This window comes from Hypomesus nipponensis, chromosome 2, assembly GCF_054491055.1.
Source record: "Hypomesus nipponensis isolate SF chromosome 2, ASM5449105v1, whole genome shotgun sequence".
Lineage (NCBI taxonomy): Eukaryota > Metazoa > Chordata > Actinopteri > Osmeriformes > Osmeridae > Hypomesus > Hypomesus nipponensis.
Genome location: NC_140362.1, coordinates 10,371,438 through 10,443,310, shown reverse-complemented (window position 1 = coordinate 10,443,310; position 71,873 = coordinate 10,371,438). Strand labels below are relative to the sequence as shown.

General features: G+C 41.9%; 3 protein-coding genes across 7 annotated transcripts; 1 reads left to right on the top strand and 2 right to left on the bottom strand.

Moving 5' to 3' along the window:
- Positions 1–27,368: 27,368 nt before the first annotated feature.
- Positions 27,369–31,918, bottom strand: LOC146300717 (coiled-coil domain-containing protein 127-like). 3 transcript variants are annotated; one of them, XM_084705074.1, is made up of 3 exons: positions 31,787–31,918; positions 29,544–29,679; positions 27,369–29,281 (listed from the first exon to the last, which is right to left on the bottom strand). In XM_084705074.1, exons 2-3 carry the CDS (start codon positions 29,668–29,670, stop codon positions 28,596–28,598), a joined length of 813 nt encoding a protein of 270 aa, XP_084561200.1. In that variant the 5' UTR covers positions 29,671–29,679; positions 31,787–31,918; the 3' UTR covers positions 27,369–28,595. The 3 variants fall into 3 exon arrangements, with proteins under 3 accessions (XP_084561200.1, XP_084561216.1, XP_084561209.1); XM_084705090.1 differs by having other exon boundaries at positions 29,544–29,644; positions 31,787–31,914; XM_084705083.1 differs by lacking the exon at positions 31,787–31,918 and adding an exon at positions 30,140–30,563.
- A 1,166-nt stretch (positions 31,919–33,084) lies between these two features.
- LOC146300716 (collagen alpha-2(VI) chain-like) lies at positions 33,085–46,908 on the top strand. 3 transcript variants are annotated; one of them, XM_084705063.1, is made up of 33 exons: positions 33,085–34,103; positions 34,209–34,461; positions 34,657–35,395; positions 35,517–36,337; positions 36,524–37,049; positions 37,420–38,054; positions 38,304–38,324; positions 38,406–38,471; positions 38,559–38,612; positions 38,715–38,759; positions 38,866–38,892; positions 39,045–39,071; positions 39,164–39,208; positions 39,482–39,535; positions 39,750–39,812; positions 39,950–40,012; positions 40,170–40,223; positions 41,306–41,341; positions 41,424–41,486; positions 41,580–41,642; positions 41,720–41,782; positions 41,871–41,933; positions 42,459–42,509; positions 42,596–42,631; positions 42,751–42,813; positions 42,894–42,956; positions 43,078–43,113; positions 43,247–43,292; positions 43,389–43,541; positions 43,705–43,907; positions 44,096–44,339; positions 44,466–44,504; positions 44,641–46,908. In XM_084705063.1, exons 5-33 carry the CDS (start codon positions 36,944–36,946, stop codon positions 45,246–45,248), a joined length of 3,090 nt encoding a protein of 1,029 aa, XP_084561189.1. In that variant the 5' UTR covers positions 33,085–34,103; positions 34,209–34,461; positions 34,657–35,395; positions 35,517–36,337; positions 36,524–36,943; the 3' UTR covers positions 45,249–46,908. The 3 variants fall into 3 exon arrangements, with proteins under 3 accessions (XP_084561189.1, XP_084561172.1, XP_084561181.1); XM_084705046.1 differs by having other exon boundaries at positions 34,657–36,337; XM_084705055.1 differs by having other exon boundaries at positions 34,654–36,337.
- A 4,531-nt stretch (positions 46,909–51,439) lies between these two features.
- ccka (cholecystokinin a) lies at positions 51,440–54,390 on the bottom strand. Its single transcript, XM_084669501.1, has 3 exons — positions 54,320–54,390; positions 53,242–53,499; positions 51,440–51,795 (listed from the first exon to the last, which is right to left on the bottom strand). Exons 2-3 carry the CDS (start codon positions 53,495–53,497, stop codon positions 51,653–51,655), a joined length of 399 nt encoding a protein of 132 aa, XP_084525627.1. The 5' UTR covers positions 53,498–53,499; positions 54,320–54,390; the 3' UTR covers positions 51,440–51,652.
- Positions 54,391–71,873: the final 17,483 nt, after the last annotated feature.

Below are 71,873 nucleotides of genomic sequence, written 5' to 3'. Positions count from 1 at the left end.
GCAGTTGGATAAGTTTAGCTTGTTAATTTTCTCATGTCATGAAACATCCTTCTATATTTTTGCAGATAGCTATACCCATCCATCATACAGACGTGATTTTAGGATGTTTGTATCTTACTATTCGCAAGGAAGGTGTGAAAGGGCTGTCCACAGTTCAACGTTATGGTTTATCGGATTTGGGAAGAACACACTGCAGGCTACTAATTTGATTTTTTTTCTGTTGTAGAGGTGAAGGAAGACTATCCCTGCAAGAGGAGGAGGCAGCTGACTGTTGATTACCACACAGGAGGAGGACCTCCTGAACCAGGAACTGCTGGAGGAAGACCAGGACGAGTAGGAGATGGAAAAATTAGATTGAACCTGATACCCAGCCAGGAACATCATCTGGGTATGTATCAATGTATATTATTTGTTTCTGTTTCCCATAAGACTAATACTCATAATAATCAGATTATTATGCTAAAACCTGTAGTCCCTCCTTTGTCGTCACTTCACACAACCCATATTCCCTAGAATGGAAAAAAATCCTGTAACACAGTGGTTCTCAAATCGGTCCTCAGGTACCACCTGTCCTGCATATGAGATGTTTTCCTGCTCCAACACACCTGATTGAAATAAATGGGTCGTTATCTAGCTCTGTAGAAGCCTGGTAACAAACATGCATTTGAATCAGGTGTGTTGGAGCAGGGAAACATCTAAAACATGCAGAACAGGTGGTATTTGAGGACAGATTTGAGAACCACTGCCTGGCTATGCTATGGCTATGATCGTAAAAATAGGACTGAAAATAAAACAAATGTAGTTTCTTGCGCGCCGAAATGTAATGGCAAACGACTTTGCTTGCTTTGCAATAGGAACTGTTTTCCGTTTTGGCAGTCATCTGAGTGTGACCAGTATCGCGACAAGGCGTAGATGGAAAAGGATGTGTTTATTGGTGTTGTCTTCCCCCTGCCTCTTTATCTCCCTGTCTTCTCCCTCTCCTTTCTCAACAGGGATTGCAGTTGAGTTTATGCATTTATATATCTTCTGCTTTGCAGTTATTTATAAAAAAAAATATTTACAGTAGAAAGTTTGTTGTTTTGCTGAGATATCATTCCCCTCACAGTTTAATGTTCAAAACAAATAAAGTGTGTGTTTTATTGAACACATAAAATGCATATTTCAGTGGTGGTGTCCGTTATTTTCAGATGCAATTTATTGAATGCAAAGGTATTTGAGAAGTGGTGATGTGAAATTAATCTTGACATTCTAAATGCTTTAGCCTGTTTTCTCATTCATCACTAGAATGGTCTTAACTTTTAAACAATACATTTATATCTGTCTGCTATTCTATATTAACCACACAATTATGTAAGTGTCATACACTCAGGCAGCGGCGAAGCCGCCAAACGAGACGCAAGAGCCTATCTCAGCAACCATTTGTGCGATTGTCACCAAACTTGGGTTCCATCGTTCCCACGAGGAGCAGAGGAGGCCTGTGGTGTTATACCAGAAAAAAACACTTTGAACACACAGTACTTTGGAACGCAAACAGATATTTCAACCAAACTATGTGTGTTGCATGAGTGCAACAGGTTATTGTGACTTAATTGTTGCGCAAGTGCTATGGAGGCCATGTCCTGCTCTGGACTGCTTGGCCCCTCCATTGCTGCTTGCAGCTATATTTATTATTATTATTATTCTTAAGACTGGGTGTCTATGGCAGGCCCTAGAAGCGCTTGGTCGAAAGTTGTGAAATTTGGCACACTCATTAGGGACAGTCCCCCGGTCCAAGTCACAAAGTTTCATGTCCCATACTTTGGCACTCTAGCGCCACCAACGGGTCAAAGTTGGAGTTGTGTTTACACACGCAACTTTTGAACCGTATGTCCCATTTTCAAAAATGAGGTACCATTGGATTCCCTGGATCAAGCCGAGTGCAATGCACACCATGGCGTCAATTTCCGGTTATATAGATTTTCCGCTATTTCCGGTTTTATCAAAAACCTTTAAAAGCCTACTCCTCCTACAAATTTTGTCAAATCTTCTTCAAAATTACCAGATATGATCTTCAGACCAAGCCTCACAAAAGTTATCGAAGGATATTTGATTTTCAAAACCGTTTGTCCGGTACAGCCAATCAAATTCTGCAGAAAAGCCGCCAAACAGGAAGTGAAGCGATATCTCAGCAGTTCTTTGAGGCAGTGACACCAAAGTTGGTACGCTTACTCTGAACTTTATTCTAAGGATGTCCTCCAAAAATGGTGTCATGTGACTAAAAGGGGGCGTGGCCGGAAGCATAAACGTGTTTTGGCTAATAACTGTTGAAGTATTTACCTTAATAAAGTAATTTCTTTGTCTCTTGATGTCTTGTGAGATATCAAGCTTGACCATCGATAATATTTCATAACAACCGAATTGACGCGGCCGCCATTTTGGATTTCATGGAAAAGTGTAAAAACCTTTTACACGCCCCAAATTTTGTCCAATGTTTACTAAATTTGGCACAGATGATCTTCAGACCAAGCTTCACAAAGGTGTCTGATGGATTTTCAAATTTTCGAAACCGTTTGTTCGGTAGAGCCGATCAAAGGCGGCGGCGAAGCCACAAAAGACACGTTAGAGCGTAACTCAGCAACCATTTTAGCGATTGTCACCGAACTTGGGTTCCATCGTTCCCAAGAGGATCAGAGGAGGCCTGTGGTGTTACACCGGAAAAAAACACTTTAAACACTCAGTACTTTGGAACGCAAACAGATATTTCAACCAAACTTGGTGTGTTGCATGAGTGCAACAGGTTATTGTGACTTAATTGTTGCGCAAGTGCTATGGAGGCCATGTCCTGCTCTGGACTGCTTGGCCCCTCCATTGCTGCTTGCAGCTATATTTATTATTATTATTATTATTCTTAAGACTGGGTGTCTATGGCAGGCCCTAGAAGCGCTTGGTCGAAAGTTGTGAAATTTGGCACACTCATTAGGGACAGTCCCCTGGTCCAAGTCACAAAGTTTCATGTCCCATACTTTGGCACTCTAGCGCCACCAACGGGTCAAAGTTGGAGTTGTGTTTACACACGCAACTTTTGAACCGTATGTCCCATTTTCAAAAATGAGGTACCATTGGATTCCCTGGATCAAGCCGAGTGCAATGCACACCATGGCGTCAATTTCCGGTTATATAGATTTTCCGCTATTTCCGGTTTTATCAAAAACCTTTAAAAGCCTACTCCTCCTACAAATTTTGTCAAATCTTCTTCAAAATTACCAGATATGATCTTCAGACCAAGCCTCACAAAAGTTATCGAAGGATATTAGATTTTCAAAACCGTTTGTCCGGTACAGCCAATCAAATTCTGCAGAAAAGCCGCCAAACAGGAAGTGAAGCCATATCTCAGCAGTTCTTTGAAGCAGTGACACCAAAGTTGGTACGCCTACTCGGAACTTTATTCTAAGGATGTTCTCCAAAAATGGTGTCATGTGACTAAAAGGGGGCGTGGCCGGAAGCATAAACGTGTTTTGGCTAATAACTGTTGAAGTGTTTACCTTAATAAAGTAATTTTTTGTCTCTTGATGTCTTGTGAGATATCAAGCCTGGCCATTGATAACTTTTCATAATAACCGAATTGACGCGGCCGCCATTTTGGATTTCATGGAAAATATCAATATTCATCATATTTTTAACATGGTTTTTTTTTCTCAAATCCTCTCAATCCTCTTAAACTTCTTCAACGTTCTTCTTCCTCAATCTTTCAGCTACAGCCACCATTTAAACTTTAAAATGATGAGAAAACACTAAACTATTGTTTCTGTAATTCAGCCTTTTGATATCTTTTCAACTTTTTTTAATATCACTGATTATGTTTCATTAGTTTTTCAAACCGTTTCTGAGATTTACATGGGTGTCTATGTGAGAGTCTAGAGTGCTGACTGAAACGCTTAGAGTGGAGGGGAGCTTCGAAATCAGTTTCAAAAAGTATTTCTAGTTTGCCAGCATTGCCACAATTTTCACTCTTCATGCTTCATTTTTGGATCAATAGATAGCTAATTATGTGTTGGTCGTAGACAGTTGTCTGTGGAATCCAACAAACTTACACATTTTTTCAGAGCCCCACGAAAGCGAGACAAAGTCCAACTCTCGCCCCATAGAGCCCAATGCAAATCTAGTGACACATTTCTCAGACAAAGCACAAGGACGACGATTTCTAAACTGCCAGTAGAGTCGTATTTCTTTCCGCACAGACATATAAAGGACATCTCTGGTTTCGGCAGAGTCTTGGGTCTCGGAAAATATCCTCATTTTTTTTATCGGACTTATAGTTTTGCGTCTAGGTTCACTTGTTTGAGGTGTGGATGCTAGGTAAATGTATATTATTCTCTCTGCCAAGCTTGTTAGCAATCATAGCTGCACCATCACCGTGGCAACCAAACAAACACGTTTGAGACCAATGTAAAATCTAGGGACACATTTCTCAGAAAAAGCACAAGGAAGACGATTTCTAAACTGCCAGTAGAGTCGTATTTCTGACCGCACAGACATATAAGGAACATCTCTGGTTTCGGCAGAGTCTTGGGTCTCGGAAAATATCCTAATTTTTTTGATTGGACTTATAGTTTTGCGTCTAGGTTAACTTGTTTGAGGTGTGGATGCTAGGTAAATGTATATTATTCTGTCTGCCCAGCTTGTTAGCAATCCTAGCTGCACAATCACCGTGGCAACCAAACAAACACGTTTTTGAAACTGCTGGTAGAGTCCTATTTCTGACCGTACAGACATATAAAGGATATCTATGGTATGGTATAAGATCACCGCAAGAGTTGGATTTACTGCTTCATTTTGAAAACTGAGTCGATCATACGAGGTAAGACAAGTTTCTTTACATGTGTTATCAATATTGTCAACATTGTTCAAATTAAAAGTCAAATGTTTTAGTTACGAAGCATTTATTTGTAGAACTAGGACTGGAGTGACGTGAGCAAAAAGAAGAACGATTTAGCTAATTTTGGGAAACCTGGATAATAAACATTAGCTAGGACCACCATGTACACTTTAAGCTAAATATTTATAACTTTTTGGGCAATTTAGCCGATTGTGGAATATAGTAAAACCTTGATAGTTACGCGGAGGAGTAACTACGCTGCTAGTTAGTTTTTCGACTTCACCCAATCGGTGCTTGTTGACAGGCAAGCAGCAAATCTCTTCTTATATCAACTTTTTTGTGTGTGTGAAGTAAATAGTTACTAGCAATACTATGTCATATTTTAGCTAAAGATCAATAACTTTTTGGGCCAATGTTGTTGCTTCCGTACATTTGCCTGAGGTTGGGATAGGTAGGTTCAGAACTGCCTGGAAACTGGTTTGCTACTGCAGTTGGATAAGTTTAGCTTGTTAATTTTCTCATGTCATGAAACATCCTTCTATATTTTTGCAGATAGCTATACCCATCCATCATACAGACGTGATTTTAGGATGTTTGTATCTTACTATTCGCAAGGAAGGTGTGAAAGGGCTGTCCACAGTTCAACGTTATGGTTTATCGGATTTGGGAAGAACACACTGCAGGCTACTAATTTGATTTTTTTTCTGTTGTAGAGGTGAAGGAAGACTATCCCTGCAAGAGGAGGAGGCAGCTGACTGTTGATTACCACACAGGAGGAGGACCTCCTGAACCAGGAACTGCTGGAGGAAGACCAGGACGAGTAGGAGATGGAAAAATTAGATTGAACCTGATACCCAGCCAGGAACATCATCTGGGTATGTATCAATGTATATTATTTGTTTCTGTTTCCCATAAGACTAATACTCATAATAATCAGATTATTATGCTAAAACCTGTAGTCCCTCCTTTGTCGTCACTTCACACAACCCATATTCCCTAGAATGGAAAAAAATCCTGTAACACAGTGGTTCTCAAATCGGTCCTCAGGTACCACCTGTCCTGCATATGAGATGTTTTCCTGCTCCAACACACCTGATTGAAATAAATGGGTCGTTATCTAGCTCTGTAGAAGCCTGGTAACAAACATGCATTTGAATCAGGTGTGTTGGAGCAGGGAAACATCTAAAACATGCAGAACAGGTGGTATTTGAGGACAGATTTGAGAACCACTGCCTGGCTATGCTATGGCTATGATCGTAAAAATAGGACTGAAAATAAAACAAATGTAGTTTCTTGCGCGCCGAAATGTAATGGCAAACGACTTTGCTTGCTTTGCAATAGGAACTGTTTTCCGTTTTGGCAGTCATCTGAGTGTGACCAGTATCGCGACAAGGCGTAGATGGAAAAGGATGTGTTTATTGGTGTTGTCTTCCCCCTGCCTCTTTATCTCCCTGTCTTCTCCCTCTCCTTTCTCAACAGGGATTGCAGTTGAGTTTATGCATTTATATATCTTCTGCTTTGCAGTTATTTATAAAAAAAAATATTTACAGTAGAAAGTTTGTTGTTTTGCTGAGATATCATTCCCCTCACAGTTTAATGTTCAAAACAAATAAAGTGTGTGTTTTATTGAACACATAAAATGCATATTTCAGTGGTGGTGTCCGTTATTTTCAGATGCAATTTATTGAATGCAAAGGTATTTGAGAAGTGGTGATGTGAAATTAATCTTGACATTCTAAATGCTTTAGCCTGTTTTCTCATTCATCACTAGAATGGTCTTAACTTTTAAACAATACATTTATATCTGTCTGCTATTCTATATTAACCACACAATTATGTAAGTGTCATACACTCAGGCAGCGGCGAAGCCGCCAAACGAGACGCAAGAGCCTATCTCAGCAACCATTTGTGCGATTGTCACCAAACTTGGGTTCCATCGTTCCCACGAGGAGCAGAGGAGGCCTGTGGTGTTATACCAGAAAAAAACACTTTGAACACACAGTACTTTGGAACGCAAACAGATATTTCAACCAAACTATGTGTGTTGCATGAGTGCAACAGGTTATTGTGACTTAATTGTTGCGCAAGTGCTATGGAGGCCATGTCCTGCTCTGGACTGCTTGGCCCCTCCATTGCTGCTTGCAGCTATATTTATTATTATTATTCTTAAGACTGGGTGTCTATGGCAGGCCCTAGAAGCGCTTGGTCGAAAGTTGTGAAATTTGGCACACTCATTAGGGACAGTCCCCCGGTCCAAGTCACAAAGTTTCATGTCCCATACTTTGGCACTCTAGCGCCACCAACGGGTCAAAGTTGGAGTTGTGTTTACACACGCAACTTTTGAACCGTATGTCCCATTTTCAAAAATGAGGTACCATTGGATTCCCTGGATCAAGCCGAGTGCAATGCACACCATGGCGTCAATTTCCGGTTATATAGGTTTTCCGCTATTTCCGGTTTTATCAAAAACCTTTAAAAGCCTACTCCTCCTACAAATTTTTTCAAATATTCTTCACCATTACCAGATATGATCTTCAGACCAAGCCTCACAAAAGTTATCGAAGGATATTTGATTTTCAAAACCGTTTGTCCGGTACAGCCAATCAAATTCTGCAGATAAGCCGCTAAACAGGAAGTGAAGCGATATCTCAGCAGTTCTTTGAGGCAGTGACACCAAAGTTGGTACGCTTACTCTGAACTTTATTCTAAGGATGTCCTCCAAAAATGGTGTCATGTGACTAAAAGGGGGCGTGGCCGGAAGCATAAATGTGTTTTGGCTAATAACCGTTGAAGTGTTTACCTTAATAAAGTAATTTCTTTGTCTCTTGATTTCTTGTGAGATATCAAGCCTGGCCATTGATAACTTTTCATAATAACCGAATTGATGCGGCCGCCATTTTGGATTTCATGGAAAATATCAATATTCATCATATTTTTTACATGTTTTTTTTTTCTCAAATCCTCTCAATCCTCTTAAACTTCTTCAACTTTCAAATCCTTCTTCTTCCTCAATCTTTCAGCTACAGCCACCATTTAAACTTTAAAATGATGAGAAAACACTAAACTATTGTTTCTGTAATTCAGCCTTTTGATATCTTTTCAACTTTTTTTAATATCACTGATTATGTTTCATTAGTTTTTCAAACCGTTTCTGAGATTTACATGGGTGTCTATGTGAGAGTCTAGAGTGCTGACTGAAACGCTTAGAGTGGAGGGGAGCTTCGAAATCAGTTTCAAAAAGTATTTCTAGTTTGCCAGCATTGCCACAATTTTCACTCTTCATGCTTCATTTTTGGATCAATAGATAGCTAATTATGTGTTGGTCGTAGACAGTTGTCTGTGGAATCCAACAAACTTACACATTTTTTCAGAGCCCCACGAAAGCGAGACAAAGTCCAACTCTCGCCCCATAGAGCCCAATGCAAATCTAGTGACACATTTCTCAGACAAAGCACAAGGACGACGATTTCTAAACTGCCAGTAGAGTCGTATTTCTTTCCGCACAGACATATAAAGGACATCTCTGGTTTCGGCAGAGTCTTGGGTCTCGGAAAATATCCTCATTTTTTTTATCGGACTTATAGTTTTGCGTCTAGGTTCACTTGTTTGAGGTGTGGATGCTAGGTAAATGTATATTATTCTCTCTGCCAAGCTTGTTAGCAATCATAGCTGCACCATCACCGTGGCAACCAAACAAACACGTTTGAGACCAATGTAAAATCTAGGGACACATTTCTCAGAAAAAGCACAAGGAAGACGATTTCTAAACTGCCAGTAGAGTCGTATTTCTGACCGCACAGACATATAAAGGACATCTCTGGTTTCGGCAGAGTCTTGGGTCTCGGAAAATATCCTCATTTTTTTGATTGGACTTATAGTTTTGCGTCTAGGTTAACTTGTTTGAGGTGTGGATGCTAGGTAAATGTATATTATTCTGTCTGCCCAGCTTGTTAGCAATCCTAGCTGCACCATCACCGTGGCAACAAAACAAACACGTTTTTGAAACTGCTGGTAGAGTCCTATTTCTGACCGCACAGACATATAAAGGATATCTATGGTATGGTGTAAGATCACCGCAAGAGTTGGATTTACTGCTTCATTTTGAAAACTGAGTCGATCATACGAGGTAAGACAAGTTTCTTTACATGTGTTATCAATATTGTCAACATTGTTCAAATTAAAAGTCAAATGTTTTAGTTACGAAGCATTTATTTGTAGAACTAGGACTGGAGTGACGTGAGCAAAAAGAAGAACGATTTAGCTAATTTTGGGAAACCTGGATAACAAACATTAGCTAGGACCACCATGTACACTTTAAGCTAAATATTTATAACTTTTTGGGCAATTTAGCCGATTGTGGAATATAGTAAAACCTTGATAGTTACGCGGAGGAGTAACTATGCTGCTAGTTAGTTTTTCGACTTCACCCAATCGGTGCTTGTTGACAGGCAAGCAGCAAATCTCTTCTTATATCAACTTTTTTGTGTGTGTGAAGTAAATAGTTACTAGCAATACTATGTCATATTTTAGCTAAAGATCAATAACTTTTTGGGCCAATGTTGTTGCTTCCGTACATTTGCCTGAGGTTGGGATAGGTAGGTTCAGAACTGCCTGGAAACTGGTGTGCTACTGCAGTTGGATAAGTTTAGCTTGTTGATTTTCTCATGTCATGAAACATCCTTCTATATTTTTGCAGATAGCTATACCCATCCATCATACAGACGTGATTTTAGGATGTTTGTATCTTACTATTCGCAAGGAAGGTGTGAAAGGGCTGTCCACAGTTCAACGTTATGGTTTATCGGATTTGGGAAGAACACACTGCAGGCTACTAATTTTTTTTTTCTGTTGTAGAGGTGAAGGAAGACTATCCCTGCAAGAGGAGGAGGCAGCTGACTGTTGATTACCACACAGGAGGAGGACCTACTGAACCAGGAACTGCTGGAGGAAGACCAGGACGAGGAGGAGATGGAAAAATGAGATTGAACCTGATACCCAGCCAGGAACATCATCTGGGTATGTATCAATGTATATTATTTGTTTCTGTTTCCCATAAGACTAATACTCATAATAATCGGATTATTATGCTAAAACCTGTAGTCCCTCCTTTGTCGTCACTTCACACAACCCATATTCCCTAGAATGGAAAAAATCCTGTAACACAGTGGTTCTCAAATCGGTCCTCAGGTACCACCTGTCCTGCATATGAGATGTTTTCCTGCTCCAACACACCTGATGAAATAAATGGGTCGTTATCTAGCTCTGTAGAAGCCTGGTAACAAACATGCATTTGAATCAGGTGTGTTGGAGCAGGGAAACATCTAAAACATGCAGAACAGGTGGTATTTGAGGACAGATTTGAGAACCACTGCCTGGCTATGCTATGGCTATGATCGTAAAAATAGGACTGAAAATAAAACAAATGTAGTTTCTTGCGCGCCGAAATGTAATGGCAAACGACTTTGCTTGCTTTGCAATAGGAACTGTTTTCCGTTTTGGCAGTCATCTGAGTGTGACCAGTATCGCGACAAGGCGTAGATGAAAAAGGATGTGTTTATTGGTGTTGTCTTTCCCCTGCCTCTTTATCTCCCTGTCTTCTCCCTCTCCTTTCTCAACAGGGATTGCAGTTGAGTTTATGCATTTATATATCTTCTGCTTTGCAGTTATTTATTAAAAAAAATATTTACAGTAGAAAGTTTGTTGTTTTGCTGAGATATCATTCCCCTCACAGTTTAATGTTCAAAACAAATAAAGTGTGTGTTTTATTGAACACATAAAATGCATATTTCAGTGGTGGTGTCCGTTATTTTCAGATGCAATTTATTGAATGCAAAGGTATTTGAGAAGTGGTGATGTGAAATGAATCTTGACATTCTAAATGCTTTAGCCTGTTTTCTCATTCATCACTAGAATGGTCATAACTTTTAAACAATACATTTATATCTGTCTGCTATTCTATATTAACCACACAATTATGTAAGTGTCATACACTCAGGCAGCGGCGAAGCCGCCAAACGAGACGCAAGAGCCTATCTCAGCAACCATTTGTGCGATTGTCACCAAACTTGGGTTCCATCGTTCCCACGAGGAGCAGAGGAGGCCTGTGGTGTTATACCAGAAAAAAACACTTTGAACACACAGTACTTTGGAACGCAAACAGATATTTCAACCAAACTATGTGTGTTGCATGAGTGCAACAGGTTATTGTGACTTAATTGTTGCGCAAGTGCTATGGAGGCCATGTCCTGCTCTGGACTGCTTGGCCCCTCCATTGCTGCTTGCAGCTATATTTATTATTATTATTATTATTATTATTATTCTTAAGACTGGGTGTCTATGGCAGGCCCTAGAAGCGCTTGGTCGAAAGTTGTGAAATTTGGCACACTCATTAGGGACAGTCCCCCGGTCCAAGTCACAAAGTTTCATGTCCCATACTTTGGCACTCTAGCGCCACCAACGGGTCAAAGTTGGAGTTGTGTTTACACACGCAACTTTTGAACCGTATGTCCCATTTTCAAAAATGAGGTACCATTGGATTCCCTGGATCAAGCCGAGTGCAATGCACACCATGGCGTCAATTTCCGGTTATATAGGTTTTCCGCTATTTCCGGTTTTATCAAAAACCTTTAAAAGCCTACTCCTCCTACAAATTTTTTCAAATATTCTTCACAATTACCAGATATGATCTTCAGACCAAGCCTCACAAAAGTTATCGAAGGATATTTGATTTTCAAAACCGTTTGTCCGGTACAGCCAATCAAATTCTGCAGATAAGCCGCTAAACAGGAAGTGAAGCGATATCTCAGCAGTTCTTTGAGGCAGTGACACCAAAGTTGGTACGCTTACTCTGAACTTTATTCTAAGGATGTCCTCCAAAAATGGTGTCATGTGACTAAAAGGGGGCGTGGCCGGAAGCATAAATGTGTTTTGGCTAATAACCGTTGAAGTGTTTACCTTAATAAAGTAATTTCTTTGTCTCTTGATTTCTTGTGAGATATCAAGCCTGGCCATTGATAACTTTTCATAATAACCGAATTGATGCGGCCGCCATTTTGGATTTCATGGAAAATATCAATATTCATCATATTTTTTACATGTTTTTTTTTTCTCAAATCCTCTCAATCCTCTTAAACTTCTTCAACTTTCAAATCCTTCTTCTTCCTCAATCTTTCAGCTACAGCCACCATTTAAACTTTAAAATGATGAGAAAACACTAAACTATTGTTTCTGTAATTCAGCCTTTTGATATCTTTTCAACTTTTTTTAATATCACTGATTATGTTTCATTAGTTTTTCAAACCGTTTCTGAGATTTACATGGGTGTCTATGTGAGAGTCTAGAGTGCTGACTGAAACGCTTAGAGTGGAGGGGAGCTTCGAAATCAGTTTCAAAAAGTATTTCTAGTTTGCCAGCATTGCCACAATTTTCACTCTTCATGCTTCATTTTTGGATCAATAGATAGCTAATTATGTGTTGGTCGTAGACAGTTGTCTGTGGAATCCAACAAACTTACACATTTTTTCAGAGCCCCACGAAAGCGAGACAAAGTCCAACTCTCGCCCCATAGAGCCCAATGCAAATCTAGTGACACATTTCTCAGACAAAGCACAAGGACGACGATTTCTAAACTGCCAGTAGAGTCGTATTTCTGTCCGCACAGACATATAAAGGACATCTCTGGTTTCGGCAGAGTCTTGGGTCTCGGAAAATATCCTCATTTTTTTGATTGGACTTATAGTTTTGCGTCTAGGTTAACTTGTTTGAGGTGTGGATGCTAGGTAAACGTATATTATTCTCTCTGCCAAGCTTGTTAGCAATCATAGCTGCACCATCACCGTGGCAACCAAACAAACACGTTAGAGACCAATGTAAAATCTAGGGACACATTTCTCAGAAAAAGCTCAAGGAAGACAATTTCTAAACTGCCAGTAGAGTCGTATTTCTGACCTCACAGACATATAAAGGACATCTCTGGTTTCGGCAGAGTCTTGGGTCTCGGAAAATATCCTCATTTTTTTTATTGGACTTATAGTTTTGCGTCTAGGTTAACTTGTTTGAGGTGTGGATGCTAGGTAAATGTATATTATTCTCTCTGCCTAGCTTGTTAGCAATCCTAGCTGCACCATCACCGTGGCAACGAAACAAACACGTTTTTGAAACTGCTGGTAGAGTCCTATTTCTGACCGCACAGACATATAAAGGATATCTATGGTATGGTATAAGATCACCGCAAGAGTTGGATTTACTGCTTCATTTTGAAAACTGAGTCGATCATACGAGGTAAGACAAGTTTCTTTACATGTGTTATCAATATTGTCAACATTGTTCAAATTAAAAGTCAAATGTTTTAGTTACGAAGCATTTATTTGTAGAACTAGGACTGGAGTGACGTGAGCAAAAAGAAGAACGATTTAGCTAATTTTGGGAAACCTGGATAATAAACATTAGCTAGGACCACCATGTACACTTTAAGCTAAATATTTATAACTTTTTGGGCAATTTAGCCGATTGTGGAATATAGTAAAACCTTGATAGTTACGCGGAGGAGTAACTACGCTGCTAGTTAGGTTTTCGACTTCACCCAATCGGTGCTTGTTGACAGGCAAGCAGCAAATCTCTTCTTATATCAACTTTTTTTGTGTGTGTGAAGTAAATAGTTACTAGCAATACTATGTCATATTTTAGCTAAAGATCAATAACTTTTTGGGCCAATGTTGTTGCTTCCGTACATTTGCCTGAGGTTGGGATAGGTAGGTTCAGAACTGCCTGGAAACTGGTGTGCTACTGCAGTTGGATAAGTTTAGCTTGTTGATTTTCTCATGTCATGAAACATCCTTCTATATTTTTGCAGATAGATATACCCAGAGCCATAGAAAAAGAGAGTTGCGACACGCTTTGATCTCGCCGACACGTGATCACGTGGTTCATGTAGCTCGCTGTAGTTCCAAAAAGCCCCACTGTTGTCAACTTTTTTGAATGGTTTTCAATGGAGCTGGCCAACGGAAGTCGCTTTCTCAGGCAAATTACGAATGAAACAGGCTTGCATGAAGAAATCCGATATTCTGGCTATCTTCAACTGACTCGTATCTACATAACGCAGTCCTCTCTGACGTTTTTGGTGTAAAATGGAGTGAACTACAACATTGTGAAAACTCACTGCCAGTGAAATGCAGGAAAAAAGCTAGAGCTTTTTTGTGACGTGATTCCGGTAGCTCACTGTTGTTAAAAAAACCCCCACTGCTGTCAACCTGTTTGAATGGTTTTCGGCGGGACAGACAGCAGCACCATCTCATTTCACGGATATTTTCGGTATATTAACACAATGTCAATTGGTTACTGGTGTGTTGTATCATGTATGTCTGCTACTTTATTAACATGTATGTATAACATTAATTTATAATACATAATGCAATATTGTGAAGCAGAGCTAGAAATGGCTTTGCTAGCTACCATACTTTACGAACTATACATACCAAACAGTAGCCTAATGAGTACTAAATTGTTCCACTTAACGTTTAACATTCGACTGATGAAGTAACTGGTATTTTTTAAATTCATCATTCCGCTTACAATTTACCACATTAACAACACTTATATCTGTAGTACTTGATGCAAGTTGAATCAAACCATGATCACCAGCAACTGTTCAATAGATAAAAATAGAACAGAATATACAAGGCAACCAACTGCAATTCAATAAAACATTTTATTGTTTACTGTACAAAATGTCCAGTGTTCTTCCACTCCGTTTGTTTGTAGTGATCCAGTGATCTAAATGTCTGCTGTTCACAAACCTCAGCCTAGGCACACACACAATTATTATAGTGGTTGAAATGCAGTATAAAATGTCCAATGATTGAGCTCCTGCACTTCATTTGATCCTAGAAAAAGTGTTGCTTAGCTCTACATTAGATACTAGTCTAGCTCTAACTGCAATTAGAATCTAACAAGTCATAATCTTACGATAAATTGTATCCAAAGCTGGCTATATGAAATACTACTAATAACAATTGATATGTGTTGGTTGAAATATATAACAAATGCAGGATTTTCATCAATTTACCAGCTAACTTGCTTCGGATCCTTTAATCTGCCATTCATTGTTGCTAGCTCTACTAACTAGGCTAATATGAGAAGACTAACTTTGTATGCCAATGAACACCAATAACTAGAACTAATTTCACAGACTATAACCAAACCAACGGACTTCTGGTTATGATACACGTGCTCTCTAGCTATAGCTTCAGTAAAAGTGTTGCTTAGCTCTACGTTAGATAGCTAGCTAGCTACTAGAATTACAGTTTAGCTCTAACTGCATTTAGAATCTAACACGCTATAATCTTACTAAAAGCTGGTTATATGAAATACTACTAATAACAATGGATATGTGGTGGTTGAAATATAAAAAAATGCAGGATTTTCATCAATTTACCAGCAAACTTGCTTCGGAGACACTGAAAATGAATGGGGTTCAACGGTGGAAAATACAATGTTTGGAACTATAGGTCGCGTGAGACACGCTTTACTTCCGCATTCCTCAATAACAATGGGAGTCTATGGAAGTGTCGCAACTCTCTTTTTCTATGGCTCTGGCTATACCCATAAACATTAGCTAGGACCACCATGTACACTTTAAGCTAAATATTTATAACTTTTTGGGGCAATTTAGTCGATTGTGGAATATAGTAAAACCTTGATAGTTACGCGGAGGAGTAACTACGCTGCTAGTTAGGTTTTCGACTTCACCCAATCGGTGCTTGTTGACAGGCAAGCAGCAAATCTCTTCTTATATCAACTTTTTTGTGTGTGTGAAGTAAATAGTTACTAGCAATACTATGTCATATTTAAGCTAAAGATCAATAACTTTTTGGGCCAAAGTTGTTGCTTCCGTACATTTGCCTGAGGTTGGGATAGGTAGGTTCAGAACTGCCTGGAAACTTGTGTGCTACTGTAGTTGGATAAGTTTAGCTTGTTGATTTTCTCATGTCATGAAACATCCTTCTATATTTTTGCAGATAGCTATACCCATCCATCATACAGACATTATTTTAGGATGTTTGTATCTTACTATTCGCAAGGAAGGTGTGAAAGGGCTGTCCACAGTTCAACATTATGGTTTATCGGATTTGGGAAGAACACACTGCAGGCTACCAATTAGATTTTTTTTCTGTGGTAGAGGTGAAGGAAGACTATCCCTGCAAGAGGAGGAGGCATCTGACTGTTGATTACCACACAGGAGGAGGATCTACTGAACCAGGAACTGCTGGAGGAAGACCAGGACGAGGAGGAGATGGAAAAATGAGATTGAACCTGATACCCAGCCAGGAACATCATCTGGGTATGTATCAATGTATGTTATTTGTTTCTGTTTCCCATAAGACTAATACTCATAATAATCAGATTATTATGCTAAAACCTGTAGTCCCTCCTTTGTCGTCACTTCACACAACCCATATTCCCTAGAATGGAAAAAATCCTGTAACACATTGGTTCTCAAACCGGTCCTTAAATACCACCTGTCCTGCATATGAGATGTTTTCCTGCTCCAACACACCTGATTGAAATAAATGGGTCGTTATCTAGCTCTGTAGAAGCCTGGTAACAAACATGCATTTGAATCAGGTGTGTTGGAGCAGGGAAACATCTAAAACATGCAGAACAGGTGGTATTTGAGGACAGGTTTGAGAACCACTGCCTGGCTATGCTAATCATAAAAATAGGACTGAAAATAAAACAAAAGTAGTTTCTTGCGCGCCAAAATGTAATGGCAAACGGCTTTGCAATAGGAACTGTTTTCAGTTTTGGCAGTCACCTGAGTGTGACCAGTATCGCGACAAGGCGTAGATGGAAAAGGATGTGTTTATTGGTGTTGTTTTCCCCCTGCCTCTTTATCTCCCTGTCTTCTCCCTCTCTTCTCTCAACAGGGATTGCAGTTGAGTTTATGCATTTATATATCTTTTGCTTTGCAGTTATTTAAAAAAAAAATCTTTACAGTAGAAAGTTTGTTGTTGTATGTTTTGCTGAGATATCATTCCCCTCACAGTTTAATGTTCAAAACAAATAAAGTGTGTGTTTTATTGAACACATAAAATGCATATTTCAGTGGTGGTGTCCGTTATTTTCAGATGCAATTTATTGTATGCAAAGGTATTTGAGAAGTGGTCATGTGAAATGAATCTTGACATTCCAAATGCTTTAGCCTGTTTTCTCATTTATCACTAGAATGGTCATAACTTTTAAACAATACATTTATATCTGTCTGCTATTCTATATTGCCCACACAATTATGTAAGTGTCATACACGCAGGCAGCGGCGAACAGATATTTCAACCAAACTTGGTGTGTTGCATGAGTGCAACAGGTTATTGTGACTTAATTGTTGCGCAAGTGCTATGGAGGCCATGTCCTGCTCTGTACTGCTTGGCCCCTCCATTGCTGCTTGCAGCTATATTTATTTATTGTTTCTTTTCGCCCCCCTAAGGATGCCTCAATATTTGGACTACATAGACAACGGCGATGTCAAAAGGTTCGTCTCGGTAGCGATTGCGTTGGTTGTATTGGGATTTATGTTCCATTGCACGGTTTAAGTAGAAATTACGTTTTTGTGGCAAAAAGTGAAGCTAACGGTGGCTAACTTGCTAGCCACAGTCACTGACGCCACTAACGTCACCAACGTCACGAAAACTCGCGTGACTATCTCTAGCAGAACATTAGTTTCCCATCTGTTAACTTGGGGGATACTAATCTGCAAGGCAGCTGCAGAAACGCCACAAGCAAAGAGGCCAGGGTGATATTTAATCATTTTACTTTGTGGTGTGAAACATAATTGTGAAATGTAATGTACAATATTAGCTGATATTATTAAGTAAGTAGGCCCACATCTACTTTCGGAAACGGTAGTCTACTATTTCACTGAAGCATTAGCATCATGACATTAGCCTCTGTTGCTTGGGCAACACATACTACAGTGGTCATGATGCATCTGTTTTCAATCGTTAAAATAAACATTCCTCACAAATACGTTTTTGTTGTAGGATTTATTTTGACATTAATAAACGATTTGTTGGTGAAATGACCATTACCTGTGGTTTCAAATCAGTGTGGCGGCTCACTGCAACGCTGTAGCCTACCCGAGACACTAATGAGTAGCTAACAAAAACATCTCTTTAGAGATGTTTAGAAAGTCAAACGGCGACGGAACATGTTTGGCTTTCCCCTTACTCAAAAGTTTTTCAATAGGTGAAAGTATCTGACTACTAACCTGAACTTCATTGCCACAGCCTAAACTTTGTCAATGTCAAAACTTTGTCTGTTCATGAAAATAATTAATGTCAGCCTGCTTCAGCCTTGCTTAGCTGTAGGATATACATTTTACTGGGTCTTGCTGCGCTGCTTGATTTATTGAAATTATTATGAAATGTTATGTTTTACTAGCCATTTGCCTTCTTAAGCAAATCACAGTATTTCCCACCCCTCATGGTGTAACTGAGACGACCGTAAATAGCCTAATTCATCTTTCAAGTAATAAGCCCCCGTTGAAGTGTTGAGCAGGAAATTAGCTGGTCTGTAGAGATCTTGGGTTGGTGGTTTTACTGATGCAGAATTCGCTCAAATAAAATCGATAGACGTAACGAGTGGCACATAACGTGAAGTAGGCCTAACATTGCATTTTATTTTGTTTGAGTTTTAATAACTTGTCCAGTGCATCGGGGCAAGTAGCACTAGCCTAAATTGATCTTCCAGACTTGCCGTAAAAAAAAAATGTACTCTTCCCGGACAAGCCTTAGCTACATGGCTAGACTGTTGATCCAGATCAGAATCCATCATATCTTGGACACTCAAAATCAGCGAATCTTGCAGCCAAATCAAGTAGCCTATATTTATAGGCCTTTATATGGCTACAAACTTCTGCTCGGTTTCTAGCTGGCTACTTGTTACCAAGTTACAACTTTGTTGCAGGGGCATTCTTTGTCTACATTGCGAGCTAACAGTGTCCGGTAATTATGTCGCTATAAATAATGATGTTAAACCGAGACCACTAAGCCCTCAAAGAAAATGTAAGGTCAAAGAAACAAAAGAAAGGTTTGAGGTTACTCTGAAAATTATTAATAAAATAGGCTTCTAATATTAAACTGCTAAATCCTTCTCTAACTAGGCTCCTCTATGATGCATAATGAAACTTAACGTTTTTTAAGTAATCAATAAGCCTACGCTTGCCCTCATTACTCAAATGATGCCGTTCAGGGCGTTCAAATTACATAATAGGGCGATGATAGGAGGATAATAGGACATAATAGGGCAACCAACAAGTTGTTTATATCTGATTACAATTTAATAAGTTATCTAGTGCTGCATCTTCATGAGCTACATTTGGCCTCCTTCTCTTCCAACCAACCAGTATCACCTCTCCTCCATCTGAGTGATGCATGTCATTTTTACAAACTTATTATCAAGGGAACACAATGGTCAGAACTGTAGTCATACACTTAAATGCTTTTTGAAATATGTAAACACCAGGAGTGTATGGAAAGCTGGGGCAGCCACAAGCACACCCTCACAATTTCCCCAGAAATTGTATGCTCTCTAGTTCCATATGGCTTTCTGATGGTACAGAACGTTCTGCGGGTGTGGCTACATTAAGGAATAGGTTTTGTGGAGAGGTTTTACTTACAAAATGTGATCCAGCTGGACACTTTATATGTCAAGTGATTAAACACAACGAGTTGATTTTTATTATTTGCAACATCTATGGATATAACACAAAAAAGGAGAATGATGACCTAACTGGTATCTTAGAGAATATTCTGGAAGACTGGTTGGTTACATTTCCTAGTGCCATTCTGTTATTGGGAGGAGACTTTAACAACATTTTAGATGGTCATATGGATAAATGGCCTCCTGGTAAGCCAAATAGAAACAATACTAGTCTCATAGCATTTATGGATAGATTTGATCTCATAGACATATGGAGAAAAAAATATCCTGATGATAAATCATTCACGTGGAGTAATAGTACAGGTTCGAGTCAGTCTAGAATTGATTTTTGGTTAATCTCTGGGAGTCTGAACATAGATGCTGTAGAGGTGGATATATGCCCAACTCCTCTTACAGATCATAAAGCAATATGTTTTTGTTTAAAGTTAGCCAATTTGAAAAGTGGGACTGCTCAGTCAAGGTATTGGAAACTCAATTGCTCAATATTACAAGATGATGTTGTTAGAACAGAAGTTTTAAATCTGATTTCTTATTTTTGGACAAAAGCTAAAGAAGAAGAACGATTTAGTAGTAATTGGGAGCTATTTAAATTTGAGGTGGGAATCTTTTTTAGAAAATATGGCTCTATGAAGTCCAAATCTCAAAGATCTGCAGAATTAAGGGTAATAACAAGGATTACCTTTTTGTCAAATAAAAGGCCAAATACTTTATTAGACGAGGAAAAGGTTGAGTTGGTTAATCTACAAGCTCAATTAGATGACTTATATAATCAGAAGGCAAGGGGTGCTTATATTAGGTCGAGAGCTAAATGGTTGGAAGAGGGGGAACAAAATTCACACTATTTCTTTAATATGGAAAGAGCTCATTCCAATAACCAGAGTATAAATAAATTGAATATTGATGGGGTTATTTCAGATGACTTCAAAGTGATATCCAATTATTGTAGCAATTTTTATAAAAAATTATATAGCTCTAAGTTTTGCCATACAACTGCGGATAATTACCTGGACTCTCTGAATGTTAAAACTATTGATAAGAGACAAATGGAGATGTGCGATAAGATTATCTCTCTACAGGAGATTAAGAATAATTTGAATCTGCTAAAAAACAACAAATCACCTGGTACTGATGGGCTGACGTCTGAATTTTACAAGGCATTTGCTGATGAACTAGCTCCGTTTTTATTGGAGGTCTTTACGGAATCCTTAAAGAAAAATTGCCTCCCAGCTATTATGACTCAAGGGGTGACTGTTTTAATTCCCAAACCCAACAAAGACAAACTGCTAATTGACAATTGGCGCCCAATTTGCTTACTTAACAATGATTATAAAATTCTAGCTATACTTTTGGCTAAAAGACTCAAGATGGTGTTGACTTCTATTATTGATGAAACACAATCTGGTTTCATGGCAAAAAGACATATTACAAATAATATTAGGCTGGTTTTGGACATTTTGGATTATTCAGACATGATTGATGATAATGGTTTTATTTTGTTTTTGGATTTTTACAAGGCCTTCGATACTGTGGAGCATCAGTTTATTTTGCATTCTCTGAGAAAGTTTGGATTTGGTAATTACTTTTCTACGGCTATTAAAACTTTGTATATGCATAGTAATAGTTCTATTCAGTTAACAGGCGGCACATCCCCTAGATTTGAGGTGTCTAGAGGTATACGGCAGGGATGCCCTACCTCCCCCTATCTTTTCCTTTTAGTAGCTCAGTTGTTGGCTGACCATATTAAAGCTAGTGCTGTGAAAGGTATCTCTCTACTTGGCAGTGAATTACTATTGACACAGCTGGCAGATGATACCACACTATTTCTGAAGAATCAGTTTCAAATTCCTGCTGCTATAAAAACAATTAAAGAATTTTCAGAGGCATCTGGTTTACATTTGAATGTTAATAAGTGTGAACTTCTGTCTATCAAGGAGTGCACTTCCTCTTCTCTTTACAATATTCCAATTAAAGATGAAGTTCTCTATTTGGGTATTGTAGTTACCAAAGACCAACATAAGAGAAGTCATTCCAATTTTTCCCCTGTTATTAAAAAATCTCAAAAAAGATTTAATCAATGGCTATTAAGAGATTTATCATTGAGAGGTAGAGTGTTGATTACTAAGGCAGAGGGTCTGTCTCGTTTGACTTATGCAGCTTTGGCCCTGCATCTGGATAATAAGCTACTAAAGGAGATAGACAAATTGATATTCAATTTCATCTGGAAAAATAAGACACATTATATAAGAAAGACTGTTCTTATGGATTCCTATGAAAATGGTGGACTAAATGTATTGGATTTCGGTACTTTAAATAATACTTTTAAAATAAATTGGCTGAAACAGTTTTTTGGAAACCCCTCTTCAGTTTGGAATTTGATACCTCTCCATGTGTTGTCTAATCTTGGTGGCTTAGACTTTTTTCTTGCCTGTGACTATGACATTGACAAAATTCCTGTGAAATTATCTGCGTATCACCGACAAGTTTTTTTGGCTTGGTCTCTCATATACAAACACAATTTTTCTCCTCACAACTATTTGATCTGGAATAACAAGAATATTTTATATAAACACAAATCTCTCTTTTTGGAAAATTGGGTCTGTAATAATATCTTGCAGGTAGATCAATTATTTAATGAGAAGGGTCGTCCTTTCACTTATGAGGAGTTTCTTGCTAAATACAGGATTCCAGTCACACCTGGGGATTATGCAAAAGTCTTTGGCGCAATACCCTCTGGTATTTGTATGCTTTTTAAATCTCAGCCAAGGGTTACACTCCAAAATTGTCCCCTTGTGCATAATCCTGTTACAGACTCCCCTATAGGCAAAACCTGCTTTTCCAATACTGGTAGAAATAATAATAGATCTATTCGAACTTTGTTTCAGAGAGATATAACTACGGTGTCTTATGTTATTCCTTACTGGAATCGTTTTGTCAATGATATTGTTTGGAAGAATGTATGGCTTTTACCTAATCTATATTTAGTCACAAATAAAGTGAAGGAAATTTCTTTTAAACTTATCCATAAATGTTATCCAGCAAAAAGCTATATTAAGAAAAGATTTAAGAAAGACATTGATGTTGTTTGCACTTTTTGTAATGAATGTGAAGAAACGGTTGTGCATTTATTCTGGCATTGTCCAATTGTAAAAGAATTTTGGCAAAATCTTTGTAAGTTTATTACTGAAAGTATTGAGGCTGATTTTTGTTTATTCTGGAAGTATGTATTGTTTGGGCTTTTTGACAGTTCCAGGAAAAACAACTGTGTATATATAATTAATCTTATTATTATTATGGCCAAGTATCATATTCATAGATGCAAATTCATGGGAAGAAAACCTTGCTTTATTGCCTTGAACGGAGAGCTCAGACAGTATATTTTTTCAATAAAAAATTCTCTTAAACAAAAGGCCATTAAAACAGTAAAAATCTGTAGTAGTTTAAATATATTAATGTAATGGTTTATATCCCCTAGCGTGATTTTTTTTAGTTATGTTATTTTGTATTAATACATGTTTACTCCGAACGTAAATGATGTTTTTTTTTTAACTTTTTGTATCTTGTAAACTGCAATGTACTTGACTTTGTTGAAATTGCTAATAAAAAAAAAAAAAAAAAAAAAAAGGTAACTTCAGCGCAACCTCATAGCTATCAAAGATCAAGTCCCCACACGTAGGCTACTAAGTCACCGCCATCACTCCCATACAAAGGCAGAGACGACACAGACATTATGGGCAAAGCTTGTCTACATTGTATGCTTTTCGGCAGTGCAATGCCACTGTCACCCCCATACAGGTAGCATAGCTATCTGCTGCGTTGGTCTGACGATAACCACGCCCCTCTCATTTGCATGTGAGATGTGAAATAAATACAGCACTGAAATAAATGTGGAGTGGAAATAAATGTGGTGTGGAAATACATGTGGAAAAAAATGTGGTGCGTAAAAGTCTCAAAAAATAAATAAATGTGGCATTAGGAAATAAAAGTCCCATGAATTAAATACATGTTGTCTTTACAAAAACGTCATTTTTAAATAAATAAATGTATTTATTTATTGATGTCGGTAAATGGATTCAGCTATATAATTATATAATGTTATATTTATATATTTATTACCATCTTTTTTTATTTAAGAGTTTATTTCATAACCGTATTTATTTATGTATGTATTTATCTATTCATTTACCTATTTATTTATTTAATTTGGACTAACTCGGCGTTCCATAGTAAATGGCTAACACGTTTTTATTTATTTGTTGCAAACAGAACATTTGAATAACTTCACAGGCGAGTTGAGGCAACACTGCATGTGTTTGAGTCCTGAGAAATACATATAGCAAAATTCAACATCATACAATGCCTAGTCTCAAGATAATCATGCCACACCACAGACAGACACAAATAGACACATAAATTACTGCCTTCATGGTGAGGCTATGTAAAAGGTTAGCTACTGCAATCACCAGGCATTGAGGAAATAAAATACAGAGATTTACTTAGTTTTTCTTGACTACAGTCTGTATGGTAGCCTACTTAAACATAGGTCTGAGAATACAATTGTATGCAGAAGTAATAACTATAGCCTATTTACTAACCGAGAGTGTGGTCATGCCGGGAAATAGCAAACTGGGAACGGGAAATATCAAACTGAGGCTGGAACGTATCGACCGAGCGATAGCGAGATATGTTGATACGAGCGATAGCGAGGTTGATACGGCAAAGCCAAACGGTCGAGGTTAGTAAGTAGTTAATTATATGGCATTTTTAGCTTCTTTTAATTTTGTAAACGATAAATAAATGGTACCTCTAGGCTAATTGTAGCTAGCTCTCAAGACTTCTCACGCTGTTTCATGTGTTGCCTAGCAACTCATTACTTTTGATAGAAAGCGGACAACATGGTTCTGCTAAAATGGCTTTAATTTCAACACAAAATAACGACACAAGTGATTCAAAGAGTCTAGTCTTCATCTTCACTTTCGATGACAAATCTTTTCAGCATCATCTGGATAGTAAAACTTAGCAACTGACTCGTCGATATCGCTCATTTAGAAGCTGACGTCAGAGGGCAATACGGAGCCGTATTGACCGCTGAGGAGGGCAATACGCATCTGGCATGACTACCCATTAGCCAATCAGAAAGCTTGTACCGTCGTTGCCATATAATAAGTAATAATATTACTTTGTACAGAAAGTAATCATGTGACTTAATCACACTACTTTTACTGAACAGTAATAGGTAATAACTAATATATTACTTCCCCTAACACTACTGACAGACTATAGTAAGTGTGGCAATAATAACGAGGAAACACCCTGCGGGACCCCGACAGGACCGCAGTACAGGTGAGACCCCACTTAGGCACGCGCACCTGAAACCCCACTCACTCCATCCCCCTGAAATGAATGAATGAGCAAATCTGTTCTATAGGCTACTTCTTCTCTGCTGTCAGTAGCATTGACCAATAGGAGTAGCATTAACATCCCACAGGGACAGAGTGGTCCGAAGACTTGACTACTACCTATCGTTAAGAAAGGTCCCCAGGGACCTTTGCCTTTTTACTTTCTCTGTGGTGATGGGAGGTGACTCAACACAAATCTAGTGATAATGAACAATGGGGCTTACCAGTATAACCATTCTTCAGGGGTGACATACTGTTGTCCGAAGACTCTACCGCTAACCATTGTTAAGGCCCACCTTTCAATAATAGAGTCTGCTCAATAAGCGCCTCCTTCTCTTCTCTTCTCTTCAGGGATGGCAAGAATAATGAGAACCATTCTCAGACTCAGAATCCCCGTTAAGGTTAAGACCAACATCATCCAGAAGCCCAGGGCCAGCAGTCTCACAGAGAAATCATGTCACACAAGCACATCCCTACTCTGAACAATAACACAACCCAGACCACCAAAGCCCGCAAAGTGGTTGAGGTCACATCCGATCTTCCCCAGCACCAACAATGCAGACCGTGATGCCTAATCAATGCCCTGACAGATGACCGCCGGCTAGCATGACACCAGGATCACATCCGATGTACCCGATGCCCACGGCCACTCCAGGCAGTCACCCGAGACCACGTCCCATGACAAGGCCCAAGATTAAGATAACTGTAGAGGGCTAAAAGCCCAGCAGTGAGTCCAGGTGGTTCAGAGACTATGGTCTTAGTCCGCGAGACAAAATAGGGTTAGGGTTAGTGTTAGGTGTGGTAGCATTAACGAGGAAACACCCTGTGGGACCCCGACGGGACCACAGTTAAGGTGAGACCCCACGAAATCACTCGCGCTTAAAATCCTCCTCACCCCGTCTCCAGATATAAGAATAAGAGAATGAGAGAATTGGTGATCCGTACAATAGTATTATCCCCACAAGGGTTGAAACTATTGGTGTCCGAAGACTTTGGGATCATAGTCTTCATCCAATATCCCGCGTCCAAGTACTCTTCCAATATCCTTTGTCCAAGTCTTCTTCAAGTGTTGTTGTTCTTGTTGTCAAACCTGACCTTTTTAGTAAAAAGGAGCCCATCAGTCTTCATCCAACATCCAGTGTCCAAGTCTTCTTAAACTGTTGTGCTTTCATGTTGTCAAACATGACCTTTTTAGCAAATAGGAGCCCATCAGCTTTAACATCCCTCTGGATGATATTCCATCGTCTCAAGACATTGACACTAGCCATTGCTAAAATTAAAACCAGCTGTCACAGCGTCTGTCAGTCAAGTAGAAGTGAGAATTAAAGCCAAATGTGAGATTCTAAATTGTGACCGGCGAGGAGGGCAATACTCGGCTGGTATGACCATAGATATATATATACATCTATGGGTATGACTACCCATTAGCCAATCAGAACGCGCGTACCGTTGCAGTCTAATTTGAATGACATTGTTCCAAATAAATGTGTTGTTGCGGTAGCTATAACATGTATCTATAACATCAGGGGCGTACCCACGTCTACGCCTGGGTAGGCACGAAAATATCTCCAAAAAAGTATGCACCGGATGCACATCACAAAGTAAAAAGTAAAAAAAAACTGAAAAGATGCCTATTGTAGTGAGTGATGGGGTGAGTAAGGGGAGCGGTCAAGCACTGCACTGATAATTGTGCAAGTGGCTGCACCTGTGGAGGGGAGTGTCGAGAAGGGTATAAATGGGGAGAAGGTCGGTAAGGGGAGGGTCGGTCTGGGAGCCGTTGTGGTGGACATCGCGAATCGTTAAGACACACTGTACGCAATCGGGGGGTGGCGGCGTTCGCAGACCATTTAGGGCTGCCGGTGTTACAAGCCAACTGGTTTTCAAGCCAACTGGTTTCCCAGTTGGGAACTACACTTCATAGCGGAAGCAAGGTTTATTACACTATTCATATTTTTCTAGGCCTAAAATATTTTTTCTGGCTACACCCCATTTTACACGACTTTGTACCCGGTTAGGCCTGAGTAGGCAAATGCCATTTGAATTGCGGATTGCATTGTCACTTTGCGCATTGAATAAATAGTCTAATAAACTTCCATCGTTCTTTACTGGAGTTCTGCCATTGCATGTGACACATCCCACATTAGATTATAGCCTAACTCGGGGTTGATGTTTCTTATACGTTCAAAAGTAAATGCTGAAGAAATTAACAACAAATGACATCTAGTCGTAAAGTTAGTTTTTAAATTTTTGTGTGAGATGTATCATTGGCTTTCTCTTTACCATCCTTTATATTTGAGGAATTATGGCCTTAAGATATTTTTATCAAATACATTTGGTCAAAGATACTAGGTTAGGTAGGTCAACAGCTAACCCTAACCCAAGCTAATCAGGAAGACCAAGGCTTATAAACAGTAAATCCACACAAAGGCTTTATTCATAGGATCATCCAAAGGATGGTCTCCCAATGTCTTTTTGACGGTGCATACTATTCACACACAATTGTGTGTATATCTTTACATTTACAGAGACAAATGTAACTCTCAATTCAAGCTTGGTACCAGCTATTCTATCGGGCTTAGGAGGTGTAGAGTTGTGCAAAAACAACAATGTTGCCGTTTGCATGAGCTCCACAGTGTTACCTGTGGTCAAGAGTGTGGATCCAGGATGCCTTTTACCTTTTATAATTATGATACATTTGATAATAAGGACACGAAGGACCAAGAAACTGAATCCCCACTCCTACATCATGAACACCCTTCCCTCATTTCCTACACACATTCATGAAGCACACATGCAGAACATACAGCAAATAAACTCAATAATAACAGATAACATACTGCTATTGACCATTTCTTATTCATGATATCATGTTAAACAGTGATTGTCAAGTAGTTCCACTCTTGGGCATCAATAACTAATAACTATGGCATAAACCCAACCTAATATGACAATAAATCCCTGCAACAGCATGTGTGCGTGACTGGTAGGCATTAGGCTTTAGACTTTAGAGAGTTGCTGCATAGTTTCCGCCTGCCTTCTCACTATCTGAAGTCCACATACAAAATGTAGGCCAAATATATTCCTGTTACTGTCTCCTGCCCCATGTCCTGGGGTAAGTTGCTTGGTACAGTAAGTGCGAGGAGCCAAACAATAACATCCAATGTGGATCTGGGACTACGTCATGCACAAAGAGCATCTCAGGTCAAATCATCATAACATTTTAGATTTACTTAATGTGACAGTATGGGTTATAGTAAGTAATGTAGGTTTCTGCAGCAGACGTTCTATGGTAATAGTAGTCAAGAGATATGTTTGATGAACATCATGGATTAAGATACCTAAACTCTGGTGTAATCCTAATTATAGGTTTTGCAGTCCTAGACTCCTAGTCCTAGACTTCAAATCGCTTTCAAGGAAGATCCTTTATTTTATGTCACCCCCAAAATCCCACAGATACCTCATGGGCCTTCTCTAAATGTTTAGAGAACTCTTTTTGAGATTCAGTCTAATATTAGTCTTAATCTAAACCCTGAACAAGCCTTCATATCTGTTCAGGACTAGTTTTAATAGGTACACAAGATAAAAAAAATTCTGTGTCCTTAAAATCAACCCAGAGTCTTGTATAAAGGTCACTTAAATTTTGGTTGGGTACCCATGATGGCATCCTCAGCTTTCTTATGTTTCTGCATAGTGACCTGCAGCTGCCAGTATCGGAGGTAGACCCACATCAGGCTGCCGTTCTTCCTCTTGTCCATGTTGAGGAGGTCAGCACAGTGCCGGTCGTTCTTAAAAATATCCTTAAGGTCAGTCTCCAGGTCGATGTCTCCTTCCAGTGGCTCCTTCACCACCTTCAGCAGGAGGTTCTTCTCCATCTCCAGCCTCTGCTCCCTGGGCAGGATGAGGCTGCAGTAGGCGCTCTGCCTTTCCACTAGCTCTCCCTCCAGCTCCTTCAGCATCTCCGACGCACGCCTGTGCCACTCGCTTTCCCGGTCCAGGGAGTGGCGCAAAACGGCCCCGGCAGCACCCGACTCAAGAACTCTCCTCTTCTCCTGCTCAAGAAGCTCCCTCTCTTGCTGCAGCTGCTTGCGTTCCTCCATGAGCTGCTGGCTCTGGGAGATGAGGGCCTGGCGGTAGCCCACGACACGCTGGCGCTCCTTCTCCAGCTCCAGCTCCAGCAGGGCGGCCGTACGCCGGTTCTCTGTCAGGGAGTCACGGTACTTGTCCTCCAGGTCGCTGGTCACCGTCGACATGTTTCTGTTGTACTGGGCCCTCACACTCTGGATCTCTCTCTGGGACTCACGGCTCCATATCCAACCTGAGGAAAAAGAAGGCTGATGTAAAGATGGAACCAACTACCTAATACAGTGTAATCACCAAATATGTTACAAGTTATTTTCCCAAAACTGTTCAGAAATGTTCATCAATTGTAAACTAGTGTAAATAATGTTTTGGATGTATGCATATTTGTTTCATTTAAAAGGAATTACCCCCCCCCCCCCCCTAAAAATGGTTGTTGGTTGTAACTTTGTCTCAGCTGAACATGGAACATGTTCTGCAGTATGTGGCCGAGAGCTTACGGAATGCTGCCAGTCCCAGCATGGGGACGAGCAGGGCATAATTCCATTGCTTGCCGTCTGCAGCACCTCTTCCAGGGTCTGGCCTGACAGGGATATTCCACCTGGGGGGATCATTCAGGTTGTTCATGGAGCTTGCCTTAATACAGAGCACAGACAATATAGGACATCAGTTCAGTAACTAGTTTACGTAATACATCATTGGTTGGGTTTGTTGCATTTAATCTAGCTTGGAGACATGACAATAACGTCAGTCTGTTTATTAAGTAAACCCATGTGCTTCTAATGAAGTTTACAGTCATTAATGGCATGCACAAAGGTAAATGACATGGACATGGTTGATGAATTTGTTGGACGGGCTGTGTACATGCCTGCGTTAAAAACTTAAATACTTAAGGCTAGCAAAAATGGGCAGTGTTAAACAACTTAAGTTGTCAAGCAACAACAGCAGCAAATACTATTCCTGACGGGTATTCGTAGTAGCGAGCTAAGCTGTTTAGCGAGCTAATTTTCAGGCTAAGATTAATAACGCCCCTCTTTTTGGTTCGTGGAAGCAACTTTCGATAAATCACCATAGTAACATATCAATTAGCACTAACCTGCTCCAGAGCAGGCTAACGTAAGTGTAGCTGGATAAGCTTGCCAGTTGCCACACCCCCGGAAAATAATTGGCAGCTCCCTTTTTGAGAGACCCAGTTGACCAAGGAGATATGGGCCTATTGTAGTTCGATTCGCTTTCCATACCAATAGAGTTCTTCGCGAACGCCAAGATCCTTTATTTCAAACGGAGTTTTTGTTTGAGCGATAGCGATTCAGCCGACAGGACTCGTTTATTTGCAAGACCTTCTCGGGCCGTACATTGCAAATATCACACGCCGCAGCAAGCTTTATGCTCTATCATGAGCTTATGCTGCTGGATGTGAATGTGTAACGGCACGCTGTTTTAGGAAATGTCTTGTCTTATGTGTGCCTGTGCTTTTTATGATTCACTGTGGGAGAGTGGGAAACGTCACATCGATTCCTTTTTTGGTCTTAACATGTGAAGAAATTGACAATAAAGCTACTTGAAACTTTTACTGTGCTTCAGATTATATTTTTATACAGTATAGGCGATGCAGAAAACATTGACAAAGCTGCAGCATGCGTTGCTGTAAGAAAAGTGTAGGCTATTGGCGCTTACACAGCTGAGGAATCAATTCATCATATTCACTGGCCATGTCCCAGTCAATGAAATCAAAGAGGGATTTACACATAGGCCTACATGCATATACACATTTATAGTACATGATATATAAGCGCTTTCAGTAGGCCTACATATATCCTCATAAGTGTCTATGAATTCGTATCAACTAGATACTCTTTGGCCTTGTTTTTATACTTATTCTGAAAGAGTTGATATCATGTATTTTCGCTAGCAAGATCTCATACGATGATTAATTTCCATTAAGCCTACTGCCAGCAGACACATTTAAAGAAATGTGATCTGATTGATTGGGGTATAAGGCACTAAAGATGAGCCTATACATTTTACCAAAATAAGCATTTAGTTTATCGGCAATTTTTTGCCAAGCTGCCTGCCTGCCTCTGGCAGCGGAGTTTGACATAGCCATGATAATATGCTTATTGTCTTCGTAGAGACTCATTATAATAGTTTGCTCAGATGGTGAGAATATCACGGCTCTCTCTTTCGTCTTTTCCGCCATCATATCGTTAGAAAATCACGGTTTTGGTGATCGACTTTCCTGCCATTTGAAGTAGGACGTGCTCGTGCACTTGCCCTGATAAGTGTAGCCTGATTGAAATTAACCACATGATTTGGATGCGGATCAGCCGTCGACAAACCGATATTTGCGGTTCTCAGTTAGCTCGCTAATGTTAACCGGCTAAAGGGACAATTGATTAACTTAGCTTCAACCCTGGCTTACGACGAACGGGCCCCTGTTAGTGAGCAAGACAAAAAACAACAATAACGTGCCAGTGGTCATTGGGCAAGTGTATAGGACCATTAAAGTTAATTAAAGGGTGGTTTCCAAAATACTGAAACGAGTTCGACGGCTAACCATTCAATGTAGAAATGATTTGCTTAGCAAGTCTAGGCCTTTACAGTACCTAGCTAGCTAGCTAGCTAGCATCTAAAAGTCAATGCCTTGCACTTCTTCAACAAACAGCACAGCACCGCATTGAGATCTGAGTTTGTGCTAGTAATTAGACAACATGTTTACGCAGACTACGGTGTTGTCGCTCACCTTGAGAACGAGTAGCTAGCTAGACAAGTCAGTCATACATTTGTTCTCCCACTGATTATACAATGTTTTCTTTACCTCAGTTTACTTAAACAACGATAACAAGCCACGATTCGTGCTCGTTTAGGGGGGACTTTAAACGGCAGTGGGTGTATATTAAAAGAACAGTACACCAATGTTCCACTAAAGACGGCAAGTTTTGGAAAATACGTTATTGTATTTTTGATAGTAGGCTCTTTTAATCCAAACGTGTTGCACTTATAGCTCACGTTATACATTTAAACCATTGTTCAAATATAGTGTCTCCCCCGCATTTTTGAAATGGTTTCTACTTGTGGGTGGGTCCAGGGGCCCGTTCTCCGTACGTCGCTTATGACATCCGAGATCAAATGACTGTATCCAAGATGACATCATTTTGCTACCTGTACTTACTGTAAGTCGCTCTGGATAAGAGCGTCTGCTAAATGAAATGTAATGTAAATGTAATGTCATATAATAATTAAATGTGGTTCCAACAAATTAATGATGTAAATAACACCCTCACGAGAAAACCAATAGGCTATCTCTCAAAGAGTAGGCTATAGTAGGCCTACTCTGTCTGGCTCTGCTAATTGGATCTATCACGCAATGTGCGATTAATATTAATAACTACTTACTAACCGAGAGTGAGGTCATGCCGGGAAATATCAAACTGAGGCGTATCGAACGTATCGACCGAGCGATAGAGCGTATCGACACACAAATATTTCAGAACTTTCATCTTCAAATTCAGATACTTTAGTCAGCTTTCTAGCTCCATAGTCAATCAAATTCTGTTTACATAAAATAAACCTGCTCCCGAGCAGGTTCAAGCTTAAGGACCTGTTGCTTTGACAGCAAGTCCAAGATGAGCTTCGAAGAACCGAACAATCCAAGATCATGACAAATCGTCAGCAATCAAATCCAACTAACTGAGTTAGCGACGTACGGAGAACGGGCCCCAGAACAATCATGCACCCTCACTTAGACCTGTGAAAAAGTACAAAGTCAGTGAAGTGAATAGCTTTTGTTTAGTTATCTAGATAGGGCTCCTAGAAATGACCTTAACTCTCCTTCTATTTTCGACGTTCAAAGTTGCATGGCATTATACACTTTGGTGATATTGTGACCTCTGATCCATCCTAGTAACATAGGCACCTCCTAGTATTCCACAGTGGAAGCCGGAAAGACCTGTTGATTGTTGTGTGTTGTATTGTTATTGACTATTGTTTGATATTATCGTTGTTAATCTTTTGTTTCTTTTTGTCTTCCCAGGGAGGAGGGGAAGCAATAAGCGCAGCTAGTTCAGGCAGGGCAATCGGGCAGCACGCGTCATCCATTTATCAGGGACGTAAGGCGTCTTCTATCACCTCTTCTCTCTGCAGAGAAACTCAGTTTGTCTGTATAGCACAGGAGCTATTGAAAGAAACATACCTTGTGCAATCCTCATGGCCCGACCTGTGACTAGTTTTGGTCAAATGGACCCATTTGTCCTCACTCGACATGACTGGGATGTGAAAAACAATTGTCATCAGTCAAATGTACAGTAGTACATATGCCCTTCAATCACGTATGATGCCCTCTGCCCATTCTGTCCCTGTGAAGAAATACTGTCAGTGTCATTGTATGTTTGCACTGATGTAGTGTTTGGTGCTTGAAAAATTAATTGAGTAGTGCTCCTGTGTTTTACCTAGTGTTTTACCCTCATAACACCCCAATATCACATGAATCAGACTCATTTTAAAGGATACCATAAAAGCTGAGTCATGAATTCCCATACTCATAATAACCCCTGCCCTTGACCCCACATACAACTAATGTCCCACCAAGCAAATAAAAAGCAGTCTCATCATGTAGTAGGAATCGTCAAAGGGATTGTGAGGCAATTCCACAAATTGAACACTTTTCCCATAAGACACTTCTCCAAATAACTGTTATAACTACACCATCTAGAGGCTTTACTAAGAACTACAGTTCACTGCTCAAATTGAGTTTAATAAAGATATCTTTGGTTGATGTTAATAGATGAAAATAGCAATTGTCAAAAAGCCAAATCAAATGCAACAAATGTTTAATTAATGATAAATAATTAATGTGGATTACAAAGAAGTGGGAAACTGATCAGCAATCTCCATTCTTCACAGCAGATGCAGCTGCTTTCATGGAAGTGATGTTCTCTGCATGAGATTCCACCTTTGGTCTTCTCATCAGCAGTGCAATCGTTCAAAAAGAAAAGAAAATCCTTTCAGATGAGCTTCTACTATGTGCTGAGAGCTCCAGGACACCATTGGTAACCAACATGGTATGCACACTGTATGTTTATTGTAAATGTAACCATGTTTACGTAATAACAATTGCGAAGATCAACTTACAGGTTTTACTTTCTCCCCTCCTCCTCTCCTGAAAGCTCTCCCATAAGCAATCATGAGGCCACAGAAACATCCTCCTCCCTTCATCTTCGCTTTCTGCCTGTAAGCACCTATGGAGCCACCATGGGTCTTTGAAGAAACAGCCGTTTCTGGTTGAAGCTCTGGTTGGAGCTGGGTATCTGTGGAAGGCTGGACTAGGCTGGCAACACTGGAGACTTTCTTCAGTACCTTTTCATTCTCCTTCATCACAAGAAGGACTTTCAGGCTGGCTGCATGTTGAAGGACCTTGGGGTGAGGCTGGTCCTAGCAAAGCCTAGAGTAATGGCCAAAAATACAAACGGAAGAGAAGGCCTACAATTAATATCAGAAAATATCAAATATTAATACTATTATCAGGTTACCTAAGCTCAAGTACAAAATATTTGGATACAATTAAAGGACTGTGACTTACATGATCTGCTTGTCTCTCTCTTTCATGTCCAGCAGCAACTGGATGTCAGTGGTAGGCTGATGCCTACTGGAAGTATTCATCACAACCTTGATTCGCTTACCTGCCAGCTGCAAGAAGGTCTTGGTGACCACGACTTCCCAGAGACCATCAACAGGCTTCATCAGGCTGGTCTCAGAAGCAGAATATTTGAAGTCTCGGCTAGCCTGGTACAGGGTGGTGATCCTCAAAGGTGTCTGGAGGTTAAGCTCGGAAATAACCTTGGACAAACATGTAGGAGGCACAGACGGCCTCCTAGTGCAGAGCCAGTGGAGACCCCAGAAGGTGGATCACCTCATCATTTTCCATCTCCAGGAACATGGGTTGACACACCGGTGACCTTTTCAGCTAAGCGTGGTTGAACCTTGTGGATGAGGCTGATGAGACACTCTCCCAGCTTAAGTTTCTGGTAGTGGAGAGGGGTGGAGGCCAATGTGGAGGCTGGCAGAGGCTCCTTGCCCCACACATAAGCAACAGGCTAATGGAGGACAGAGGGACACACAATTTAAAATACACCTTTACATACAATACACACAATCCTAGTCCTGCCACAATGTGAAACTGTAATACAACTGTAATGCATGTCAAAAGTCATTTTACAAAAGCCAGTACTGTAATTACCTGCTGCAGTGTTTCCTTTAGGATTTTTTTTAGCAGTGGGGTTAGGTCTGTCCTAACAACGATGATCTTGACATATAGGCTTTGTTTAAGTTTTTGTGGAGAAAAGTGAAGCTAACGGTGGGTAACGAGCTACCCACCCTCAGAAACATCACTAACATCACAAACACGCGTCACCACCATAAACACGTATTAACACTGCCATTCGAAGTAAAGTAGGACAACGTTTTTTTGTCTCCAGGTGCCATGGTGGATCCTAGTATCGGAGTTCCATTGATGCTGGCTTTTAATAGTTCTCATGCCTGGGCTGAACTTAGAGTGGACGTACTCTGAGTTGATTTAACAAATTCAAATCAACTTGAAGAGTGAATGAGCTGGAAGAGTTCAGGGTTAGGTTCATAGTTAGTTGAACCTGTATCTATTCCATATCTACATCTCACAAGAGCTTCATTCTACTCCTTGGTAAAGTAATATAAGATCATAGCTGTTTCTGAAGGATGCTTTGACACACTGTGTCGAGTAGATGTAGTTGTGTTCATCTTACCGAGCCAAGAGAACACATGACCACTATATTTATGTTTGGTTACTTCTTCTGGCTACAGACATTGCATTTCAGTGCCTGTACAACAGATAGGATAGAAATAAAAACATATTCTAATGCTTGATGTCCACCAAGACAAAACATGTGATCAGCTATTTGTTCATAATTGTTTTAGTAATTCTTTCCCCTTTCATCATGTTAATTAAGGATGTTTACTGTGTCAGCCTATGTCTGTCAATGTGCTTTTTATTTGATCATTCAAGCCAAATCTCTCACTTGCCTGTCTGGAGTACTGTAGCGACATGCCTAGCCCCTGCTTCCCCAGCTGCACTAAGAGGACTTGATGTGATGTGTGCCATGTTGATTCAGTTCACTCATCCACTAAGCCCCTGTGGAGGTGCATGGCACGTCTTGACAGGTCTGTAGGAAGTCATACCTTCTTCTGACAGTGGAAGGACTGGGACTACATTTGAGGAACATACAGCATCAATCTAATGGAGAATTAAGATTGACTACTTCAGGTCAGTGCCATGTATGTGTTTGTTGCTTGTATTCATCTGACTACTTCTCACACAGGAAGATTGGTCCACACTCTTAGTAATCTGTTGTTCATGTCATGACGACAGAATGCAGTAGTTTGTCAAAATGACCTAAGGGTTATAGAGAATTGCACCAAAACCTTAAATTGAACACTTACCTTTTGGCAGAGACAGCTGCAGTAACGGTAAGCTACATGGGGATAGCAGACCTGTGCTCTCTCACTTTGAGGTTAGTAAAGCAATTTACCAGTTTTATATAATCTTTTGTGTCACTTTTTTGATGTTCCATTCAAGGCACATATATTTAGTAGATGTATCATACAAAAGTTATCTTGCAGAGTGTATATGCTTGAGGCATATTTTCTCAGTAAACTTCTTAATGTTTTTTTGTGGACACATCTCTACTGCCTGCCTAGGCTCTGTCTCAATTATATACAGTTCAGCAGTATACAGGTATTCATTACATGACATGGACTTAAATGCCAAAAGAAGTGTAAGAAATGTGTTTGGGGGCTAATTTTTTCTTTACAATCAAGTATTGTTTAGATTGGATCTGCTACCGCATTGACCCAACTGTCACCTGGCATCATGAGATTGGTCCTGGGAGCAGGGGTCCTGCTTCTGGGGGCCCTCCATCTGTTGGCTCAGGACCCGGATTATGACGACATGGTTATCAGGCCCAGAGACATCCTTGGTGAGGCCAAGAGAAAGGGTTCTGGGCTGGCTGATGGTGCTGACAATTAGTCAACAAGAAATGCCACTTTACACTTCAACATGACTAACATAACAAGAATGTTCAACATAATACCTTATGATTAATATATGTGTGTTTGCAAATAGTAAAATATTTGCTTTGTGTAGTCCTACATTGGGTTTATTTTGAGAAGCCCTACAGATGGACTGTAGACCTGTAAATGCTCCAATAACTATCAATAACCATATCTATTCAATAACCATACCTGTTGATTGTTGTAGTATAATTGTTGAACATGTGTATAAATACATATGGCACTTTTAGAATATAAATATAAAGCAGTAACATATTTATTTATGCTTCTGGTCAGATGCCAGCGGCCTGTGCCCGGTGAACGTGTACTTTGCCATAGACACCTCAGAGAGCGTGGCTCTGAAGGAGCAACCCTGGGGAAACCTGGTGGAGGAGCTTAAAATATTCATTAAACTGCTTGTGGAGAAGCTGGATAGGTCCCACACATCCATGTCTGTCACCCCCTCCCCATCTTCTGCCTTAAGCTCCAGCAAGATCCGCTGGGCTTATGGCGGCCTGCACTTCTCAGACCGCGTGGAGATCTTCAGCAACATTGAGACCGATACTCAGATGTTTCTGTCACGGCTACAGCTTGTTCGTTATATCGGTCGGGGTACTCACCTCGACTGCGCCTTGAGAAACATGACGGCTCAAGTGCGTTTTGCCGGTCGCAATAGGAGACCAAGGTTGCAGTATGGCGTGGTGCTGACAGACGGATACATCACAGGAACACCTTGCGGTGGGGTCCAGCATGCCGCAGAGGAAGCCAAGGGGGCGGGCATGAAGATATTTGTGGTGGCTACAGACAAGGAGACAGTGGAGAACGAGCTAAAACAGATTGCTAGTCCACCTGTGGAGGTGTACAGGAGAGACTACCTGGCATATCCCAGCACCCCCCGTCAGGCAACAGTAAACAGCATAGCTGAGAGCATAGTAAGTCCATATTGGGGCACTAGTACCATGCCATGGTACTAGTGCCATAAAGGCACTAGTACTAAATCAGTGACAGTTCAAAGGAACAATACCGCTGCAGTACCTCTATACATGCTTGTTAGATAGGCTGAGACTCAAAAAAGTAGCCTTGCTGGTCCATCGCCTTAATGTGAGAGTGGAGCACCAACATGGATGCATGTTGTATTAGACATCAGTTCGTGCTTGACTTACTGTAATTTATTTTCCCAGGTTAAACATGCCGAATATGAGGTAGGTAAAACTATGGTTAATTAGCACTTAGTCTGAACACTGAAAACCTACTGTTATTGAAAACACTGTGGTTTTCACCAGTGCCAGGTACCCATGTGTGTCCAAAGAGATGGATTTCCTGGTGAAAAGGGGTATAAAGGAATGAAAGTAAGCAAGCTTTAACTATGTAATTATTGATGTACTGTATATTTTCAATAGTTAGAACGAGCAGACAGATGATGCCTTTGTCCGTAGGGCGAAAAGGGAACTGCGGGTGCAATCGGAGACCCTGGTCTCCCTGGACAACAGGTAAGATCAACCATAGCAGTAATACAGCTGATCTGGCAACTTGAACCGTGAAAGATACTCATGATACAATTATTGACTTGTGGTTGAAATATGTTTTCACAGGGGGACCTTGGTGTTGAGGGACCAATTGGTTTGCCTGGTCCAAAGGTGAGAAGGCAAAGAGTACTGAATGATAGAACTATACTGAATTCATCCATGTGTTGCTTTATTAGAGCAATTTCTCATACATGGGGAATGTTTACTCTTTCTACAGGGATCTCCTGGACTAAAAGGAGAAAAGGTAAGACCTTGAAGAGGTTGCAGACTACGCTGACCTCCCCTGAGATTTGATCTAGTTCTGAACTTGTCCTGAATTTCACCTAAAGTGCTACTGAGGTCGTTGAAGTCATTCAATAAAATTGCTTTCTAAGAAATTGTTATTCTGTTTGACAGGGGGATTTTGGAACTTCTGGGACAAAGGTACATAGTTCTATCTTCAGCCTCCTGGTTTAGTTGTTGGTGTGTTACATTGTTGTTATCTGTCATACTGATGGACTCATGATCTTTTTTAGGGTCAAAATGGAGCTGCTGGGTATGATGGCATTGAAGGAGAAAAGGTTTGTCTCCTTTTCATCTGTTTTTGAGAGCACCTGTACAAACCTGAATGAAAGATTTGGTCAGAGGCATATGGGGTCCTTTGTGTGCATCCGTGTTATATTTTTTACATTTTGGAATTGAAAGCCAGTAGACCCTCCAGCACCCAAAAGATTAGGCTTGTTAGTGTGCATGTTACCTCTAGTTCTGCTATATGTGTTCATGTCAGCTCATTTACTCAACACGCTCCAGTGATGATCTTATCTGACAAGAGAAAACACTTTTACCTTTTGCAGGGAAAAACTGGCACCATGGGTACGCCTGGATGTAAAGGAGACCCTGGCATGCAAGTAAGATGTGAAACATCTCAACAAGCATTTCTCTTGCCAAGATTACGTGATTGTACTGTATGCCTCAGCTTGTAGTTTATTAGACATTGAATAGGGATTCTGTTACAGACAATGCCTTAGTCAGTGAGTGTTTATCTTAATCTTATTTTTAAGTCTGGGAGAAACAGTGTCAATGATATCAATATGGTTTTATTTCCCTTTTATTTCATCTTAGGGAGATCCAGGTTCTCCTGGGGACTTTGGGGTCAAAGGTGAAGCAGGAACAACAGGTGAAAAGGTATGTGGTGTCTTTCACTTCCATGAATAAAGCACCTCAATAAATGTTTGATCATTTTCCCAATACTGTACTTTTGAAAATAACTTTTATGTTGTTTTAACTTTTTGTGTGGTTGTGCTGTATCGTGTTCTGGACAGGGTGTTGCTGGGTGGAGTGGGAGACCAGGAGCTCAGGGGGATCGTGGCAGGCCAGGGAAAAAAGTTTGACATAATCAGAACATTATTAAACATTGACGGAGAGGATTTTCATGATCACACATACATATTCATTTTCACACTAACATATATACATATTCAATATACTGTATATTCCAACAGTATCAATGCATCTCGGCAACACAGACTCAATCTGTTGCAGGGTATCTCTGGCTATGCTGGAAACACAGGTCTGTCTGGAAGAAAAGGAGCAAAGGTAGAGTATCTCTCTCTTTAAATGTCTTTGGCTGATTAACTACATTCTTTCATCCAAACCATTATACAAAATTCCTGAATGGAAAGACAGAGGGGCAGAATCTAGGGAAAGAGCATGACCTATCAGAATGAACCCTTGGACATTCCAGAAGATGATGTGTGTCTGTTGTGGTATAGCACCGAGTGGACCCAAACGCAGCACAGATACAGAGGCAGGAGTAAGTCTGAGGTGATTTCATTGGGGGCGTAGGCTGGAGGTTGAGAGGGGGCAGGCAGGCAGATGAGAAAACAGGACTGTGAACTCGCGGGTCGGCAGGCAGGCAGGCAACAGGCACACGGTGTATGATCCTGGGCACAAGAAGAACAGGTTAGTGAATGCAAAATAGTTCAAGTAGTAGACCAGTACTTGACTGATCTTGAAGCACATACTCCTATGGTATCTGTGACAACGATCTGATGAGGAGTGGTTGGAAAGCCAGGGTTGAAGCACTGCAAGAAGATGAAGTAATGGGTGACAGGTGTGGAGGTTTTAGGCAGGACAACACACAAACATAGGGGAACCAGCAGAGGGTGTAAAAGGGACAGGGACTTGACAACTGCAGTGGCCGACTGCAGTGGCCGTAACAGTGTCTGTGTGTGTTCTTGTGTCGCCACTTCCTGCTCTTGTGTGTCACACTGCATGATTAATAAATTGTCTTTGTCTTAACCCATTTTTGGACGGCCTGTCTGATGACTTCATAGAGACACAGAAGGAGGAAACACACAGTGCTCACTTACATATTTTACCACAGAAATAAAATAATTTCTCATATAAATTATGGGGGTAAATAAGTCTGAAACATTTTATATACATTCAGATAGAGAGAACTGAGATGTTGTCTTAACCCTGGTATCTTTAAAGGTAGGTTATGTATCATTCAATATGACACATTTACATGTTCTTTTGTAGATTCAGGTGAGTAGAGTTCAATGTCATCGTCATGTTTTTAATAACACCTTATGGCATCTCTAGGATTGGTTAGATCACCACTTCATATGATCAAGAGGTCCATTCCACCTTTAACAACAATGTCTGTCCCATAGGGCCAGCCTGGACCGGCAGGGGCTCCAGGAGATGATGTAAGTGCTAGATGGATGATAGTCATCTTTGGTTGCAACAGGGTATATTGAACTTGTTTAATTTGAAGGTCCTGTTTTCCAGGGCATCAAAGGGGATAGTGGAGATGCTGGTCCACGGGGGAGGACAGGCAGAAAAGGAGCCAAGGTACTCGCACAATCCAGATTCAATTTACAGCCACAAATAATGTCTATGATTGGATACACCATAGTTTGTTTTCACTGTCTGGTTTACTTTCAGGGAGAGCTAGGGCCGGAGGGTGAAAGGGGACTCACAGGAGACAAAGGAGCAGCAGGCTCCACAGTGAGTCAACCTCTAATGAATCCCATAAAAAGCTACCTGTGAATATGAGTCAAGTGAATCATTTTGTCTTTTGCCAGGGTGCCCCAGGTTTCCCAGGGGTCCGTGGTCCAGCAGGTGACAAAGGGGAGTTGGGAGCTCCGGTATGCATCCATAGACCGTATAACTTCTCTCCGGCTATGTGGACAAGCTCTCCCACTAACAGTCCACTCGGTCTCTGCGTTTCTCCAGGGTTCCCAGGGACAGATAGGGGAATTTGGACCCAGAGGAGATGCAGGGGGGCCAGGGGCCAAGGTGAGATGGTCTAGCTTACCCACCCACACTCTTCTTAGTCCTCTATAAGCATGAGACTTTTAAACCCACACTTCGCCAAAAGATCACCAGGACACTCTTGGTCAGATGGTAAACACCTGGGCTTGGTGAGTGAGTGACTGAGGTTTATCTCCGAAACAGCACCACTTTACCTTACTTACAGATTCCAACAGACGTCAGTATTGATACAAAAGAGGGAATGTTGAGGTAAGGGCACAGTAACATGGTTTGCAGAATCAAGACCCCCTTTGAAAAACAGTGACTGAGTGGTAGATGGAGATGACGGCTTTGTTGAGTGTTGACATGCACGGTCTCACATCAATGACAAATCTTCCGTCACACACACAAATCCTCCGTCTCAGAATGCAGGAGAGTTAGACCAGTTTAAGTACTGTGTCATCCATCAAAAGGGGGAAAAGGCTATTTTATCCAAAAGCAAGACATTGTTTTTTTTGCCTCAAAAGATCATAAATAATACATGGTTTATGTCATTGTATTGCATTCAAGGGAGACAAAGGAAAAGATGGCTACAACTACGCAGGACCCAGAGGTGAACAGGTATTTATCTAAACCAATGATTTACTTCGCCTTGCTTTTGACTGTCAGCTCCGTCTTGAAACTCATTGCTTCTCCCACCTTCTCAGGGTGACAGAGGAGAACCTGGCTTACTTGGCTTGCCGGTAAACTGAAATGCTGCCTACATTTAATACAGTTAATATACAGTACACCTCCCCCTCAAAAAAATGTATGCATCGTAACTGTAACTGCATGTATCTTTCCATAACATTGACCTGCACAGGGCTCCAGAGGGTACTATGGTGAGAAAGGAGAAGAAGGGTCCAAAGGAGGGACAGGAGAGCCAGTGAGTGTTGAAAAGCAGAGTGGTGTAAGCGCAGCAAGTTCTGTTGATGTTTTTTGTGTAATTCCCCTACCTTTCCATAGGGAGAGCCAGGGCTTGAGGGGAATCCAGGAGACAGAGGGATAAGAGGTCCGCCTGGGTCTTCAGTGAGTGACTCACCATAGACATGCAAACCCATATTCCAATGACGCACTGACACTGTAAATTGTCTATTCAACACCATTTGGCACTATTTTGTTACACAGTAGCTTTTGCAATTGTCTGTAGGGATCCCCTGGCCCACGCGGACATTCAGCACTGACTGTGAGTAATGAACATTGTAGAGAATAGAATGACAACAGACTAATGTACAACAGGCAGGTGTAATAACCTACATGTATTACATATCCTCTTCTGGAGGAAGAGAATACTAAGCAATATCATCTTGGCTTGGCAGGAGTGTGAACTCATGGGACATGTAAGAGAAACATGTGGATGCTGTGGTAAGAACTTTTACTGTTAGTTACGACAACCAGCTGTCCAATGCTTTGAATATAATACCCATAACAAGCTTCTAAGTGTTTCTGCATCTTTTGCAGACTGTGTGAAGACGTGTCCTCCTCTCGACCTGGTGTTTGTGATTGACAGCTCTGAGAGTATAGGAAAAACCAACTTCAGCCTGGCTAAGAACTTTGTTCTTAGTGTGGCAAACAGACTGGGGTCAATGGCCAAGAACAAAACTGATGTATCAGGTAAATACAAAATGTTTTTTTTTTATTGTCTCTTCAAAGATTGCCTGATTTCCATTTACTATTTCCAAAAATCAAAGCTACCGTAATTTACAGTGCTTCTAAAGGAAACCAAATATTGATAATTTGGGGGGTTTCAAATTCTTGTTCTGTAATTCGATGGCAGGGTCCCGTTTTGGCGTGGTCCAGTATAGTCACCTCGGAGCTGTTCAGGCTATCCGGATGGATGACAAGACTGTGACCTCTTTGACCTCCTTCAAGGTCAAGGTCAAGGCCTTGGAGTGGATTGCGGGAGGCACCTGGACCCCATCCGCCCTGAAGTACACCTACGACAACCTGATTGTCCCCGGGCGCAGGCCCGGGATCAAGGTACCCTCCCCTCTCTTCAAGGCTTCCGTAACACATTGGATAAAGGACACTCCTTTCTTTCTATGTCTACTCTGATTGCCTCCAGCATCTTTAAATTAATTAAGTGTGATAGAAATCCCCCTAATTGCTGCTGTGCTAATGTGATTTGAAGTTCAACATGATTTGATTTGATGGTATTTTATCTGAAGGTAATGGCGATAGTCATCACGGACGGTCGGTACGACCCTAAGGATCTGGACAGTCTGGGGTCTCTGTGTGGCGGGGTGGATGTGTACGCTGTCGCCATAGGTGACATGTTCAAGACCGGAGCTGAAAGGCAGAACCTGGAGAGGATAGCCTGCAACATGACCGACCGGGTGAAGACCTTGAGCGTGTACGCAGAGCTGACAGCGGAAGACTTCCTGGAGGAGGTTGAACAGTTGCTTTGCCCAGGCAAGTCTGCCGTCACAGATGTATGTCAACAAAAGCGAGGCCTTTCTTTGCTTTCTAACTTCACATGTCACGGAATATGATGGATAGTTTTCAACCAATTCCGATTCCTCATTTACACTTCTTCAGATCCAGAGACGATCTGTCCGGACCTGAAGTGTGCCCCGGGTAAGTACAACATTTGACTTTGGAATGCTGTTCACACATGCTTCCTCACACATACCTCCCACACTCACAGACATATACAGTAGATTTATGAGGTAACACCTAATTACATAATCAACACGGCTGTGTTTTATCACAGATATCAATGTAGCTCCCCTGGTCCAGCGCCCTGTCGACATCCTGTTCTTTGTGGATGGCTCTGAGCGAACAGGGCCAGGAAACTTCCGGACCGTTCTGGGCTTCATCAACAAACTGGCCCAGGAAATCCCTCTGTCCAATGGGGACTCGGACCCAAAGGGGGCTCGCTTTGCTGTCCTGCAGATTGGAGGGGAACAAGACCCAGAAGTCCTTCTAGACTTCTCCTACAGTACCAGCAGCATCAGCTCCCTGGCCTTCCAGGCTGTGTACCGAGATTCCTCTGCCAGACTAGGAGGCGCCATCCTCTACGCTGTTAAGAACCTGGTCGTGAGCCCCGGAGGCCGGTTCCGAGGAGTCCGTAGAAATGCTGAGATATTTTTTGTGTTTGTCACCGACGGGGTGGTGTCTGATAGGAACATGGTGCAGGCAGTGGAAGCCATGAGGAAAGCCAATATAGTCAGCATGGCAATTGCAGTGGGCCCTGAGTTAGATAGAGCCAGGCTTCTGCAGCTTACTTTAGGGGACACATCTCTCATCTTTAACCTGAAGAGCTTTAAGGAAATGAATGCTCCAGGTGTTGTGAGGTCTATTGGTCGTTGTCTCGGTTAAGCAAAGTTGTTTTGTCTCTGCTGCTCTTTGTCAAAAAAGACAGTGATATACTGACCTAGAGGGTATTACAGTTTTTCTCAATCGCTTTGGATCAAATCTCAAATGTAAGTACAATTGTTATTGCTCAATAACTACATGCACATGACTTGGTCAAAACTGATGAGTTCATTCTCCGTGACTCTTCACAACTTCTAAACATTCTTTCATCGTGTGAGCCATCACATGCAAAATAATCCATTCAATTATAATAAAGAATATATATTCTCTAAATATGTATAACATGGAATGTTTGTGATGTCTGCTAAATTGGCAAATTACCTGCAAGGTAACATGAAATAGGAATCACAACCTAACCAATAAACCAATCTTTTTTTTCTTGCATGGATGTCAATTTGTGAACATTTTCTGTTGACTATATATGACTTTACATGTAAGAAATATGTAAACATTTACGTGCAAATATGAATTTTCTGTTTACGTGTAATGCATTGCTACAAAATGTGTTACTGTATACATGTAATGGTTCGCTTGAATGCTCTAAATTAAAGATGCAATGAGTGAGCAAACGCACACAATACGGCAACACAATGCATAAGTAAGCACACGCACACGAAAGGAAACAGCAGTGAGGTTTCACGGCAATCAACACTTATAGCCAAAACATAGCTGGGCATAAATACAAACCATCTAATTAGGGCCCTCACCGTACACCCACAATTCGACCAAACAAATCATACATAGGTTAAAAAGATACAATAAAACAGGGGATTCGCAGTATAACCAGTTCGTATTACCCCACGTCACACGGATCGCACAGCCTTATGATACCACCAATATGCCACCAATGTCCCCCTCTTGCTGTGCCAACATGCCCCTTTTAAGGGACTTGTCCTTAAATAATTGGCATTGATTGTCTATCAGAAGCAGCTGCTGCCTGGCCACCTACTGGAGGACCTGAAGGCTCGACAGCATGTATTACATACATACAAATGTGTATATCCTTTTTATGTGTACCACAGTGTTCTACAGTACTGACTTTCCCAGTAAACCTTTACCAATTGTTGAAATCAGTATCTTAAATGCTCAGCATTATACACAAAAGCAATATACTTGACAAAACTGACATTCTTGTATTGTACAGTAGGCAGTCAGTGTCAACCAAGAAGTTGAACAAAAATGAAATTTGTATTAAACATTTTCAGAGTTGACTGCCATAGTAAAAAATCTTCTAATATATATTTTTTAGTTTTGGTGGCATTGGCCAATTTACTGACAAAATACTGTTAGAGAATTTGGAAGAGTATTTCCAAAAACGAGCCAAAGGGATTGAGATAAACTGTAACTCTGAGAGAATTGTTTGTTAGACTGAATGCTTCAATTTATGGTGCTGGGTAAATACAAATACAAGTTCAAATAAACCATGTGTGTTATCATGGCCTGTCACACATACAGTACTGTGTACTTTATTTCTCTTTCCATCAATTTCCCTTTCCATCTTCCCTTTCCATCCCTTTCCATCTCATTTCCTCTCTCTATTATCACAAATCATTAACACGTCTTGAAAGATAAGCAACTGAGTATCTGACACCAACGATGTGTATATTGAAAGTGATCTTGTCTGTATCTGTAAAGTCAGTGTACAAAACAATGGATGGGTCTTGTAATTCCATGAATTTATCTGATCTGTTTTGACATTTGTTTTGTGTCGCCAGGAAGAGCAGAAAACAGACGAGGTTGGAACTTAGCTTGACAGTAAAGAGTTTTGACTTTCAGAATAAATGCTGGAATACAGTTGGCAATGAAAGGAGTGACCTGATTTTACCTTTTTGTGTCACAACCGTTGTCTGGATTAACACTCATTTAATAATGAAGCATAACTATTTGGGCTTACACTATTACCAATCCACTATGATCATAGTGAGTGTAACTGTTCTTATATCTCTATTTTTCCCACTGCAGAAAGATTAGATTTACAGAAATTCCTAAACTAATGAAGACCCATTAGATTTTGAACAAATATTTAATAAATATACGTATACTTTGTTTTATTTGCAGATCGACTAGTTGTTCAAAGTTAAGAAAATTATCAACAGTTATCAAGAAGTTCTTAGCCACAACTAACACTAATTCATAAACATGATGCTGGACTGCTGCAGCTAATTGGCCAGTCTGGAGCCCAGGGAACATCTATGGGTGGCCCACACATCATTGAACAGCTGTCTCTGAAGGAAATCAGAGACTGGATCAGGCTGGATCGGCCCCAAAAGCAGACTCCAAAATATGCGTCTTTCCTCCTTTTATTCGAAGTAGAAATTATATACAAAAAAGCAGATTGTCCAAAAGCATAGCCAAGGAACTCTGTCGCATGTAAGAGTAAAACTAAGCACAGAACTAATAATCCAAGCCACAAAAAAGCACAGAACAAACAAGGCACAGGTGAAAACATTATGTCATAATGAGAACAGATTAACAGATCCAAAACCAAGAAAACACAGTGAGGGCCTCTGGTGGCCAACAAAGGGTCACAACCCTGACAGATATGTGCGATATGATGTGAAGTTGCTGGGACATTGTTAGACAAAGGTTTAAAATTTACGATTTTTGTCTCAGTTCAAGAGCTTACCCTTCCTTCTTAGGGAGCCATGCAGCTGTCTCAACAAGCAGAGGGTTCTGCAAACAAAACCAGGAAACCTTTCAAATCATGTTACCAGAACACAATCTCCAATCCACACCAGTTTAAACGTTTTTTCTTCTAATGGAGTAGTACCTTAACGTGCTGGGAGGAACTGGCATCCTCTCCTCCTCCTTCTCTTCCAGGTGCTTGGTTACAGATGTGGTGGTGGATATGAGGCCATGGTAGTACACACCCCGGGCCACAGTTATTTCCATAGCTTTGGTCACTGTTGCTATGCCATCCAGGTTTTCACTGTCACACATCACCGTCTCAAGGTTCTCGAGGGAATCATTGAGCTTTGGCTGCATGTCACCCTCAACACCGTCTACCATGGTCTCCAGAAAGCGATGGGTTTTGAAGACCTGGGTCTCGGCCTCGGAAATCGAGACTGTGATCTCAAGGTACCTAGCAAAGTATTGCAGCACTCCATCACACAGGTGATTGTGCAGGTCCATGGGATGAACATACTCATCTCCAAAGATGAGCAGCAACTGTTTGAGGACCACAGCCCTCAAAGTGCCCTTGCTGATGACACTAGTACTGGGGGAAGGGCGGTCCCTCTCTCTGGTGACAACGATTCCTCCGACCAGGCGGGATGGAATGATGGGAGCAGCGATGGTGCCGTCAGGCTGCTCAGAGGTCTGCTGGGGATCAGCAAGCTTTTGACCTCTGGAGCTGTCGCCTGATCTGATGTCCACTGCGGCAATGCTCTAGGCCAAAGAGATGGCCAGGGTGACCTCGCTGGACCCTTCGGTTAGCTTGGCGCGGAGCTGATCCAGACTCATACTGAATCTGGCAGACCTACTCTCAAGCTGGTTGTTGTTGACTTTGATGGAGATTAATTTCCCCAGAGCTAGCATGGTTTGGTGTGGCAGGTAACTGGAAACCTTTGAGCCATAGATCCTAGCTAGTATGTCCCTGCTAAGCTTCCTGACAGAGGCCTGGCTCACCACCCTAGGACAGTCCTCCTCCTGAAGGATGGAATTATCCATGGTTTTGACCGTCAGGCTGGTGGAGGATCGTCCCTGAGAGGGTCCAGTTGGGGTCAGGACCGTTGAGGCTATGGAAGAGTCCTGCCCTTTCAAGACATCACTGGTCGTCACCACACTAGAGGCACCAGCCTCACTGAGGATTTGGATGGCAGCAATATCATGTAGAGGAGGTCCATCTGAAGGTCCACTGTGATTCTTCAGGGCTGGTGAGGGCTGGTGTCCTCCAAGGCTGTCAGTACTTTTTCTCTGATCACCACGGCTTGAGATAGTCCCAGAGGTCTATATTGGGGAACCCATCTGGAGTCATCCATGTGCATGTGTGGTACGATAGGTAGGTACGCTACTGAGATAGGCTAGGTTCATAGACAATAGATATTCTAAAAATTGTTTTGACAAATTATTAAATTACTAATATTGATTGGCTTTGTACATACATCCAAAGAACAATTTGACTTGAAATGTACATTTGAGCATAGCCTATTGTTGATAGATTTTTTATAACAAAAAATGAAAAACCCTTGAGTCTGTGGTAAATTGATGTAAAAAATGTGGGTGTCAACATGAAAAGTATTTCACTTTACAGTGCTCACATGGCGTAATTGCACTATTTCTTTCCACATGGTGGCAGTAAATAACAAGACCACCTTAATGGTGCCGCAAACTCATCTGAACAATCAAAAAACGGTTATTAACATAAAATGGAAAAGCAGCACAAGTAACATATACGAATAAATCGTAATATTATGAAAACATTTCATATTTCTACATTTTTCTAACCATGTTTTGATTTAATAAATGTATTTAACGTGTATAAGTTCCATTAACTTATGTTTACATTTAGAGTCTATGGCTACTAGCTTTTATTTTTCAAAAGTAATTATGTACAGTAAGGATAATTTCCTTGACAGCCAATAGGTAACAGCCTTTAGCTGCAGTAGTAAGAGTTTGGCTGTTAGCAGAGTAGTTGAGTCCACATTGTAGATGTTGTGGCATTCATACAGTGTCTTGGGTGCATAAAAAAAATTAAATAAACAATAACACAAAAAAGTTGTTATGATGTGGTGTTAAGTTAGTACCAAAGGTTTCCCCTCTTATCCATTCTGTATGGAGAGGCATACTGAGGATCAATAACATTGCAATAAACCTGAATAAAACCAATCAATAAAAACGTTGTTGGGTAAAAAAAGTAAGTTATGGTATAAAACAAACTCAAGACCTTTATTCATTAGCTACAGGAGTATTTTCAAACATAATCCAGTGTGTTGGTTTCTGGGTATATCTCAGTGTCTTCCCTCCTTGCCTATCCATGTGGGGGTGTGCCCAAAATAATGGGTCTCTAGTCTAAATGGTTTTATACAGTAGTACAAACCCAGCTTCAAGCTCATGTGTCCATTTTCTGTGGACCCAACCACCTGACCAAATCATCCACCATCAGGTAATTGCCCCGACAGAAGCACCAGATGTTTTATGTTTTTCCAGATTTTATTGGTATGCTTTATTGTACAACAGAGCCCTCCCTGTCTTTCTCTCCCCTGCTACCCTTAGCAGCCAACACCTGTTGCTTGTGAATTAAATCAGTTCATTGTGGGACACCTGTGTCAGTGGCAACGCGGTGGCGCTAGCCCACATTATCCTTCCTAAAGCTCATGCCGGCCTTGGCTGCACTGCTATTGTCCTACCCTGCACCCAAGTGCACTCTATCCAATATTTGTTAAGCAGTGTGGATTTTAATGTAAAACCTATTTCCATTCTTTATTCGCATCTCCCTTTCCCCTCTTCCTCTTGGTTTGTCTCCCTAACCCCTTTGTCATTGTTTTCTGTTTAGTAAGTGAGAGATGATATTGCTACGACGATCATGCGACGATCACCCCCTGATACTGCATCTGAAAAATGAGATAGGGAGCGCTCTGTTTGAGCTCTCGCTCAATAACATTATACCTGAGAGTAATGGGCTGCCAGGGGTACAATAACCGAGATCGGCTTTGGGGTATAATTCCACACTGAAATTCAATAAATGCTTATCTACAGACACACATAGATGCACGCACACACACAGACACCCTATCTTATTTTGAATTGTTACATTTCAATGGACTATGCCATTTCTCTCTCTCTCTTTCTCTCTCTCTCTCTCTCTCTCTCTCTCTCTCTCTCTCTCTCTCTCTCTCTCTCGCCCCTTCTATCGGTGACCAAGGAACAATGTGTGTGACAACCGCAGTTCCGACCTAATAGAAAAGCAAATATGAGTCACATGAGATGTTATATAACCACTTCATTTGGGACAAAGGGAACAAGAGCTGCTAAATGAACCTGCTAAATGCACAGACCACAAAGCACTCAAGGCTGAATACAGGGGCCAATGGCTGAGTGTTTGGACACAGTATGGAGAAGGCTTGTGTGTGTGGATGCAGGAGCGCTTTATTCTACAACAACCTGGTATCTCTGTGTTTAGAATACAAGCAGATTTCACCCTGTAGATGGTCAGAGACAGAAACCAAATGAAAAAAACAACTTTTTTTTCTCTCTCATTTTTTTTCTTTAAAAATCTGTTTACATACATTTATATTGCTTCAAATATCTGGTTTACAAACAAATTTACATCAAATACATAATAAATATAGATTTTGGGATGATAATTCTTGCTTCCATGACAATTTTTGGGATGATTTGGGGGTGTTTGCGCAGCAGGTGTTGTGTAGCAGGATCCAGGGTCAAAGACCAGGGCTCAGGGTCACGTTTTATGAGGAGTACTCGTACTCCTCAGCACTCCGACGGCCAAAATCCATCCAGCCCAGATAGTCCCGGTCCTTTATTCTGTGACTGGGCCCGGGCCCGCTAGCTCGGCTGCTGACGGACATGCTTCTTGGGGGCTGGAACCCACCTAGAAACACAGGGAGGACCAAGATTCTTGATTAGGACACTCACCAGATGCCAGATAGGTCTTACATCCTAAATACAGAGGACAAGGAAGCATGAAATGTGTTCCCTTCGACCTGGGAGAAGGCTAAATGAAGCAGAACCGTGATGTATCTGTAACGCTAGCCATATCTCCACATATTGATCAGTCCCATAATTTCTTCTCTCTCTACTTCCTGCCAGTTATGTGTATGTGTACAACACTGGACGGAGCAACACATTGTCTCAGCTCATTATCAGTACCCCAGGGACGCTGCTCTGAGTTCAGGCATTTCCACAGCCCCAAACTCCCTCTAAATGGCTCAGTGCGGAGCTCAGACAGGCTTCAACCATGGAGGATACATTATCTGTGAACCACAAAATTAACCAACTCTCTCTCTCTCTCTCTCTCTCTCTCTCTCTCTCTCTGTTTACAGTCGATGTGCTGTTGAAGGCTAGCTCTGCCACTTATGTAAAGGCGTCTGTAAGAGGCACACCCCATCCCCCTTTTTCCATGATGCTCATTATTATTGAATGAAAAAACAAAAAATACAGTAGATATATAATACAATAATAAAAGAATTGCAAATATTATGTCAGTAATGTCTCAATTGTGTTTAATCTTCTCTGAAAAAGTGTATCCATCCACCATCCAGTGTATCCATTGGCTTTCTATTTGATAGTGGGATTTAATCAACGGCAAATGTATTGTATATGATAGTGATGATGATTCCCCATTATTAGGGCATATTTTGATGAAATCCTGGTTGATATGTTTTACATCCCTGGCTGCACCCATAGGATACTCAGCAGCATGATATGGATGGTAGCAGAAAGCCAGCATGCAGAAACAAACAACGACACATGATGACAGAGGAAGAAGAGCTGTGAGGAGACAAGGATGTAAGGGATGCAAAATAAATGGAGTGAGGGGGGGGGTCTTTCTCCAAGATGTCAAGCGTCTTTATGTTCTGCGATGTGATGGATTCTCTGGAGGGCAGGATTCTTTTCAGTCTGAATGATCTTTTCCATCAACAATCCCCATCTTTCCAGTTGCATAACTTCTCTTCATCCACCCCTCTCTTTCTCCTCCCTTTCTCCTCTCCTCCTTTACACTACGAAGGAACAACAGTCTATACTAGAAGTAAGGGGCACCAGAGGAGAGGATTGAGCCAGTATTTGTCTCAATATTTATCCTTTTTTACAGAGGCAGTTGATTAACTGCAGTCCATGTGTTAATTTGAGGGTGTGTGAGGATTAACAAGTAGTTGTGCTGTGGTTTAACTAAGCAATATAACTGCAATCTTTGTACTGACAGACGGGCCATCCCAAAACCCTGTTCTCCCCACATTCACATCCCACCATAACCCACATGCAACCTTTTAAAATATGAAAGCCTGTGTAATGGAGTTCCTGATTGGCCACCACTCACCTTTCCTGGATATCAATCTGGCCAGTAGCTGGCTGAGACTGGTGCGAGAGTCCTCTTCCTCATTGGGTTTGGAGTAAGGGGTGAGCTGTCCTGCGGGCACTGCTGAGCGGGCTTGGCGTGTGTGTGTGGACAGAGCGATGTCCAGTTTGGGGGGCTCTGCTCGGCCCAGGTCCGGGTTTGGTGAGTGAGATGGCCGTCCCAGGCTACTGCTGGCAAGGGCGGCGAGGAGAACACACACACAGATTCCAGCGTTCATTGCTGACAGAAATAGAGACACAGGTTAGGACAGACATTCTTAATTTCTTCATCTACAATTGTTATTTTGTTTTTATTTTAATTTCATAATTATTGAAATATTTATTGAGATAAAACCACAATGAAAATAAATGCATTTTTATTATATCGATTTAATCAGGAAGTAAAGAAATGCTCATTCCAATAAACTGAAGTGTCTCTCCCTCCTTCTCCTGCAATTTTACCAATTCATCCATCCTGACTAATCAATGGTTCTCTCTGTCATCATATAACCTGAGGAAATGGCTGGATAATCAGCTAACAATCCATGTTAATGCCTCCACCCTCCAGTCCCGAGTTAGTCCAAAGATCTTCACAGATACACCTTAATCAACGATCACTCATCCTCAATGGACCCCCTATTAATACATGTTGTTTAAAAGGGTACCACATGTTGAACATTTTGAGACGACTGTTTAAATAAGGCACAAACTGGTTTGCACACGGGATAAACAGTATCAGTTGTAGAAATACATCTCAAAACCATTTTAAAACATAAGCTAAATTACCAATAAGCAGCTAGTGGTGATGGATGGATTCAATTTTGAAACCGGAAGCTAGATGTTTATCTGAATCATACTCTCACTTACAACATGTCGCTTTTTTCCATAAAAATGTATCAAACACGAAACTAGGAGAACCTTCCAGATAAATAAAACAAGCGGCAAACACCAAGAACATCTCTCATTTTGTGAGAAAAGTACTGATTCGAAGTGACCAGTTAACTTTAACTACAACCACACCAACAAAATGCAGGTAGGAAGAAGCCAGCATACCCTCTTACCTTCACTTTTCAGACAGCCCCACAGTGAATGAAGAGAACAGGAGAGGTTGAGAGGTACAGTGGTAGAACAGGCTGAATGAGGGAAGTTCTCCTGGAGGTGGAGGAGAGGTCCTTATATAGCCGAGAGGGAGGGGCTGGCCCACGTCCCTGGAGCAGAGGGCTGGCGCATCCTGTCATCTGTTTGCGCATCGCTGACGCAGTAGAGGGACAGACGCACGCTAGCTGCTGCCTCAGTAAGACCCACCCTGGAACCCCCCCCCACACACACACACATGCACACACATACACTTACACACGGCACTAATGCACAAGCGGACACACATGCACCATCTCTCAACCAGGGAATGACAACAGGGAGAGGGCAAAGGTCATAGCAACCACTTCTAAAGCAATGTAACCCCACCTCCCCTCACTCACATCCACACAAACACCCACAAAGACTCCAACAAACACACTTACAGACATCCTTTGGTCCTCGACCCCAGCAACCTCCCACCCACTCACCTCGATGTGGCTTTCTTAGTCGGTTGAGGACTTAATCCCAGTTTCCTGAGAAAAGAGCCTCCATGGCTGTTTAGTATTGGAGGCTGTGCTTGTCTCTGTGCCCATGAATGAAATACTAGACACGACTCTCCTCAAAGTAGTTGTCCAAGTGGTTTTGCTGAAGGTCGGCATAGAAGAGGCTTCCACAAAGACAACCAGATTATTTTCTTCATTCTTTGAGCCTAGGATTCTTCTCCCTCCGCACCTTTCTTGAGCTACAATGGTCAAACTGGGATTTCCAGGGAACTGTGACAGACATTTAGAGAAGATAGTCTTACTGTGTCTGTTAGTTAAAGCCTGTGTCTAGTTCCAGGGGTAATAATAATAACATTTTATTGAACATGCTGAAATAGTCTGCTTCCTACCTCTTCTCCAAATGCATCAGCTTTAATTTCAAGATTTTTTACTTGTAGACAATTATCCTACGATAACTCACGGTAATTTCAGTTTTGGAAAAACTATCGGACAGCAGACTTTTTTTACGACAGGAGATTAACTTAAACTGCACCAATTAGCTGTGTCATGGAGATGTCCTCCACACCTCTGGGAGCAGTCAGTTGGGAGTAGTCTCTAAAAAGTCCCCTGTGTATAGTTATCCTCCTCTGCATTATAAATGAGCTAACACAAGCCCCTCGCTACACTTCGCTACTCTTCAGATCCTGCAGGTGGTGGAACGCTAGACTGATATCCCTGTCAGACTGAACCAGCTGCTTCGATGACACTTCTCATTCATTGGTCTGAAACGGTGTGAACGTAACATTTTACAGTGATGTGTTGATATTGTTGTTTTTGCTTGTTGTTTTACATTTTACTCATATCCTACTTAACCTTTAAAAGTGTTGCAGGGCCATGTTGCTGAAATTAGTGCACTTATACTGGAGGGGCTGCTCCACATCACCTGAAAGAATCTCTTTAACCTCCATCACGAGTAGAGTAGTTTAGGCCAGTAATTGTTAATAGTCTGTCCAGCATGGCTGTCCTCCTAAAGTTTTTGAAAAGGCCTGAGTGATTCAAGCGGCTAAATATCCCTAGGGGTAGATACTGGGCAATCTTAGCATTGCAAAGTCCTAACTTTAATATCAGTGGGAAAACTGGTCAGACTTATTAATACCTTTGAAGAGTTACAGGGGCTGAATCTGACTAGCAGTGGGTCTACTTTCAGTAACCCTGTCTCTCAGCTAAACCCTCCGGGAGACAAGTACACCAATGGAGGGAGGGAGGGAGGGATTCCTTTAGACCTTGATCAAAGATTAGAACATTTTATCTGCGCACTGATAGGTGAATGAAAAGATGTGTCTTAATCCATAACTTACAACTGAAGGTACTGGATATAAATAAAATGAACATAGCTTTTCATCAGCTCACCAAAATATTATTATTACTCCTCAAAAAAGGTGTGACGTGCATAAAATAGATGCACATGCTGTAGGCAAATACTGTAAATCCTCATGTGTTCCAGAATCAGCTACAGAACTATATAACGTTTTTTTGACAATATATACTATATGTGGATTGATGGAAAACATTTATGTAGGATTTTGAGTAAACTACCCTTTAACATTGAACAATGAATAAAAAAAAATGTTTACAGAGCGGGCTCAGCGAAAATGTTGATTTTTTTGTTTGTTGCCTATTCTCCTCTTGCTCGTTTCTCCATTGTAATATTGTAAAACTTCACACCTATAATTACTGCTATTTTGTTCTTTTACTATTCAAAAATCAAGAGAGGGCCGACTGACAAGCCTCGTCTCATCCCGACAGCTATTAAAATCTCCCCCTTTGCCACGGTTACACAAAGCCCTCTGGGATACCATAGTGCAGGCCAATGCCAGCCCCCCCCCCCCCCCCCCAAACCCACACACCTCAGCCTACACACACATATAGAAAAACAATCACCTCAAAAACAAGACCTCTGAAAAACATTAAACGTTCTTCATCTGGGGGAAAAAACAGCATTACAACAGTGATGCCGGGGTCTATCTATTCAAGTGGGTTCAAATAGCTGGAACATGAGCGTTGCAATTACCTCAAGTGTCTGACTCAGTAGAACATATTTGGGAGACATCACGGCTAGATTTAGGACTACAGATTTGATAAAAAGCCGGAGGGTAATTTATATGATGGGGACCCCTCACCATCATATAAATTACCCTCCGGCTTTTTAAGAGAGCAAGAGAGCAATCAGACTGTTGGATTCTCGACAGCGACAGAGAGAGAAAGAGAGGGGGGGGAAGAGCAGAGTGATAGGAAGAGGAGAGATGAAGATGGAAAAGTGGCTGAAGACGGGGACACTTCAAGGACTGAGATGAGAGGAGGAAGAGAGAAGAGGAGACTAGGGAGGGAGGTAGTGTGAAAGTCAGTAGAGGTTAAGTGCCCTGATATCCTCTGCCCTCACACCAGTGGCTCATTAACAACAAGACCCCCCATTCAACCCACAGACTATTTTCAAAATGATCTCCCCCCCACTCTATGAAGACACCCATAACGACCCACCAACTCGCCATTAACATTGCATTTAAACCCTGAATTCTCAGGGGAAATTAGATGGCCCAGACTTTGAAACAGCTAGATGTATCATACTGAATGGATTACAGTATGGATGTTGACTGTCCTATTGCTTCTTTGCAGCCGAAGAAAAATGCTGTAATAACATCAGCCAATTAGCAAGCTGTGCCCTGTAGTACAACAAGGAAACGCAGAGGCAATTGTAAAGTGTGATAATTAAGAGAAACATTGAAAATGCATTGTTCACTAACAGTTGGTTTACTGTAACCTGTGCATATGAGTACAAACCCAAAACTGTTGGGTGTTCTGTCCTCCACAAGGAAGTGAAGTCACAGTTGTTTTAGGTGAACACACTGACAGAGGTTGGAGTGCCACCGTTATCTCGGTGTAATGACTCTGAGCTCAATGTGTTGGAGGTGGGTGTATGCACCTGGTTCCATTCATTTGACAGCAAGGTTAAGGGAGCATGATTTTTAAGAGATAATGTTGATACTACTTTGCATTTCATGTATCTGTTTGTGTTTCTGCTCTCCTCAGCAACACATTGACCACTTCTGCCCACCAGCAGGATCTACCCTCAGTCATCACAACACATCCCCTTCATTTCCCGAAATGAACAAGCCCTAAGTTACTTCAATGTCCTCTTTATATTGACACCATTTTTATACAATGTCACTACCGCCACTGGTGAGACAAAGTGCCCTCCCGTACGGGAATTTTCCACTTATTCCCATGAATTCCTGTGACTTCCAACGGAAACTCACTTCTGTGTTATCTCTTCTTCAAAGAAGCAGGAATATTGTGTCCCACAAAAATAAAAAAAGGGGAAGGATGTTTTTAAATGAGACTGTCAGCTATTTAAAGTAATATACCAACATGGAGTAGACCTGCTTTTGTATATTCTCTAGAGAAATATGTGGTTTCATTGTGCAGTTGTGCAGAGTAGGAGTGTTTGAGTCTAAGTCATTTAGAGATTTGACAGGGCTTCATTCAGTGAGCTCAATATCAGTTACTGTTCTTATTCTGTCGACTGATCTCTATATGAAAAGCTTAGCATATTCCAAAAACTTCAATCCAAACCTCTTGTATGAATGCTTCCCTACGTAACATCTGAGACCACAGTTGTCTGAATCAAGGAGGATACAAATCTTGGAGCAGAAGAGAACCACCAAAAAGACTTACAGTGATTCATCAGTTTAAAAGGGTTGGTCAAGCAGCAGGGTTAAGTTGAGACATATGACCACAGCCATCTCAGAGGCAGAACAGACTGGCAGAGCTTACAGGAAGCAATAAGGCAGCAATTCCGTCAGGCAAGACATGACACATTTATTACTTTGGCCAAAGGGCTTCTTGTCACTGCTACGAGCAGGTCAGGAAGCCTTGCTGCTGCTTGGCTGGAGAAGACGCCTCTATGCCACCTCCCAGGTCACCTTCTGCTTGGATGGGCATTGTCATACATTACATGCACGTGAACAGCACAGATTGGTATTGTTTGAATCTTGCCAATTACACATGGCTAGTATCACAGGGAACCCAGGTCTGAAATTTAGGGGTAGCTGTTTCTTCATTGCCTTCATTAATGCCCTACACTACTGTAATTGTTTTCATTCTCAACTGTCATTTCCAAAGATTTAAGAGAGGTGCCCTTTGAAAGTACTGGTGCTGAAACTGGTTTTTAAACATATTTTGGGGGCCTTTTTATAAAGCGACAGAAAAGCAGAGAGAGAGAGAGAGAGGGGGGAAGACATGCAGGAAATGACCCAGGCCAGAATTAAACCTGGGCCCTGCCTTACAGTCTTAGCCTTAGTGGTACATGTTCAGTGAGCCATTGAGGCACCAGTGTGCTGATACTTGATTTTCTGGGGAATGTACGCAAGATGGCTGTGTAATCTGCTGCAATGTCAAAGATTAGCGCCTGTTGCTGTCAAAATATTGCCATTTCAACAGTCAACTTTAGCTTAGTAGCATGGAGGAAATAATGCTACCGTTATCGTGAATGTATGTGAATCCCTGAGAAATTAAATGTTTGTATAAAAAGAATGGAATTGGATAAAGAAAATAATAACGTGCATGTATCTGCTTAATGTATTACGGTAATTTAATGTTTTAAATGGATGTTTACAACCAAAGCGATGTTTTACTGTGTTCATGCCTCAGTGTAGGTGTGTGGATCCTCGGCTGCAGCCTACTCTGCCTTACCCTGCCTGAGGACCAGTCTCACACCTCCGCAGAGTGATAAGAGAGGTCTTCCACATGAGTGACTTCATGACCGGAGACGCGACGGACCACCAACGGCTTAACCTGCTAGCCCGGGGTGAGACATTGAGCGCGAGAGAGAGAGAGAGGGGAGTGTGTCTGGTGGGCGATTTGACAGATTTGATCACTCTGAGGTCACGTGTGGACATGCCCCATCAAATAATGCATTGACCAATCAGTGGCTCACTGTCCTCATTACCCAGAAGCAGTAGGAAGCTAGAAGAAGGGGCAGCTGGGCTGGTCAGAGGACCAGCATGTCCAACCCACATTCTCCCTCAGTCCAGGGCAGAGAGAGACTGCATCACCAAGCAGGAGGATTAAGTTGCTGGTTGGGGATGTAGTAACTTGTCCATCAAAAAGCCTCAAAAATATGACAAATGCCTGCCCCAGCAGTAGGAAAAAGTTTGGGTTTTAGTTTCTTTCCCCTGGCGGGTGTTGTGCCAAGAAAAAATGTACAACTCATTACAGAAACCCTTAGGATAACTTTGACTCCAGTGGGAGTCAGGTGGCTGAGTGGTTAGGGAATCAGGCTAGTAATCAGAAGGTTGCTGGTTCGATTCCCAGCTGTGAAAAATGACGTTGTGTCCTTGGGCAAGGCACTTCATCTTACTTGCCTTGTGGGAATGTCCCTGTACTTACTGTAAGACACTCTGGATAAGAGCGTCTGCTAAAATGCAATATCCAAATGTTTTCAGTTATGGCCAACCAGAGCAGCCTAGCTGTTGATTGCTCAGAGTGACTATATCAAATATTTATCAGTAAACAATATCCTGAAAGGATTGTTAGACAGTGAAAGGGCAGAGTTGTGTAGCCCTTCAGGGAGAATACACATTCTAGAATGGCCTTCAACGATGCAAACACAATTCTGGTGAATTCCCTCATTCAGCCACCCAGCCAGGTCTTATGGCATGGAGATAGAACAGTGGCCAGGTGTGTTGTTTTCGACTAGTACGTCAGCAAGGAGAGCCTAATTAGCAACTGCTGAATGTTTGTGATTCATTCCCGTGATTCATATCTATTGAGCGAACATTTGAGATAAAGAGACCCTTTCACCGCTAAGCTGCATCCCTCTGCCCACCAAAACCACAAACCACTCCACCAGAGTGAACACGGTGCCTGACTAAGCACACTGTGTGCTGATGTAAGAGTTCCAATCGACTCAACCCTGAACAGAAAACTCACACAAATGTTACTGTCATTCACCGCGTGGAGACCTCAGACAGCGGTGAGACATTCGTGGAGACATCCTCCCGACCAATCACAATAAGCCCCTGTAGTGGTGAAGGGACCGTGGTGGTGATCCATCATAGTCTGGTTAATGAGAGAACCGTAACACTGTAATACGGCCTCCTCCTCTGCCACATTGTTCATCCTCTGCAGTTCCTCTGGGCCTTAGGCTGGCCAACACCAATAAAAAGGTGATGGGAGGGAGAGTCAATCAGCCGAGGAGCATCAAAGAGGTGTGTGTGTGTTTGTGTGTGTGTCTGTGTTTGTTTGTGGAAGGATGTATGAGGAAGAGGTGTGTATGTGTGTGTTGCCACATATGGACGAGATGGAAATGTTGGGGATGGATAGATGAAGAGATGTGCGTGGCGATGTGGATCTGACTCAGGGAAGCCCAGAGGACTAAGAGGAAGGTATCATAGACTGTGTCCTTTAGTCAATGGCTTTGGGATGAAAGGAGAAAAGTTCTGTTTTTAGAATGTACGTTTGTGTGTGTGTGTTTTATTTTTATTTTTTTACTTTATTTAACCAGGCAACTAATTAAGAACAACTGTGTTTGTGTGTGTGCGTGTGTTGTGAAGTCAGCTAGTGTATTGACACTGCACCGGTGGTTCAGCGCTGGACAGCGCTAGCTGATCAGCACCATGGACAGCTCCTGCTCTGGGCGTCCTAACCAGCCATGACTAGCTGTCACTAATGAGGGACCCCATCCGAACTAGGCTCCTCATCAGGACAGCATAGAAAGTTCTAGGTAGGGCTCTCACACGGAGACAAGATGCAACAGATATGCCTGACCCTGCGCTTGAACGTGCCCACAGACAGCAAAGGAGGAGGAGGAGTATTTGCACTTTCCAGAGGGTTCCCAATTTGGCAATATGGATCCACCCTTCCAACACTACAGAGGCGCTTGTGTTTGAGCAAACCCCACCAGAAGTGAAAGAGGCTCTTGACAATAAAAACCCTGTTTTCCTCCCACAGTAAATAAACACCCTCAGTGTCCACCTGCTCTCTGCTACTTCATCACAGCGTGTGCATGTGCATCTTTGTTCACGCATCTCTGTGACATGTTTGTGAAGAGAGCTTTTCTCAATGGAACAGACAGGTTGAGATTCATGTAACATCTCATTCTGGCTTCAGACAGCACCCACTGACAGGGGAGACTAGGGATGTGATGGATACCATGGTCAATACCACCAATGACTCTTCAAAGACCCATTAGGTTGATTTATACATGATCTTTACCCACAATAGAGCTTGTTGACTCAGGTTAGATCATCCCTCAGTCCTGAGGAGGCTGAATGTTAGTTGAATCATCTGACAAACACTGGACTGTGGGGCTGGACAGGGCAGCCGGGGGACAATGGGAGACTCCTTTGTACATGGGATAACGTACCTCATCACAATCTCCTTTTAGCTGGTTCAACATAGCTAGCTAGCATAGCCCAATCTGTTTCATTCAACTGACTTTGCCTGGCAAGTAGCTTGACAGGCAGTTATCTAATTTGATCTTTGCCTTTGACAAAGGCCAAGGCAGGTTTAACATATTTGACAGCAAATTGATCATTTTGGCCTTGGTCGGCCCATTTGGTAGAGGTGGTTTTTCATATTTCGGTCACGCTCTGGTGATGCTGGGCTTTGATTGGTGAAGTCAGGGCTGGGTCTCCCATGCCTAATCCCTGAGCAACAAAAACAAGCCTGACCGCAAAACACAACATCTTTAATTGGCAACATTTCTTCTCTCTTTTTTCTCAGTCCTTGTTTTGTCCTTTGTTAGTCTTCACTTGAAGATTAAAGAGATTCAACATTAATGTTGATTGCAATTCTGAGCTGACGAGTCCCAAAACAAACGGTCTGGCTTCTCTCTGGAAACCCTGTGGACTCACTGACACACAATTGCACCATTGTTACAGGTATACAGATTAAACTTGTTTGATATGTTTTGGCCGTGGACTTTGAATGGGTCTTGTTTATGACGGAATGGTTCAAGCTTTGTCAAGTCTTGACCTTTCGTGTGACTGAAGGAGTTGATATTAAAAACACCTCTCAAGACTCTTGGACGACAAGAAGAGTCTGTTTGCGATTCTGTGAACAGACGTTTCCCAAATCATCCACAGACCATTAATGCACAAGTTGTTGACAAGGAGGATACCATGACACCAGCTGGGATTAAAGGAGGGATTGACGAGCTGTCGTGTTTCATAGTGCGGATTACAACAGCAGAAGTGGTACTTCAGAAGACACATTTTGAACTTCTGTTGACAAGCCTTGAGCCCTGAGATGTCCCACAGGAAGTAAGGCAGCTCATCAACAAGCACATAACCTACTCACATCAAGAGATGTATCTCGGTTTTCATTTCCTACCTTCTGTCTGTTTCTAACCAGACCAACATTGCACCCCGTGCTGTGCGACACTGTGTTAGTCAAATGTTAACTCAAGTAGACAAAGATGGAAACAACAACAATGATGAAAATAAGTCATAACATCTCACGGAAAAGCACTTTCTCACTGTAGTAAAAATCAATACAAGGCTTTATGTAACATCCAAAACAATGGCTTGACCAAAACATATCACATACCCAATATTGTAGTTTGAAATGTTAATGAGAAATGTGAGACCAAAATGAAATTGCAAGAATAATACCACTGTGCTGAAAGAAATATGACCGCCCCCGTACAAGCAGAGATATTATTGTGCGAAAACATAAACTGAATATTCAACATCAAGTCAAATACTAATCATTTGGCATATTTATCACAGTCTGTCTATCCCTGGGCCAGTTAGAGAGAAAAATGTCTCACAGGCTGGCACTCTATCAGTCTATTCAACATGATTGGTGCATAGCCCAAGCCAATTGATTCCATCCACTCCATCAAATTTTTTGTCAGAAAGTAGCAAGAAAACTCCAGTCATGAAAACACAGAAACAGTGTGCAAAAGCCATCAGTATGTACTATTCACCACCTTGATGATCAAAGAATGTCATATTAAATGCTGCTGTAAGTGAAGATATTCTTTTCAAAGTTGACTTCAGGTTTGCAGATTAATCACAATTTATTTAACTACATTTTACTGTGCACATTTTGACGTGTCACCAACAAAGATGTGACACCAACAAAGGCGTGCACACGTCCTGGAACCACAATATACAGGCACTCACATGTGACAGTGGAGGGGTTGGATAATAAAACAAACATGATGTGTTTTTAGATGTCCCAACTAAACCTGAAATTGTTTTTAAGACAAAGGTCGAAGATCTGGTGCATGTTCTAAAAATAGATTGCCCATATTGCTTGTACACAGACCAGGCATTTACAGCAAAATTGCTAAAGTTCATGCCATAAACTGAATGCAGTGTTTACCTATGGTACAGACTCTCTCCCTGATTTTGTCAAACTCACACTTTCCCCTAAACTGGCTGTGAGCGGTCTGCAGATTGGAGGCATGTCCTAGAGAATAGCTGCTGCAAGCAGCTGGCAGTATTTTGCTGTTTCGGTTGTCAGTTTGGCAGTGTGGAGTAGCCAATGCTATCTTCATCCTTAAGAGAAACATTCGTGAAAATTCTGAGAACTGTGAATTCATGTACAATACCTGGTGGATTCATATAAAGCACTTTAAATCTCTCTCTCTCTCTCCCCCCCACCTCTCTCTGTGTATGAGAGTGTGTGTGGGCATAATGATTTCAGAAAAATCCAGGGTGAAGTTGTGTGACCTGATATTGCCGGTCTTGGCAACACAAACAAAATATAGCTGTTTTCCTTGTTTTTGCTTAGACACTTGCATAATAATAACAAAACCAGGACATACTATTTATTGACTGTGATGCAATGCACCATGGCATGGTTTGTTATTTGACACACTGCCATTGCACCTGTGTGAAGTCGACTGCTTTGGGGATCTATTGTTTGCCAAAGAAGCAGAGTCTGGCACCAAATGTACCGTCACTGCTTCGCTTGCTGACCTTGAGACTGTGAATTTGATCCCCACCGCCCGCACATGATCAAACAGCAGTAGACCCAAAGACTGTGTGCATGGCTACCTAATAAGTTAATGATATCTAGTACAAACAATTAACGACTATTTGTTTTTATTGCCATAAACCAATAGTGTGAGTCTAATAAATTAAGCAAATATGCGTATTCTGTATGGCTTTCCTCTCATTGGCGTCCTTATCATTTGTAAAAATGATTAATAGGTATTACCGTAGTTCTGATGATTGGGCCATGTGGTATTGATTGTAGGACAAGGGTCCGTTTGAGTTCGCCTACTCGTTAGTATAACCTTAATGACTTCCTGTACTATGTTGAACGGTGTTCAAGGTAGCGACCGATATCTACGGGAGAGTCCACAGGGTCAACATTATAAAACATATTTCCGCTAACGTTGAATGTATCACTTAACGTATCTCTTAATGGTCAGTTTTTCCCTCTGTGTACGTGTGTTGTGCGAGTCAACACATTTTGGTTGTTGTGTGGCATATGGCGCAGGAGCACACCTACCCGAGGCCTGTTCCATAAAGGCCGCTCAAAAAATCTTGACTTAAAATCCCAAACCTGACTTGAATTAGCTGTGGCAACCCAGGGGACTTGGAGGCCCGATACACCATACAATAGGACTCAGACACCGGAGGTTAACATAAATTGTTCTTTACTATAAGTAAAGTATAACGGTAAAATTAAAGTTTTGCAATTCCAAGAACCACCGAGTGACTCGTGCATTGGTGTCCTTGGCCGTGGCCATCCATTTGAGCAGTGCAGTCCGTTACCAGTGTAAACTGTCTGCCAATGAGATAGTACCGCAGCTTGGTCAGGGCCCATTTAATAGCCAGGCATTCTTTTTCCACCGTAGAATAGTTCCTTTCATGTTTTTGTAACTTACGGCTAATGTACGTCACGGGGTGTTCCCCCCCCCCCCCCTTGCCTGGGATAGCACAGCTCCCAGTCCTGTCCCAGAGGCGTCGGCATGAACAACAAACGTGTCCCCAAAGTCTGGCGTATTCAGGACTGGCTCGGTGCATAAGGCCTTCTGAAGGGCAGTGAACGCTGCCTCCGCCTCGACATTCCAGAGGACCTGCTGTGGGTGTTGCTTTCTCGTCATCTCGTGTAGAGGAGCCGCAATGGTAGCAAAGTGAGGGATAAAACACTGATAATAGCCCACAAGGCCCAGGAAGGTCTTTACTTGCCTCTTCGTTGCTGGCTTAGGCCAGGTGGTTATGGCCTCCACTTTCCGGAGTTGGGGCTTCACACAGCCCCTCCCAATAGTGTAGCCGAGGTATTCCGCCTCCTCAAGGCCCAGCTTACACTTCTGGGGATTGGCTGTCAGGCCGGCACGTCGTAGAGCTCCAAGGACCGTTCCCAGGTGGCCAAGGTGGGAGGTCCAGTCAGGGCTATGGATTATGACATCGTCTAGGTAGGCGGCGGCATACTCGCGATGAGGGCGGAGAATCCGGTCCATCATACGTTGGAACGTAGCTGGCGCTCCATGGACTCCAAAGGGCAGCACTTTGTAGTGGTACAAGCCGTCTGGAGTAGTAAAAGCCGTCTTTTCCTTGGCTGTCTTTAGCCAGATCCAGCATGCCTCTGGGTCTCCGTCCATACAGCAACTCGAACGGCAAAAACCCTGTGGAAGCTTGGGGTACTTCTCGGACGGAAAACAAGACATAAGGAAGTAGTTGGTCCCAGTTTTTCCCGTCCACCTCAATAACTCTCCTCAGCATTTGTTTGAGGGTCTTGTTAAACAACTCCACAAGGCCATCGGTCTGTGGGTGGTACACTGACGTTCTTATTTGACTTACTTTCAACAATCTGCACATCTCCTTCATTACCCGAGACATGAAGCAGCTTCCCTGGTCCGTCAAGACCTCCTTTGCAATGCCTACTCGACTGAAGAGGAGGAATAATTCTCGGGCCACAGCTTTAGCATTAGCAGCCCGTAAGGGCACCGCCTCGGGATAACAAGTGGCATAATCCATGATGACTAAGATATACCGATGCCCCCTACTGGACTTTGGCAGGGGTCCTGCTATATCCATGGCCACTCTCTGGAAGGGGGTGTCAAGTATAGGTAAAGGGATCAAAGGGTTCCGATACGGTACCTTCGGGGCAGTCTTCTGGCACTCCCTACAGCTTTTGCAATAAACCTGGACCGCCCTTTTCACCCCAGGCCAGTAGAATCGACCCAGGATTCTGTCGTAGGTCTTCTCCACCCCTAAATGAGCTCCTAAAAGATGTGAGTGGGCAAGGTACAGAACTTTGGGAACATAGCATCTTGGGACTAGCAGCTGATCAACAACGAGTTCACCCCGCTTAACCACCCTATACAAGAGGCCCTTTTTCACAGAGAAATGTGGGAAACTGACTTGACTCACCCCTTCCACACGTTTCCCCTCAACGACCGCTAGGTTTTGTCTGACGTGTTCCAAGTTGGCGTCCTCCAGTTGGGCGGTCCCAAACTGCCCTTTGCCACCCCCCTTTTCCTCTTCAGCAAGGGGAAACTCAGAAAAAACTTCAGAAAAAACGTCGTCGGATGAGGCTTCGTCCGGCCCCCCTTCCTCCTCTCCCAGGGCCTCTCTAGGGATCTGCACTTCTTCATCCGTTTCGTCTTCAGATGAAAGGGAGAGCCCCGAGGGTGCTGCACAGGCATGCACCACCTTAACTTTTCGGTTTCTCAGAGGTGTCTTCCCCGTGCTACTTCTCCGAGGGCCCCCAGTCTTGTGGGCCCACAACCGCCAGAATATAGGGCAGTCCCGCCCTATCAACACTGATACCGGCAACTTCTCTACTACGCCAGCCTCGACCTCAAAGGTACCCCTCGTGGTCTGCACCTTGATGCGGGTCGTGGGATAGTACCGTGAATCTCCATGGATGCATGACACGGGGATGGGGGGCCCATTGGGACCAGTGGTCAACTCTGGCCTTATTAAGGTCACGGAACTTCCCGAGTCCAGCAGGGGCTCCGCGTCCTGGATCCCAATCCTGACGGGCAGTTTAGGGGCCTTTAGGCCTTCATGGGCCCAGCAGGTGATGAGGTAGCTGCCAGTCTTTCGGGGGGGGTCCCCGGACCCCGCTGTGGGCATTGGTTCATCCTGGACGGGACAACCCCAAGCTAAATGGCCCTCTTGTCCACAGGTAAAACATCTCCGGCGGTCGGGATTCACCAGAGGCCGACGCCGTGGGGGTGACCTTGGTTGTCCCACGTGGGTCGTGGGGTGTTGATTCGGCGCTTCCACTTCCCCCTTCTTTGGCCTCGTCTTGTCTCCCCTGGGGTCAGAACGGCTTGGTCGTGGGTTCTCCATCCGGCTGCTTTGCAGAAGCTCCACTGTAACCTGGTGGTTTTCCAACAGCGCGACCAGTTCATCCACGGTCTGAGGGCTGCTGTGAGAGGCATGTCGTTTAGCGTCTGTGGGGAGAGCTCTCATGCACCTGTCCATCACAATCCGGTCAATAGCAGAGGGTCCATCCCCGGTGGTTAGCCAGGCGCACCAGCGTAGCAACCTGGGATCGTACTGGCGCGGCACCATCATAGATCCAGGTATGGAAACGTTGTGCCCTTGTCTGGAGATTATGGCCATAATGAGCTAGAATGGCTGCCTTCAATGCATCGTAATTATTCGCATTTGGTGTTGAAAGGTCCCGACAGGCTTTTTGAGCTTCACCTGTTAAGAAAGGGGCTAGGATTCCTGCCCACTCGGATTTGGGCCATTGTTCTCTCTCCGCTGTCCTCTCGAACACTTCGAGATAAGCCTCGATGTCATCCTCACTACTTTGTTTGGTCAGCACTTTACCGGGCTCTGTAGGCTTCTCGGGCTTCATCAAATGTTGGCCCAGAACCGCCATAGCATCTTGCAAGGCCACCAGGCTTTGGGCCTGCTGGGTTTGGGTTTGGACCAGCTGGGCTAATGCACTCTCCATAGCACCGCCGGGGACTCACTTCTCTACCTATTTTATGGTGTATCGGCAGCGACGGAACAGCACTGCCCGCATTCTCCACCAAGATGTGGCAACCCAGGGGACTTGGAGGCCCGATACACCATACAATAGGACTCAGACACCGGAGGTTAACATAAATTGTTCTTTACTATAAGATTGCAGGGTAAGGGTAGTGGGACAAACTGTAAATTAGAGGTCTTCCCGTCCGGGGTCTGTAATCCTTCAAGGAGTGGGGTTCTGGGGGGTCAAAGCAGAGGGAAAGGTTAGCGGGTTGGGCAACGCTCCTCCAGGGTTGTCTTTCTGGTTCTCTCCCCCCCTGGACTTGGGCTGGCTCCCCTTTAAGCCCTCGCCTAATTGCCTGATGGGCTCCAGGTGTGTCCAGTGCCAGGTGCCCAGTGGCTGCAGCACCTCGACTGGCAGGTAGACGCCCTCTATCACGTCGCCCAATCGTAGTCGAGGGACCCACCCACGAGGCCGGATTGGCCGGCCTGACTCCCCTGGTTTGCTACATAGCTTAAAAAGTCAAGTGGGGCTAAAGCGGTTCCTTAAAGGCCAATTTCGGCTCACGCAATCCTACTAATTCAAGTCAGATTTAAGTTGTCAAGTTAATGTTAATTGCGAGTGCACCCTTTTCTTCAGCAGCCTTACAGGTAGAACATGGATTATATCGTCACTACAAAAAGCAATGCACACGGCCGCGTGGCTTCTTACAGAAAGAACGTTCCCTTTAAACTGCTTCCTCATCCACCACTTTATCAAAATAAAATGACACGCCATGATTGACGTGAAAGACATAGGTCGAGGTAGTTTTTTATAGACCTTTAGCCTATTTATAAAAAAACTGACACCCTCTAAACCAGTGGTTCTCAACCCTGTCCTCAGGGACCCCCTGTCCTGCATGTTTTGGATGTTTCCCTGCTCCAACACACCTTATTCAAATAAAAGGGTCATTATCTAGCTCTGTAGAAGCCTGGTAACGAACATGCATTTGAATCAGGTGTGTTGGAGCAGGGAAACATCTAAAACAAGCAGGACAGGGGGTCCTTGAGGACAGGGTTGAGAACCACTACTCTAAACACATTAAATTAAATATACTTTTTTGACATTGTTTTATAAATAGCCTACTAATCAATACATAGCTATTCAGTATCCTAACTTCTTAACATGGTTTTTGTGTCGGGAAAATGAAGGATAGATGTAGGCCTAGTCGATGGATTTAGGTTTGTTTTGCAATTGGCTACTGTTAACAATTATGTAGCTATGATAATTATACTGGAATGATTTAGATTGAGATATAGGCCTATATGCCTGATGCCTAAACATTTGAAATCACAAACTACCATATTAGGCTTCGTTTAACGTAGATAATGGTTTGTATCTGAAATCATTGTTCATCATTGTTTAATGCATTAGGCTAAATGTTGTAGCCTAATGTATTTAAGTAGATTTTCTATAAATGTAGCCTACATATGTGAATGTCCGTGGTAAATCATCGTTTTCCCGTTGGGTCAGTCTTACAGGAATGTCTGAGGCCTGTTCCATAAAGCGAGTTTACCGAATAAGCCCGACTTATGTCAGTATATCTGACTCATTTTGAGTTCACTCGGTTCCATAAAGCTAGCTCAACGTAGTTCAAACTCAGTTACTATGGTAACTTATGCTAAGAAACTAGCCTGGTCTGGGTCAGGCTAATTGTCAGGCTTAGACCGTGTTCTTGCTTAACCAGACTGTAACACTGACCCATGGGGAAACTATGATTTACCACGGACATTCTCATTTTCTAATTGTCATCAGTTCAATATGTAGGCTACATTTATAGAAAATCAACTTGAATAGCCTATACAGGCTACAACATTTAGCCTAATGCATTAAACAATGATAAACAATGATTTGATACACAATAGCCACGTTAAACGTATGGCTATACTGTATGGTAGTTTGTGATTTCAAATGTTTAGGTATCAGGCATAGGCCTATCTCGATCTAAATTATCCAAGTATAATTATCATAGCGATATGATTGTTAACAATAGCTTACAATTGCAAAACAAACCTAAATCTATAGACCAACTTTTTGTTTGAAAACATTCGGGATGCGCGCGCAATGTGTTTGCAGAAAACCGGGAAAGGATAGCATTTATAATGGAAAAAGGACCACACGGATAATGCAAATAGTTAGATTTAAAAATACCAAAAAGGTCAAGGAGGACAGCCTTTAAGAGAGAACGCGATTCCCAATTGATCTGTCACATCAGAAATTTGATTTGGGTCAGAAAAGTCTTGAAATTTGAGTGAGAATGTCGCCCGGTAGATGACATTGTCTTAGGCGACAACAAGGGTCGCGTCATGTCACAAAGTTCATAATTTTACAGTTCGGTCAATTCTACATAAAAAGTTTTACACCAAAAAAAGTCAAGCAGTGCATCATTCAAGAGATATGGGAATTCTGTTTTTAGCCAGCTGGGTTTTTTTTTTTTGTGATTTGTGTAAAACTGGCAATGAGTGAGACTGTGTCTCACGGCGTTATACAGTTTTGACGTTAGCCTCAAAGTCAGACTTGGGTTGTTCACTGGCACAATGTTGTATTTCACTCCATTCTACACCAAAAATGTCAGGGAGGACTGCCTTTTGTAGATACGAGCCTGTTGAAGATAGCCAGCATCTCGGATTTCTTTAACCAAGCCTGTTTCATTCGTCATTTGCCTGAGAAAGCGACCTCCGTTAGCCAGGCTAGATTTGCCTGATCACTTGGTCAAGCTATTTAAAGATATCGGGGTCAAGTGACTTTTGTGCATGTACAAGTGAAACGTAAATGTTCGTAAATGACCTGATCGACACTCCAAGTGTATTATCCGGGAGAAGTTCTTTTGAAACTGGCATGCGCAGTTGAGCCTGCTTGACAGTAGTGTGACGTAGGGTGAAAATTGGTCCATAGGCTACATCTATCCTCCATTTTCCCAACACAACAACCATGTTAAAAAGTTAGGCTGCTGAGTAATGTATTGATTAACAGTAGGCAATTTATTTAAAACAATGTCAAAAAAGTCTATTTAAATGTGTTTAGAGGGTGTCTGTTTTGTAATCAACGAAGTAAAGGTCTA

Bases quoted from the DNA above. Each gene is read 5' to 3' on its own strand.
- ccka (XM_084669501.1), bottom strand. From the start codon at position 53,497: ATGAACGCTGGAATCTGTGTGTGTGTTCTCCTCGCCGCCCTTGCCAGC. The intron at 51,796-53,241 runs GTGAGTGGTGGC...CTGTGTTTCTAG, and splicing joins CAGATTGATATCCAGGAAAG to GTGGGTTCCAGCCCCCAAGA.
- LOC146300717 (XM_084705074.1), bottom strand. From the start codon at position 29,670: ATGAACAACCTGAATGATCCCCCCAGGTGGAATATCCCTGTCAGGCCA. The intron at 29,282-29,543 runs GTAAGCTCTCGG...CTTTTTCCTCAG, and splicing joins GCTGGGACTGGCAGCATTCC to GTTGGATATGGAGCCGTGAG.
- LOC146300716 (XM_084705063.1), top strand. From the start codon at position 36,944: ATGAGATTGGTCCTGGGAGCAGGGGTCCTGCTTCTGGGGGCCCTCCAT. The intron at 41,643-41,719 runs GTGAGTCAACCT...GTCTTTTGCCAG, and splicing joins AAGGAGCAGCAGGCTCCACA to GGTGCCCCAGGTTTCCCAGG. The intron at 42,510-42,595 runs GTATTTATCTAA...CCACCTTCTCAG, and splicing joins CAGGACCCAGAGGTGAACAG to GGTGACAGAGGAGAACCTGG.